Source organism: Quercus suber, unplaced genomic scaffold, assembly GCF_002906115.3.
Source record: "Quercus suber isolate HL8 unplaced genomic scaffold, Cork oak 2.0 scaffold_288, whole genome shotgun sequence".
Taxonomy (NCBI): domain Eukaryota; kingdom Viridiplantae; phylum Streptophyta; class Magnoliopsida; order Fagales; family Fagaceae; genus Quercus; species Quercus suber.
In genome coordinates this window covers 748,732-820,820 of record NW_027069744.1, presented here as the reverse complement: position 1 = coordinate 820,820, position 72,089 = coordinate 748,732, and the positions used below count along the sequence as shown (strand labels likewise).

The 72,089-nt window shown below is 32.9% G+C and overlaps 6 protein-coding genes across 6 annotated transcripts; 2 read left to right on the top strand and 4 right to left on the bottom strand.

The window, feature by feature from the left end:
• Positions 1 to 1,331: 1,331 nt before the first annotated feature.
• On the bottom strand, positions 1,332 to 4,573 carry LOC112030378 (putative pentatricopeptide repeat-containing protein At1g12700, mitochondrial). Its single transcript, XM_024063073.2, has 3 exons — positions 2,366 to 4,573; positions 1,788 to 1,918; positions 1,332 to 1,697 (listed from the first exon to the last, which is right to left on the bottom strand). Exon 1 carries the CDS (start codon positions 4,245 to 4,247, stop codon positions 2,451 to 2,453), a length of 1,797 nt encoding a protein of 598 aa, XP_023918841.2. The 5' UTR covers positions 4,248 to 4,573; the 3' UTR covers positions 1,332 to 1,697; positions 1,788 to 1,918; positions 2,366 to 2,450.
• Positions 4,574 to 16,861: 12,288 nt separating this feature from the next.
• On the bottom strand, positions 16,862 to 21,793 carry LOC112030364 (uncharacterized). Its single transcript, XM_024063051.2, has 5 exons — positions 21,560 to 21,793; positions 19,696 to 20,041; positions 18,561 to 18,665; positions 18,410 to 18,457; positions 16,862 to 17,337 (listed from the first exon to the last, which is right to left on the bottom strand). Exons 2-5 carry the CDS (start codon positions 19,972 to 19,974, stop codon positions 17,098 to 17,100), a joined length of 672 nt encoding a protein of 223 aa, XP_023918819.1. The 5' UTR covers positions 19,975 to 20,041; positions 21,560 to 21,793; the 3' UTR covers positions 16,862 to 17,097.
• A 16,708-nt stretch (positions 21,794 to 38,501) lies between these two features.
• On the top strand, positions 38,502 to 46,499 carry LOC112030377 (inactive glucose-6-phosphate 1-dehydrogenase 4, chloroplastic). The gene is made up of 13 exons (XM_024063070.2): positions 38,502 to 38,591; positions 39,633 to 39,794; positions 41,604 to 41,853; positions 42,027 to 42,280; positions 42,373 to 42,467; positions 43,716 to 43,830; positions 43,994 to 44,199; positions 44,312 to 44,420; positions 44,501 to 44,538; positions 44,620 to 44,740; positions 44,806 to 45,008; positions 45,685 to 45,885; positions 45,990 to 46,499. Exons 1-13 carry the CDS (start codon positions 38,502 to 38,504, stop codon positions 46,225 to 46,227), a joined length of 2,082 nt encoding a protein of 693 aa, XP_023918838.2. The 3' UTR covers positions 46,228 to 46,499.
• Positions 46,500 to 49,213: 2,714 nt separating this feature from the next.
• Positions 49,214 to 50,475, top strand: LOC112030380 (uncharacterized). The gene has a single exon (XM_024063075.2). The coding sequence runs from the start codon at positions 49,850 to 49,852 to the stop codon at positions 50,216 to 50,218; it is 369 nt and encodes a 122-aa protein (XP_023918843.1). The 5' UTR covers positions 49,214 to 49,849; the 3' UTR covers positions 50,219 to 50,475.
• Positions 50,476 to 58,590: 8,115 nt separating this feature from the next.
• On the bottom strand, positions 58,591 to 61,210 carry LOC112030365 (pentatricopeptide repeat-containing protein At1g56690, mitochondrial-like). The gene has a single exon (XM_024063052.2). The coding sequence runs from the start codon at positions 60,894 to 60,896 to the stop codon at positions 58,788 to 58,790; it is 2,109 nt and encodes a 702-aa protein (XP_023918820.2). The 5' UTR covers positions 60,897 to 61,210; the 3' UTR covers positions 58,591 to 58,787.
• A 2,024-nt stretch (positions 61,211 to 63,234) lies between these two features.
• On the bottom strand, positions 63,235 to 68,489 carry LOC112030376 (GDSL esterase/lipase At1g09390). Its single transcript, XM_024063069.2, has 5 exons — positions 68,007 to 68,489; positions 65,501 to 65,689; positions 64,242 to 64,402; positions 63,856 to 64,120; positions 63,235 to 63,655 (listed from the first exon to the last, which is right to left on the bottom strand). Exons 1-5 carry the CDS (start codon positions 68,269 to 68,271, stop codon positions 63,423 to 63,425), a joined length of 1,113 nt encoding a protein of 370 aa, XP_023918837.2. The 5' UTR covers positions 68,272 to 68,489; the 3' UTR covers positions 63,235 to 63,422.
• Between the last annotated feature and the right edge of the window lie 3,600 nt (positions 68,490 to 72,089).

The window sequence follows — 72,089 nt, the reverse complement described above, 5'->3', positions numbered from 1 at the left end:
GTAATTGCATTGGTTAATACAATACAAAATGTGTTATCTTCTTTCAAGAATAAATAAATTAAAATGCGTAACTTATCGGTCAATGCAACCATGTGAGTGAATTTAACATAATAGAATTTTTTATCTCTTCTATTTTTTTTCTTGTCTAAATTGAAATTTGATACTAATAATTATAGTTAATTATAGACATTTATTATTACTATATTTGTATATGAAATTCAGAAATCATTTATTCTACTATTAATAGAAAATATAATATACTAAGATACTAATATAATTTTAACTTAGTTGATTTAAGCGTGTTTCATTTAAATCTTATAACTTCCAAAATGTTTCATTTAAATATAAAAGTTTTTATAAACATTTAATTTAAACCTTTTATCATGTTCTCCTAATTGTCATGAAAAAAAGAAGGTAGTGCTAACTAGTTGAGTTGCAATACTTTTGGCGTATTTTGAGATTTTAAGATTTAAATAAAACATTTTGACCATAAAAATTTAAATAAAAGACATCAAGGTTTTAAATGCAAATTAGCGGTGTTTTATTTAGTGGAGTCATTATACTTGATTGTAGTTTAGCGGAATTGTTAGAAACTAAAGATGGGATAGGTGTCATTATAAGTTGTAGTGTCTCACAGTAATATATTACACTAAACAAAGAGTAAGTATATAAAACAAAATAAAAAGTTCAACAATACGAGCCATCAATACTTAGATGGTCAAAACTTCATGGCCTTCAGCGCGCGCGCACGCACAAACTCCGTAGCCTTCAACTTGGATATTGGTCAAATTCATGTACCATTAGCGACAATGATGAGAGATGAATCTCTTTCAACACCCAATGACGCAAATATCTGAACTCTAAATGGGTGATCCTTCTAGCCTTCTCAATGTTTCAGTATGGCATATTGGTTCACCAATTCAACAACTTTGCTCAACAATGCAATGTTAAGCAAAGTGATGCAAATATCAGAGCTCTAACTCAAGATGTGATGCATTCAAAATTTACTTGGCCTCAAGTACTAAAAGCAAGTGCAAATATTAACAAGTTGTTGAGGTTGCTCTATACAAGATGCTCTCCCCACAGTTGGAATACTATTCCAATCACATGTTAATCTATTAAGACTTCCAACACCAAAATCCTTGGCATTAAACCAAAATCCTGATGGTTATGGATTAAAATTTCGACAGCTTTTTTAATGTACTTATGCATTGAAAGAGGACCCATTATAGAAGAGAGATCAAATCAACTGTCCCATAATCAAGCCCTAGAAACTAAAGTACCACTTACTACCACTATTCCAAACAAAGAGATTGGTGACTCACAAAAGATTAACATCAATGGATCTTCAACTACCCATGCAACTTCACCACATAGGAGAATTGACCTTTTAATCATAAATGAGAATTAGAGGGAGGAGAAACTATTACAACCATATCCATTGTAGGTGAACCAAAAGCAAGGGTATCCCAAAAAAAATCAAGGTTTAATCATAACTATGAACTGTGAATCATGAATTACTTAGAATCTACAAGGCAAATGTCAATTTCTATCATATTGTAACAATGATCTAAACAAACAGATATATTCTCATGACAATATCAAATGTAAAATGCATAAACACCACGTAACGACAAAATCCCCTTTGACAGATTGCAGCCCAAAAAAGTAGATGAAGATTTACGAATCTCCTAAGCCTGCAAGAACAAAATAGAAAATATTAATAAACCAGCCCATAACCATATCAAAGATTATCACTTATGTTGCATGCAGCACTAGAGCCTAACCTTGTTAGCAATATTGTTGGAAAGCCAGTCTAGTCCCTCGTACAGCCCTTCCCCTGAAGTGGCACATGTGCTCTGGATATACATGAAATAGAACCCAAAGTAACGGCCCCAATCAGCGGATACCAAATTTCCTATGCATAGGGTAAAACATGAGAGAGAGAGAGAGAGAGAGAGGGTAAAACATGGGAAGGGGGGGATTCCTATGCATAGGGTAAAACATGAGAGAGAGAGAGAGAGAGAGAGGGTAAAACATGGGAAGGGGGGGGGGGGGCTCAGTTTGCATAAATGCAACTCCAAAACTTAATTTCATTGGAGGGAACATTTATTATCATTAATTCCACTGGCCAAGGGTCATATAACCACACAAAAAATGCCAGATTTTAGAGCAACAATATTTAGCATTAACCTTAAATAAGAAAAAATTTTGAAACAACTATCTAGGAAAATAAGTTCCAGCTTCCAAGCAACAACATAAGTGCACAATGAAATCACAACAAAAGATAGAACAATTAAAGGTACAAACAATAATGCATACATAAATGAAATAGAAAATTATCTTTAGAAACTACAAAATTTACCTGAAATGATACACATCTTTTGAAGATTGACACGTGATGGATAAAATATGAAACTTGTCCTTGATGTTGAGAAACTAAAAAACCTTCACACAGGCTTCTGGAGAAATTCTTGAATGTTCTTATCTACTTGATTAGATGATAGCAAGTCAAATAACATGCTTGAAACTGTCGCATTTGCTGAAAAACCCTTGTCAACCATTATTTCAAGATATTTAATTGCCTTTGATGTCTCATTATGTTGCAGTAACCCTTGGATTATTGTGTTATATGTGCAATCGTCAGGTGAACAACCGCTCCCATCCATTTTCTCAAATATCTCACTTGCTTCTTCTAGCAATCCCTCTTTGCAAAGCCCTTTGAGTATTATGGTGTAAGTTCGAACATTAGGTTGCAATCCTTTTGCAGATAGACTATAAAAGAGTTCTCTTGCAACCTCAAGATTCCCGAAATTACACAAACCGTCAATCAAAATATTGTAAATCACAATATTGTTGCCCAACGTTTTGTCTTCCATCTCAAGAAACACTTTTATTGCCTCAACAACTTGTCCATTCTTACACAGGCCGTCCAACAAGACAACATAAGTTTGGGGATCTGGAAGTTGACCACAAGCTTGCATTTTATGGAATAGCTTTAGAGCAGCCTTGTGTCTCTCCACTCGACAAAACCCACCTATAAGAGTGTTGTAAGTCACAACATCAGGAGTTACTCCCTGGTTGGACATTTCATTAAAGAGATTCATTGCCTCATCAATTCTTTTATTTTTACAAAACCCATTAATCAATGAGCTATAGCTAACAACATTAGGTGAACAACCCCTCTCAACCATCATGTTCAATGCTTCAATGGCCTCCTTCAATTTATTTTGCAAACAGTATCCATTAATTAAAGAACTATAAGAGACTACATCAGGCTCAATACCTCTTTGAATCATCTTATCAAAAACTTTTTTTGCTTCTATCAACATCCCCTCTTTGCAAAATGCGTCCACCAATATGTTGAAGGTCCTCACACTTGGCACGATCTTCCTCTGTGCCATCTCGTTCAAAAAAGTAGTAGTCTCTCTCCACCTGCCGCAATTGCATAGGCCTTGAATTAAGGAATTGTAAGTGATAAGGTCTGGCTGAATGCCTTTACTCATCATTTCAGTCAAAAAGTTCAAGGCCTCAGTTTCCAACCTATCCTTACATAAACTATCAATGATTGTGTTATACGCCCCTATTTTAAGCTCAAAATTCCCTTCTTCCATCTTCCTAAGCAAGCTAATAGCCATACTAGTCTGTCCAATCTTACACAAACCATTTAGTATTGTTCCACAAGTAATTGCATTAGGCTTATACCCATTCTTCTCTATTTCTTCTACCAACCTCACAGCTCCAGCAATGTTACCTTGAAGACAGAGCCCCTTGACAAGGGTGTTTAGAGTAACAGAGTTTGGGTGATAACCAAGTTTCAAAATTGTTGCCAAGACAGAGAACCCAAAATCTAGACAGTTTAAATGGCAGAAGCAATTAATCAAAACATTGAGAGTATAAATATCGGGAGAGATTCCGAACGATTCGATTCGTTTAATTAGAGAAATGACTACTGGGTAATGCTTCATTCTTGCAATGCCACCCAACACGTGATTAAAATCGGCAATGGAAGGCAAAGGGCGGGTGTGAAGCATTTTATCAAACAGGTCTAAGGCATGATCAACATTCCTAAAGCTTCTAGATTTGCACTGATCTCTAACAGATTTCAAGAATTGATCTTGATTGTGATTGTGATTGTGATTCGGGTTTTTTTTAGCACTAGCAATACTAGTAGTAGCAGCAGCAGTAAGCGTAGAATAACAATAAGAACGAAAACGAGTGTGGGAAGAACGAAGCAGCGTACCCATTTTCCTGAAGATCCAGCAAACAATTCGGCAGCGGAAATCAGAACGAAACGATAGAGTTTGATAATTGAGAAAGAGAGAGAGAGAGATAGAGAATCAGTTCGGTTTTAAGCCAAATCGGTTTTGATCAGTACTCTAAGCTACTGATCAGTTATCTCATGGTGTAGCGAGAGAGCATAAAAACAATTGCGTGTGAAGCTGAGCTGAGAAAATCCATAATGTGTGCATATCTGAGATGTGATTTGATCATTTTGAGCTGAGAAGAAGAATGGGTGAGTGTTTTGTGTTTTTTTCTTTTCTTTCTGGGATTAAATTAAATATAGAAAGCCAAACATAGATCGAACATAAAGACCCGAAAGTTCTTTTTAAAGCTTATTTTGGTATCTTTGTTTTGTAGCCGTCGGATTTTGGTTTGACGATCTCGAGGGTGCGGTCACGTTGTTCAAATGTGGGGCTCAGGTCTCGACGAACTTTTTGTTTCTTTTATTGCATAAATTTATTGCAGAGAAGTAAATCATAGATGGAGGTGGCATTTTACATCCAAACCTATAAACTACTTAAAACTCATTTAATATGGATAAATTTTAATCCAACTCAATTAAATATTTAAGTTAAATAGATAAGATCTAAATGGATAATTCAATTAAATGGGTTTTAATGGTTAAACCATTGGGTACCCAATTATCCATTTAAAAATTAAAATTTAATACTTAAAAAATAAAGAGTCATGTTAACGAGTGCTGTATAATATTAGTTAACAATCCAATTAAAAAAAAGTTTTTATGGGAAAAGAAAAAAAAGTAATTAATGTTTTGACAGTTTTTTCATTTTCCATAAAAGTGATATCAAAACTTTCTTAAAATGAATTCTTAACCAATGCTCCAACGATACTCGTTAACATTTCCCAAAAATAAAAAGTCAAAAACCCTAACAAATAATAAAACATCACAGCAACTACAGCCTATAGCCAGCCGAGTCCAAATCTTCTGTCCCACTTTTTCTGCTCCACTCTATACTCCACCAACAAATACTTGCTACGTGTTCACCTAATTAATTAAATATTATCATTATTGACTTATTAATACTATAGTTATTAATTAATAGTTGTATTTAATTAATTAAGTGAACAAGTGGCAAATATTTATTAGTGGAATATAGAGTAATTAAATATTATCAATATTGACTTATTAATACTACAGTTATTAATTAATAGTTGTATTTAATTAATTAGGTGAACACGTGGCAAATATTTATTGGTGGAATATAGAGTAAAGCAGGCAAAGTGGGACAGAAGATTTGGACTAATAACCAGCCACCTCTTCCTCTATCTAATGTAAAATTTTCTCCTCCATTTTCTAGGCATTTTCTCAGCTACTAGACTAGACAAAATCTAAACACCTTTCCCTCTTCAACTTTGCCTTGTAAAACACCCACAAAACCTCACTCACTCATGCAGAAAGAAGAAGACCACAGAACAAAAATTGGGGGAAAAATTGTTGGGCTATGATTTGGATTCATGGCGTCAAAAGCAACATTGGAGGGATCCAAGACAATGTGCTATGATTAGAACTCCATTGCATCAAAACCATGGATCTCATCCACTCGAATACGGCTTACCAATCTGTAATTACTCTATATTTTCCATAATTTTTTACTAATCCTATGTTTGGTTGCCGAGAAAAGCTATGAGAAAGGGAAAAATAGCTATCTTAGGTTTAATTTGATGTTTGTGTATTTGCTAGTTTGCTCTACTTTAGGGCATAGTTTGTTATGAGGGAAAATATTTTTTGAGAAAATTTGAATTTGTTTTGGATTGAAAAATAAATGTGATTTGCAATTTTGCATATTTTAGGTCAAGGTGGATAAAGACTTGAGAATGATACCTCAATTCTCATGATTTAATTAATATTTTTTTTTACTTATATTATGTTTGGTTGCCAAGAAAAGTTGGGAGCAAAGAAAATCTGCAGGTTAGTTTTAGTGTTCTTATGTTTTGAGTGAAAGGTGAATTAGTTTTGCCGAAAATCTGCAGGCTTTTGATAATAGTTCTTTATCATTATACCAAGACACTAATAAGTTTTTGGTGTAAGTAGAGATTGAACCTCAAATATCTTATTTAACAATCAAAAACTTTACCAATTAAGTTAACTGGAACCCACCATGGACAAACAAATTAAGATCAAACTAATTCAGCAAAATTCAGTCAAAAAATTAAAGAAAAGAAAAATAAAAATGGCTATCGTTGATCCATTTTCTTATGAAAGACCCACATAGGCAAGACCATCCTCTATATACCTTCCTGAAATTAAGGGAGAGATGGTTCTTGCCATATGGGTCTTCGACAATAGAATGAAGAAATTGAGATGGGTGGGTGTGGGTGACAAGCTGAAGAACGCCGAGCCAAGTTGTATTTTAATAGTAAGCTCAACGAGTCCCATTTTGGTAATTTTGCTGGTAAAGTGAAAAAATAAAAAGTTAATGAGAGTTGTGGAAGCCTAACATATTTGAATTTGAGCTCTACATCTATACTTATTTTCTATTATTGGAAGTTAATTTTAATAAATCCACTATTAGATTATATTTTTTTTCTTATACTCTCCATACTTGCGAATTTTTAGAAATTAAAAAATCAATAGTTATGTCATCAATCAAATGTTTAAATTTCTAATTTTTGTAATATAAAATTATGCATAAAAAATAAGTTTATGAATCGAATTGTAAATAACATGAAAGTTGATGTGTATTAAGAACATAAAAAAACATGTGATTCAATGATTACATTTTTCAAATATGTAGCCTCGTTAATTTCTTTAGTGGGAGTGACTTTTTTTTTTAAAAAAAAATTATCTTTATTTTTTTTTAGAAGGCCTTTTTTTTTTCTTTTTTTCTTTTTTTAATTATTGGCTTTAGCTTGAACCCACTATTGAAATTACTTTTTTTTCTCATTGTGGGTACAAGCACCCGCGACAAGTAGTTTCCCCATGGAAAGTATGCCTCGGCCAGGAATGGATCGGGTGGAGGGTGAAAATGGAGTTGCCACCTAGTTTAGATCTAGAAACCAAATTGGGCCTTTTGGTCCACTTACTTACATGCATAGGTTTACATACCAGATTATGGGACCAAAGTTTGGATATAGTTTGGAAAGGTGTTAGGAACCCAAGATCACCCGGCTTGTGGGCCGACCTCTATTATGTGTTGTTGGGCCATATTTAATTAAAGAGTTAATTAAAAGAGCTATAATCCTTAACCTAAATATACATCATGCACTTAAATTAAAAAGACACACACAACGTGTTAAAGATCACGTCACAACTCATAAGGAAACAAATTAAACATATCAAACAAATTATATTAAACATGGAAAATAACTAAACACAAATAATTAAACTAAACAGAGTCAAATAGATTAAAAAAACATGTAAAAAATAATTAATTAATAAAAAAAATAATCTACCCAAATTTGAGTTCGAGGTGGTTAACCATGCATACGCATTCCCCCAAAAAAGAAAAAAAAAAAAGCTGGTTTAGGGCTTTTCTCCTATTTCTTTTGGTTTATCACACATTAGTTCCTTGGTGATGTAACTCTTTGTGTGCTTGTGATTCTAGGATTAGGATGAAGTGTGTGTTTGTGAGAATAAAAGAAAATGGAAAAACAAACAAACAAACAAATAAACATTACCTAAAATGTACCAAGCGTTACCCATATGGGCCAACATACACCACTAATTTCACCTTTCATTTCCCATCAAATCTCACTTTATCAATACCTACTCGGCTCTTAATTAATTGCTGTTTGATTATGAAAATAAAATGCAACATAAAGGTTTGAAATTTTTCATGGGTTTTATTGAGGGCATATATTAGTAAACCTTTTAAGAATTTTTTTATATATTAAAAAAAAGTGATTAGCTTTTTTAAGAACTTCTTCAATTTCTCATAAAAAAATTTTAAATGGATAATTAATGTATGTCCTAAAGTCATACATTAACCGAAAAATAAGATTTTAATTAAAATTTATTTTTAAAGGCAACTTTATAAGTGTACTTTGAAATAGAATAGTTCATCTCAAACTCCCCTTCAGTCATAATCAATATTTGGCATCTCTATTAAGAATCATTTCACAATTTATTAGTGTGTGTGTGTATATATATAACCATTTTCATTTATCTTTTAAACATAGTGATAATGGAAAAATTGAGGGATAGAAACATGAAAGGAGGGGGAAGTTTTTAGTTTTACACCATGTTTGTGTACTATAGATGATGAACAAGTGAAAGAATGAAAAATATATAAAATTTCTTTTGGTTGGTTGAGATGAATAATAGGATGATATAATATGTAATCTAAATTTGCTATTATGTCTTTATTAGGTAATAACTCATTTTTTTTGGTAGTATATAAGAATCAAGAAGTAAAATCTTCCATTGTTATATAAGAAAAATCAATTAAATTGAAAATGATTACATCTGATAACCGTGAACAAATCACATTTATTATTTTCTTTTATTTTTATTTATCCATCCATTTTATAAAAAAAGAAAAAATGTGAGTAATTAAATTCACATAATTTTAACTTATTTCTAATTTTATTCATTTAATATCACAAAAAATAATAATGTAAAGCTAAAAATATTATGTACTTTTTCTTTGTTCAAAATGTGTATTATGCACTTTTCTAAGACTCAACTAGTCGATCAAGAACCGAGAGGGACAAAAAGGCTAGGAAATAATCCACTAGCATTTTGAACAATCAAACTGGAATCAATCATTAGTCAAGACTCCCAATATTTCACTGCTTAACCATGTGATGGTGGACTACAGCAGTAAAACCAACAACACATACTGTATAATAAAGGCAAATTAAAATATATTTTTGGTTCTTAGATTTTGGTGTTGAGTTTTTTGGATGTTCCATGCCAATCTTAATCTTTACTAAATTTTATGATGTGAATAATGGAAGGCTAACATAGCCAATTTAAAGATGACATGGCTAATATAAAAATAATATTGGAATATAAAACCCACATTTGCAAATTAATGAATAAAAAAATGCACATTAAGGGGAAAAAAATCCTCATTCCCCAATTACATTACTAAAATAAAATAAAATAAAACTTAACTTCACTTTATTTATTTTCTTTCACTTTCTGGGCAAGTAAGCAACAAGAATGGTTGGTTACTAAGAAAGAGAATGAATTATGTAGATAAAACTAAAAGTTAGTTGAAATAGTATAGTGTGACCCATAAATAGTACTAAAAAGTGTACTAAGACTCATAAATAGTAAACAACAAGAATGATTGGTTACCAAGAAAGTGAAGAAATCATGTTAAAAGCTAAAATAGTACAGTTAGAGACATATGAATAGTATCAAAAAGTGTAATAGGACTCATAAATAGTAGCAAAAATAAGTTAAATAGTAAAAAATAAAACTATCTTTTTCAGCCAATACCAAACGCAACCTCACAATCACACCATCAGCCCATCCCGAATGTGATGTCAAGATTTGGCTTTGAAAGAAAAGCGAAAGCAATGCGATAGAAAAGTGGGTTTCTTTCTTTTCTTTTATTTTTGTAATCTAAAACCTTTTGCATCTTAATTTTATCTATCGTCTTCTCAAATAATAATAATAATAATAATAATCAATCTATCTATCGTATTGGCCATGGCCATGCACCTTCTAAATCCATAAGTTATTCAATTCTCTAAATAATTACACACGTTTAAGTCCCAGAGAAGCTTATAGTGATTTTGATTAGGTTGAATCTTTCACACTCATAGTTTAGTAATAAAAAGTTGGTTTTTATGTTATTGGATACTTTGAAAATAATTGTTAATAAACCATTTTAGGAAAGGTTTGACACCATTTTCATTGGAAATATAAAAAATCATCAAAATAATTAATTATTTTTTCTTTTTCCATAAAAAGTTGCTAAAAATATTTTCTTAAGGACAAATTTTAGTTACAAAATCAACCTTACTCAATATTTTTTTATTAGAGGTAAGTTTTAACAAATCTATCATTGAATTACATCTTCTTTTTATATCTTCCAAACTTTCAAAATTTATAAAAAAAAAAAATTAAAGATCAATAGTTATGTCATCAATAAATTATTTAAATTGCAAGTTTTTGCAATTTACAATTATATATAAAATATTAGCTTGTAGATTATATAGTAAATAATATCTGACTGACACAAAATTTGACATGTATATTAAGAGCATAAAATACATGCAATTCAATGGTTAGTGTTCGCGTAAAATAATTTGCAAGTGCACAGAATTGTAACAAGTAGTAAAGTGTTTTTAGAAAACGAAAGTCGAACCCACAAGGATTAACTATGTTATTGAATACCGAAATTCACTAAATTAATTACTATTTGAAAAATCGAAAATAAATAGAACATTCTATTCTCTGAATTAAATTACACTATTTAATAAAAATAAATCTACGAATAAAAAGAATTAACAAGGCGTAAAAAACCTAACAGTGTAAAAATATGATAAGAATGGATCTAGAGCGATTGATTTCACCTAACAAATCTCACACAATTTATCCTTCCTAATTATTAAATTCTAATAATCTCCCGTTGATGATTAAAAATTCCTTAAGTATTCAATATCTTCTCTCGAATAATATTAAAAATATCTTCAACTAACAATTCCATATCTCTATGTGAATTTAATTAATTGGAGACTCATTACGTACTTTGAATTTTCTGAAAAATCACACTAGTCGCGGTAAAACGTCTCTACTTTCACTCAACTAATGGTGTTTAATTCTAGAACTAAAATAACAAATCATCTCTCGGTCTCATTGTAATTCAATTGATCAAACTATAATTTGTAAAAAATAGTAAGCATTAAGAATAAGAATTAAACACTCAATCATGGAAATATTAAAAATAAAATAACTCAAAAAATAAATTGTGTGTTCATTGCTAGACTACATCACTGCTCTAGAAAATAAAATTTAGTTCATAATAAAATTGAAAAGAAAACAAATAAAACTTGTGTCTTTCATCTGCATTGGTTGATCAACATGAAGCTCTCGCCTTTATCCTCAGATCTTTCTCTTTATAAAGACTCCCAAAAGCAAATTCTTCTATGCGGCAGCCCCCTTTTCCTCTTAGGTTTCTCTTCTTTCTCTCTTTTTTTCCCTAAAGAGTCTTTAAATAGGTCAAGGAATCCTATTCCCGTTTGGAGAAAATCCCGATTTTTAGGCTTCACTTAACCAACGATTTTGGCTCATTTAATGTCGGAATTCAGAGTTTTGGTAAACTACAAAGTTGTAGCCCTTTAAGTTAACTTTCCAGCCCAACTTGAATCATTTCGATTGGATATCTAAGCCGAAAGTTATGCTAAAAATACTAACTGATGTGCAAGCTAGAATCCTAATCTGAATTGGACTTGGATTTAATTGGCTTAACCCCATTTTGCATGTAAAGTCCTTGTAGATTAATCTGAATCTTCTCATTCCTTCAAAGAACAAATGAGTAGATAAATATAAATAAAAATCAAATCAAATCAAAAGAAATAAAGGAAAACTAACAATTTTAATAAATAAGAGGATAATAAAAATCATGTAAAAATTACACTTATCAGTTAGATTTTCAAAATATGTAATAATATTTATTTTACTAAGTAAGATTGTAGTTTTAGGCTACAACCAATTCTGTAACTAAATTGTCATTTTCTAAAGGACAAAATTTAGCTACAAAATTAGTTGTAGTCTAAGGCTACAAATTTACTCAATATATTTTTATTGGAGGTAAATTTTGACAAATCCATATTGAATTACATCTTCTTCTTAAATCCTATGTGCTTACAAAATTTATAGAAAATTAAAGATCAATAGCTGTGTCATCAATAAATTGTTTAAATTGCAAGTTTGTATAGTTTAAAATTATACATAAAATATAGACTTATAAATCATATAGTAAAAAAATCCAATTTACACAAAATTTGATGTGTATTAAGAGTGTAAAGAATATGCAATTCAACGGTTAGATTTTCAAAATATGTAATAATGATATTTATTTTATTGAGTAAGATTGTAATTTTAGACTATAACCAATCTTGTAACTAAATTTTGTCATTTTCTAGACCAATGCCATTAGAACTTCTATTAACTTTTCCTTTAAAGGTTTATAAAACTATGCATAAACTAGGCAAATCTTCTGAATTCCATAATTAAAAAAAAAAATTAAAATAACATATATTGGGTCCCTCAAATTTTTGTCCTGTTCAAAGAATTTGTAAACTTTTATATGGGCCTTCCTTGACGGAAATGAGTTTCAGACATTAGGCCCCCTACAAGCAGACCATATTTAGCCCAAATTTGTACCTTGCCCGGCGAAAAGTGATAGAGGTCATAGAACTCATTTTGTTTTGCTGAGCATTTTTAGTCTCTTCATTTGATTAATCAACTGACATTACTTTATTGCTTAGCTAAATAAATTTAATCCAATCACGTGATTATTAGGTAAATCTTATTATTTTTTGCTTTCTGTCTAGATGGAGTCTGTTCCACTAGATATTTTTGACGCTTTATTAGTTGATTCATCAGCTTTTTAAATACAAATTCATTGAAGGTTTCCTCAAATAAAAAAAAAATCAATAAATTTTGTTGATGTGGCCCAAAATGTTGAATGTTGGCCGAACCTTGGGACTATTATTTAGATGGGCTGGATTTTAGTACCCTAACTAGCCTATATAAATTTAATTGATGTGGTCTAAAATGTCTTTTGGAGAAACATAATGCCAAGCTTCAAATAGTAAAATCAATAAGTTATAGACTTTCGGAGAAATAAGCTTTTTTGTTCTGAATGGAAGCAATTGTTCCAACTTCCAACCTTTGTGCTATTGGAAGTGTGTGTGTGTGAACTGTGAAAGTAGTTATATACCATGAAAGAAATATTTGAACTCTAAACGATTTTGTTGAACATACGAAATATTACCAGATGAATTACACGGTTCTGAACTATGCTATTGAAAATTGATTCTAACTAATGCAAATTGAGCATTTGGCAAGCTCCCTTCCCATGGAGTCAATCATGGCATCTATCTGTAAATGATAACTATTCAAGAAAGGAAGGTCTTTAATGTTTTTTGGATGAATTAGGACTCATCAAATTGCTTGAAAAGAAATGGGCTGTGTTATTAACAACTTTTTTTACTTTTATTTTCAGCTTTTTGTCTTTTTTTACTGTTTTATGTTATTTTTTTCAACTTTATAAGCTGTGGATCAGCTTCATAAAGAGAAAAAAATATTAAAATAAACTGTGGGTTACTTTTATGTCTTTTTCTTTTATTTATCTAATTTTTTTATTAAATGAGACTCACATTAGGGAAACTTTAACAAGCACCATTAACATTTTCCAAAAGAAATATCACATTGAATAGGAGAAAAACTATAAAGTAAGTGATGCACATGAAAAACACAGAAAGAGTTATGGTGAGAGAGTGCAAGTATATGCATTTCCAAAACATGTACTATGTGAAACAATGACCTATGGAAGTTAGTAGTAGGTCAGGTCCATCTCTAAGATAAAATTGGCACGTGAAGGCTCTAAGTGTATGTGAAACACATAAAGGGTATCTTTAGAGTAGGAAACAATGTATGCATGCAACCACAAGCAAGTACATGATCCAGACTAAGATGGTGTATGAGGGTGTGTGTGATGCCAAAACTTGAATGCAAATTTGAGGAGTCTAGGTATAGATGGAATTCCCATGGATCTAGATATTGGGTGTGGGCTTTGATGTTGTAAAGGAAGGACTCAACGTGTGTAAGAATGGTGGCAAAAGGCATTTGGTCTGTGCTGCTTGGGCATATCAAACACACACAAAATGCTTGAATATAGAGACTCTACACAACGAGAAAAGAGGTTATTATGAACCATAGAAATCAGGCTTTAGTATCATATTAATTTTTTTAAAAAATACCAAAGAATAATTTTATAAAATAGACTAAAAACAATAATTTGTTTGGTTCAGCTTGATAACCTATTCTCATAGTAAAAAGCGCCAAACAATTACATCTTTACTATATTGAGTTATGTATTAAAATGAGTCCAACATATAGTATATATAGAAATATATAGTGTGCTTTTGGATGTAGCTTTTTGCTAATTGTAGATTGCTTATTTGCTGAAAGTTAGTTAACGTATAATTATTACTTGAAAATGGGGTTTTAAAAGATGTATATAAAGATATGTTAAAAAGATAAAGAAGAGAGATAATGGCAAACTAACTCTTAAGGGTAATAAACAAAAAATCACAGTATCCCATAAATATATGGGCCGGGTTTCTAGAAAACTACCATTTACGTTATTTATAGTAAACAATTTCACTTACCTCCCCTAAGATTTTTTATTATTAAACTCACCTTCTCTCTAGCTTGGAATAAGACACTCATTTTTCCTAAAATTCAAACCATTTACACTGATGTTCTTTTAAAAATTCCAAATTTCCTATTTGAGGGGGTGTGGATGGCAATTTAAGGGGGGGATAAAATACAAAGCTTAAGATTTTTTTCAAAACCTTTTTTTCAGTCATTCAAGAGAGTTCAGTGTAAATGATTTGCATTTTAAGGAATGTGAGAGTGTCTTATTCTAAATTAGAGGGGAGGTGGGTGTAATAACAAAAAGCTCAGGAAAGTTCAGTGGAGTTTACCCTTATATATATATATATATATTGTAATATCTTGAAATATACTATGCTAATATATGCATCATTTTGGGAGACTAATAGGATTGTTCATTTCTATTACATTAATTCTATATATCAGTTGTCCGCTTCTGTTTAATTATGTGAGCACTAGTGCACTACATAAGAGCCAAGTCTTTTTATATTTTAGTTTACACTTTTCAGTGAGTATACAAAGGATATTGCGGATTCAAATTCTATTATTTAACTAATTAACTCACATACATTGATGCACAGTTTTCACATAGGAGACACCATACTGTGTTGCATTTTACAGCCAGGGTTAATGCGTAGGCCTACTGCCAAGGCCCTTATGTAACTCATTTGGTTTTGAAACATTCAATCTATGAATATGTTAGAACCTCTCTCAGTCAATGTGACACTTTTTTTCTTTTTCTTTTTTGGATAAGCCCCAATTTATCACATATGATCAGTTTGCACAAGAAACACTTGAGCTTGCTCAAGAAGAACTTTGGTTTTGGGATTGAACAATTGGAATTTCAAACAAAAGAAGAATTCATGGAATTATTTGTAGAGAAATATATTCCACAAAGGAACAAATTATCTTCAGGAGTATTTTTCTTCTTCTTGTGTGTGTGCGTGTGGAGGAAATAGGAGGTCAGTGTTATGTCGAGGAAATAAACATTGCCTTTGAAATGAGAAAAGCAACTAATGAGGTAAACTATGAGCAATACACACAAAATTTGACAACATTTTTCATACCAACTGATATGGCAAGTTTTTACTGGGTCTCATTTGGATCCACCACTGATATCATTTTTTTACTTATCACTAACAATCTGCCACAGCTGCGAGTGTCAAATTTTTTGTGCCTCAATAACTATTGACTCTATAACATAAAGTGACCTCAACAAAAGAATTTAATAAATATTTCGCCAATGGATTGGAGTGCTGTAGACTTACTGTGGCGACAATGTCTCCCTTGAGTCCTCGACAGAGCAAGATTGTCCAATACAAATATCTCATAACACGCTAGCTGCAATTTATAACCAAAAGATTTCGTTTAAGGCAAATCTGTTGCCTTAATAAACCCATCCATGATTGCTCTTTTGACCCCAACTTCAGTAAAATTATCCAATGCACGGTATGCACCGTGTATTACACTCTTCTCACATAATGATAGGTCTCACCTGTAGGTTCTACACAAGAGATCCACTTTGATGTGAGAGGAAGGTATAGGACACTAGATGTACAAAATAATTTCTCCAAACTTTGGGACACAACTGACTGGGTTACTTACAATCCACTTTCCTTGTTATGCTTTCAATGGTTAGTTTTACTTTTCACCTTAACTTCACCATAACCGTTAGGCCAACGTGGTAGTTAACGACTATGCTGTATGCCTACCAATTTATGAAAACCTTTCAATGGACGATTTTCTATCCACCTCAACCTCAATCCAAAGATATGGACAATGTTTTCTACAACACCTTAAGACCAAAAGTTCGGTGTAGAGTGTAATCAAAGGATCCACAAGATGTTGTGTCAGGGTAACTTTGTAACATGACTATATTGATAATGGTTAAGTAAGGGTCATGGTTGTATAAACATTTGTCTAAACAAATAGTTTCAAATTATTACAATATAAATCGGTCAAGCATGTGCTAAACGGGCAACTTACAAAGGTGCTCAAGATTCCATAATTGTTTGTCCGATCATTTCAAATGATTCCAAGACAAGAAAATTTTTGAGTTGAAATAAGTCTATAGAAAGATATAAAAAAGATAACATCAACTTTGAATAGACACAAGGACATGAATTTTTATAGACACAATGTTAATTTTAAATGCATGCTATCAAGATTTATCTCCAGGAGCAAACTACATGATGAAAAGCAAGAGTCAGTGAAGTTCAGAGAATAAAGAATAAATTAAATGGGACAAACACCAAAATAAAACAGGCATTTCATTCACAAATTGGCATAAGAGATTTCAAAAGATTTCAGCGAGTTTCCAGTACCCTTTAAAAAGCATTCACCAAAATACATGAATTGCATGTGCCACAGTTTAACTTTTCATTAAAACACACTTGCTATTTATTATGCATCCAACCACTTTTTTTACATACATGGCCAATATAAGCAACCACACAATCTCCTGGACATAAGGTTGTGGCAGGATGCTCTTAACTTAAAGAAGCAAGTACCTCTAACAAGGATGCAGCAAACTGCATTTGCGTATCCTCATCTATAGTCAAGAAGAGAGGCACATGCACAAACAGTGATTTGTTCCCATTTTGCTCTGCAAACCGAAGGGAATGATAGTAAACATAATTGCATACAAACCGTCCCGCATCATCTGATGTCATCACTTCGTAACCCATCTTTGCTAAGGCCTTGGTAATCTCCTCAACAGGAAGAGAAGTCTGCGCACAGTTAGCACCGGAAATTCTTTTAGGAAGGGTGAAGCCAAAAAATATATAAATTTATTATTATAGTCGTCAATAAATCAGACTAAAAAAAAAAAAGCAATTGTCCAATCAATCCATCTGAATCATTGTGATTATGAATTCATTCTACTTTTTGGCAACTATGACATGCAGTCTAGTATAAGCATATACCTTCTCGACACAGGCATCAATTCAACTTGAACAGCAAAATAACGAGCACCATCTCCTTAAATTTTTTTGTCAATCTCAACAATTAGGGAAAATTGGTGCATGTGTAACTGTATCCTACTGAACCCTTAGTAAATATCATTCTTAATACTATTGGATAATGGCGTTGGTTTACTATTGAAGAATGGTTACATGTTTGTCTAGGGTTTTTGTTCCTTTCATTTGCCTTGGGTTTTTTCCTTTTTTTTTTTTTTTGGGGGGGGGGGGGGGGGTTGTGTTCATCGTCATAGCATGATGCCCCCATGCCATCAAAACTAACTGAAGAATATTATATCGAGGCTTTTCTATAAAATTACTTCCCAATGAGTAGTTGGAAATGCTCTTTTCACTAATAAAAACGGCAGCTCCAGCAAAGACTACCACTCAAATAATTTATAAAAGTTAGCAGAAGAAGGTGAACACAATCTATTTCCCATATCATAAATTTGCCTTTCTTTTCCACTAAAAATACAGAAAATCTGTCTTCCTATAATCACATCCATTCCTATGAAAGTAACAAATCTTCCAACCAATAGAAAATTCAATACACAGGCAGAGGACTGGCCATCACATGTACTGGAATTTCAGGGTAGTGAACAAGAAGGAAAGCACTTTAAGATAAATGACTTCAAATGGCATATTATACCAAACTTCTGACATAACACTCTTTCTTTCATTGTGACTATTGCTGCGGTCCATCAAGCAATAGGTTGATATTTAAATATTAAATATAGGACTAAACATAAGGTTGATTAGAAACTTAATGGAGTATATATACAGACAAAAAAAATTATGAAACCCTTTTAATCAGAAAAATCTTGAAAAAGGAAATCCATTCTACCTGTCGAGTGTGTGAAATGTCACCATCTGCAGGAATGATGGGGACTTTCTACAAAACATGAAACAAGGAAAGTTCAATGAATTAAATATAAAATGTCAAAACAAATAAAAGTCAACATGCATGAACATGAAACTTAGGGATAATTTCTAACCTGGGGCTTCCATCCCAACTCATCAGGACAACGAAAAGTGGCTTCATTGACAGCTTGATGCTCAATGGCAAACCTTGTTGCACCACTATTAACTCCAAAGTGTAGCTGGAGGAATATAGTTAAAGAAGGTTAGATACATAACGCATAAATACAGAAATACAATGGAGTCCAAAGTGTAGGTTCTAAAATGCACGTTTAGTAAAATTGTCAGTGATGGTTTATTTATTCAAATAATAACCTTTACCATCCACAAATTTCCATCTTCTCCCTAAAGGTCTAAAGAAACAACCAAGAGTGCAACATAATTTATAAAGGTGCTGACAGTATACCAATCTTAGAGGTTGGGCCTTGACAAGTGCCTTTCACCAAAAGCAATAGACTACAAGTTCGAATCCGGAAATCAGCCTCATCAAAAGGATTGAGATTACAGTACAACCTTTTTTTGACAGTATACCAATCTTCATTACTAACATATTCACCCCTAAGGTGCTGACAGTATACCAATCTTAGAGGTTGGGCCTTGACAAGTGCCTTTCACCAAAAGCAATAGACTACAAGTTCGAATCCGGAAATCAGCCTCATCAAAAGGATTGAGATTACAGTACAACCTTTTTTTGACAGTATACCAATCTTCATTACTAACATATTCACCCCTAATGTATAGGTTTCCTGAGTTGCATCACATTCCTGTATGGACTTATTGGACTTTGTTTAATGAAAGTGAAATTAGGAACATTAGTCCTTATTGTTTGAATAGAGCTGTTAACCTCATGAATACTACTCTTGCTGCAGCAGATACTGTAGAGTTAAGAATTGTCATTAGCCGAGGGTTGTTTATTTTTTTGCTGCCATTCTAGTAGTAAGGGGTTGTTTTTCAATGAGTATCCAGTATGTACTTCTTTAATGTTCCCAACTACATCATGGAGCTATAAAGCTGTTGGTTATGCTCTGCTGATTAGCCATTATAATTTCTAATCACTGACACTGATTCTAAAAGACCTCCAAACCAGCCTATGATTTCTATTGAGAGAATGGGAAACAGGAAAAATATAATTGATAACTTGGAAAAGGAGTAATTTGGCATAACATAATTTGAGCATAGCTGCAGAAGAGATCAGAAATGTGGGCAACTGACCCAAATAATTTTTCCAGAAGTTGAAGATTCAGAATCCTTTCCACCAATGGCAGATTGCAATGTCTGGTATAGGGAAGCAAGTGCTCCCTGTCCTGCAGTCTCAAGAATGCTGCAACTCCCAAGAGTTAGACCTTTTGGCAATCCCTTTTTCTTCACATACTCTTTGAGATTACTGACAATGGTCTCAGTTGGATTCTCTGAAACTCCATGGAATTTCTTAAATCCCGTCACATGAACTGTTACTGCTACTGCAGGTGCAAGAGGCCCTTCAGATCCCATTTACCAATTATTGAGATATAACCAAAAATGCGTTATAGCATCAAAATCAAAAGTAATATCTAAGTACCTGCATCAAACAAGAAAAAATGAATTAGTCAGTGTAGTCAAGAAGCCACAAAGACATCTACCTCATCAATGTACATCTCAAATTTCACAAACTACTTTCCTACCAAAAAAATATAATTTTCATAGGCTACTTTCACACAGATTATATCAATACCCAACATAGAATTTTCATTTTATCATTCAATCCTAGAAAGCCATAATATTCTTTTTCTTTCTCCTTATCTTTCCCTTTTTTTATGCTAATACCATCTCCAGGGTTCTTCAAGCTCCAAAATTTTTCCAGGCATGTGTAGTTCTCCCATCCCACATGTACAAAACCATAACAGGAATAGATCCCAAAGGTTACCCCCCAAAAGGGTTGGTGGTAGAATTCAAAATTTCAAACCCAGTTTACCGTCTCTAAGATGCCTTAACTACAGCAAGAGTGATGCAGGACAGAGGCCAGAAAATTGAAATAAGGGAAAAACATAGAACGGGATAGACCTTAGGCATCACCAGTAAGGGTTTTGGCATCAGTACCCAGCTGGAGAAAGAAAATCTCAATTCCATATCATTCATCAAATTTAACATAACAATAATATTTACTGTGGGCCTATAAATAAGAAACCAGGTTACAAATGATAAGGCAGGGAAATCAAATCATAATCAAGATAGCAATTAAATCCCTTAAGACATTCAAAATAATCAGGGAGGTGTCCGCACCATAGAGCCACTCAAACCCCTAAAGGTTAATGAAGCCATATCTAACAGTTAAACCAAGAGATGATAATTGATGGTCCAGAAGGCTATAATGTTAAACTGTAGCACCTCTGTCTACCCATTTACAAAAAATATCAAAGAAGATATGATTAGCAATTATAACAATAGACTCTGATGAACCAATCGAGTAGTCAAATGCTGAACCCAAAAATTTTCCATTGCAGTGGATAAAATGTCTATACAATACAACTTTATGAGACTTTCCATAAAAGAAACAGTTGAAGGGTAAGGAAGGAAGGAGGAGGCATTCCTGCATTTCATCCGGAAAGCTCAGAGGCTATATCAAGGTTGGAAAACCCCAACAGTGTCAAAAGCAAACAAACAAGAATATAGCAAAAGAAGAAATGACTGTACATAACCCCAGAAAACAAAACACCTGAGAAAACAAGATAATCCGTTGGAATTCCTAACAAACAGATAACAGCCCAGTTTCTAAAAATCAATATCAGAATCAAATTAAACCAACAATCTGAACCTCAATCAAAGACATACAAATCCAAAAGCAGACTACACCTTTAGAGAGAACTAATTAAGACAAAGAAACCAATTGAGCCACTTGATTAAAAGCCAAACCACCTAAACCCCAACACCAAAAAACTAAAACCCAATTAGAATTAACCTTGATCAGACACCCCAGATGATCAGAGATACCAAAACCACAGAAATTTACATCTAAAAACAAAGCCTTGAAATTAAACTCAAAGCACGTTGGTTGTGAAATTTTTGTTTAAAAAAAAAAAAAATGATCTTTCTCATTCACCTGTTGTAGCCTTCAAAAAATGAAAGAGAGAAGCAATGGACTAAACCACCAATCTTATCTACTCAAAGATGATCTTAGCTGGTAGAGATTCTGATCAGATTATAAAAGAGAGAGAAAAAGATAGGAATACAATAAACTATATTATAGAAAAAATTATTAGAGACATAGCAGTGGAGGGTCGCTTTCAAACAACATTAATTTACAGGGGTGCATGTGTTACATTGTTGCATTATTATTTGGACTTCTGGAACAACCTTCCAATTCGTTTAAAAGCTTTGTTTATTCCCATCAAAAAAAAAAAAAAAGCTTTGTTTATAGGAATTTGCAACAGTAAAAAGCTTCTTTTATCTCTTTCTTTTTTTCTTTTTCTTTTTTCTCTTTCTGATGTTAAAGCTTAATACTTGTCATGTATTGGTCACTTTGTCATATGGTGTCAGATACAGATAGGCATAGTATTAGTATATTACCTACATGACATGAACAGAACCAATGATTCCTTATTTTGATCAACTTATCTTGTACACGAATGGGCTCCTTGATAATAGATAATAGATGTGACTTTTTGTTTGTTTTTCTTTTCTCTTTTTTCAAGATATACTAAATTACGTGTGGAAAATAAAAGCTAATAAAAATAAGGAAATGGTTGTACAATGTATAAGCTTTCAACTAAATTTGTCTGTGCACTATATGTATGTGTATGGTGGGAATACATTGTGCTTTGTGTATGAGGCCAAAAACAAGTACCATCGTAAAGGCTTTTTTTCCTTCTCAAAAGTAATTAGCTTTTAATTTTGGAGAATGTTAACCAGCACCGCCTGGTGCTGTTTAAGTGCAGAAAAGACGAAAAAGAAATTATCAGAAAAAGTAAAAAAAAATTCTGAATAGTATCACAATACTGAAAAAATGATGTAAATAGCCAAAGAAGACACAAATTGTGTCGGAAAAAAGTAAAAAAAAAAAATTTTGTAATTAATTAATACCGCGCGATGCCAACTCTTTAATTTTTTTTATAGCTTTGTTCACTGCTTTTAAATATAGTTTACATCTCATTCACACTAAACTATTATAAGAATTATCACAAAAATATAATTATAAGGTTGAATTTCTTTAAGTGATCCTAAGGTATTTTGATTAAAAGACTTAAACTACCTTATTAATCACAATTCTTGAAAACATGTACACGAGTTTTTTATAATGCTAAATTGACTTTATATAGAAGTTTTAGGAAAAGAATATGACTCATGACAATTTGCATCTTTTATTTTATTTTACTTTTTTTAATCTACTATATGATACATTGTATCTTGCCTATTGTTAGGTTTAAATGGTAAATCTTTTAACTTTGTCAGGAAAAAAACAAACATATGTCTTAAGAATCAAGGAATTGGTGTTGTCCATACATCACATCTTTTAAGTTTATCCTAAGAATTCTAAGTAGTGTGCACTAGGTAGGTCTAGTGGACACACTATTTGTGTAATAATGCCAAAACTTCTACAAATATATATATATATATATATTTTATATAATCAAGAATTTATGATTAATAGATGTAAAGTCATATGATTATAGGAGTAATGTATAATTAGAAGTGTAGTACACCCATATTTAGGTCTTAAAAATCACATCAAGCCAGTGATCTAAATTAGCAACCTTTATTCATTATAGAGTAATCAATTATTTGATTGGATAGAGACTATACACATTCAAAAGATTAATCAAGTGTTCCAAAAATCTTGAAAACCCACAAATAAAAGAGTTGGTTGATCAAAAATAAATACTAATTCGGATGTTTGAAGCACATGGTACACCTAAAATGACAACTAATAAGTCAATAACAATCTTGAAAATTGGCCAGCTATTATGATTAGGATAGAGTGGCTAATATAATAATATTGCTTTGATGGGTTATCTCATTTATCTGTTATACAAAATTACAAATACTTAATTAGTTAATTTTAAACAAACGCAATATTATTGAAATAATTTCAGCTGTAAGAATATTTACTGCACATTCAATTCTGCTTTTTTCTAATCTTGTTAATGAGATTTTTGAATAAATCACATTGTTATCATGCATTTTATGAAAAGTGAAGTGGGCCTATAAAGCTAATAAAGTAGAAGCGATTAGTGATTATCATAGCCTTCAAAACTGGCAGCGACAGTGGAAAATTTCAAACATGGGGTGCCTATCAGCGGTGACATAGAAAATTCCATGGGCGGCACACAATGAATTCAAGTCTTTTTCATATATATATATATATATATTTTTTTTTTTTATAGAAGGAATTCAAATCCAAATTTTCCTTTTCTTGCAAGAATTTTTTTTTTCCTTCGTTTTATTAATTAGTAGGTGAACGAATGGATAAAACTTATTATAAACATGAATGCTAAGTTCAGCATTCATGAAATCTGGTTATGCTACTTTTTTTCTTTTCTTTTTTCTTTTTTTTAAGTTGCATTGCTAGTTAATGTACTTTTTTTTTTTTTTTAACACGAGTGATAAAGTTTGGTTATAAATTTGGCTGTAGTTTAACGTTATAACTCACACTTAAAAAATTTACATAATTATATACTTTATATTTTTAAAACACATGAAAATTTTTATGTCAATTGGATTTTATTTATTATTCGATATATAAATTTATTTTTATGCATACTTTTAGACTACAAAAAATTAAAATTTGAACATTTGATTGATGACATAGTTATTGATCTTTTATCTTCTAGAAATTTTGTAAACATGAAGGATATAAAAAAAAATGTAATCCAACGGTAGATTTATCAAAATTCATATTCAATAAAAATATATTAAGTGAAGTTGTAGCCTTAGGTTACAACAAAATTTATTACCAAATTTTTTCCTTATATCAGATAGTTTAACAAGTAATTCTCATCCTTAGCAGTTCAGATTCTCACCGACAAGGTGAAATCAAAAAAGCCGATCCTAGTCTTCCTTGCGGAGACGAAAGCCAGTTCGAGGAGAGTGAAGGGGATTCAACACAAGCTGGAGTTAACGCAAGGGATCTCAGTCCCAAGCGATGGTCGAAGTGGCGGCCTAGCGATGATTTGGAAGGAAGGCTCTGATATTAGATTCAAAAGCTGTTTTAACTCACACATAGATGTGGTGGTCTATAGAGATCCTGGGTCAACGTTGTGGAGAGCAACGAGCTTCTATAGGCAACCCGATGTGAACAAGAGGCATATCGCGTGGTGTTTGCTAGAAGCGTTGAAGGAGCAATGCGACATGTAGTGGGTGGTATTTGGAGATTTCAATGAAATCACCCATTCGGATGAGAAGTTGGGGTGGTTGGATAGAGATACAGGTCAAATGAGAGACTTTAGAGATTGCCTAAGTAACTGTGGGCTCACAGACTTGGGCTTTGTTGAGCAGAGGTATACTTGGTGTAATGAAAGGTTGGGCGGCCAGAGAACTCTAATCAGGCTTGATAGGGTTGAAGCCAATGAGGGATGGAAAGCACTATTCCCGAATGCAAGCGTTCACCATGTCTCAATGTCAGCCTTTAATCACGCCTCCTAGCTTTATATGTGTAAAAGAAAGTGCCTTCGAAACCCACAAAGAGGAGATTCTTCTTCGAATTAATGTGGACCTGCGACGAAAGGTGTAAGGAGGTCATAGAAATGGCCTAGGACCCTCTTAAAGAATGCCCAAACTTTCAAATCCAAGTCAGACTTAAGAATTTCCAAGTCCATTTACAGAGATGGAACCATGAGACCTTTGGCAATGTGAATAAGGCCCTGAAGTAGAAACAAGACCGCTTACAACAACTAGAGGCCCTAAATCTACTCCATGAAACTATCAAAGAGATACAGGGGCTGAGGAAGGAAATGAATGAGGTTTTGATTAGGGAAGAGATGATGTGGAACTAGAGATCTAAAGCCATTTGGATGAAGTGTGGAGATCGAAACACTGATTTTTTCATGCATCAACAACACAAAGACAAAGGAAAAACATAATTGAAGGGTTAAGGGACCCAAATGGAGTATGGTGTGACGATCAGGAGGGGATTGAACAAGTTATACTGGACTATTTCTCAGAGATCTATAGTACAAAGCAACCTAGTATTGACGAAGTTAGCTTGGATGCGATTACTCCAAAAATTTCTCCTGAAATGAACAATAAGCTCACGGGAGAGTTCAGAGCTGAAGAAGTCTAAATAGCCCTTAAGCAAATGCACCGTACAAAAGCCCTAGGTCGGACGGTATGCTCCCTATCTTTTTTTCAAAAATACTGGGATGTGGTTGGCTTTAATGTAATTAATTGTGTACTAAACACTCTAAATTTTGGCACCATGCCTATAGGTTTGAATGAGACTTATATCTGTCTAATACCAAAAGTTAAATGCCCTCAGAAAATCACAGAATTCAGACCTATAAGTTTGTGTAACGTAAGTCCAAAGTCCTTGCAAACAGGTTGAAAAAAAATCCTACCTGAGGTGATCAGTGAAGAACAAAGTGCCTTTGTACCTAGAAGACATATCACATATAACGTGCTAGTTACTTTCAAGACCATGCATTGTATAAATCTAAAAGGGACAGGCAAGGAGGGTTGGATGACAATAAAGCTTGACTTAAGTTAGGCGTATGACATGGTGGAATGGGCATATCTTAAGGCAATAATGAGGAAAATGGGCTTCCAAGAAAGGTAGATCTCCTTCTCCATGATGTGTGTTAGGACAGTATCTTACTCTGTCCTCATTAATGGGCAACCAAAGGGCAACATCACCCTAACTAGAGGGCTACGGCAAGGTGATCCCATATCTTTGTATCTTTTTTTTCTGTGTGCTGAGGGCCTTTCAGCCATGCTGCGAAAAGAGGTGCCTTTGGAGAGGATCATGGGGGTGCCGGTGTGCAGAGGGGCTCCCCAAATTTCGCATTTCTTCTTTGTAGATGATAGTATAATTATTTGTACAGCTACTATGGAAGAGGGCAACCTAGTAATCAAGGTCCTAAAAGACTATGCGGAAGTATCGGGTCAAAAGCTAAATAAAGAGGAAACTTCCCTTTTCTTCAGCTAAACACCACGAGGGAGATTCAAGAAGGTGTAAAGGATCTACTTGGTGCTCAAATCATACAATAAGAAGAGAAATACCTTGGACTGCCCCCTATGGCTGGAAGAGGAAAGGAAAAAAGCATTTAGCTGGATTAAAGACCAAGTGGGAAGAAAAATTGCAGGTTGGAAAGGGAAACTCCTATTCAACGCTGGTAGAGAAATTCTCATCAAAGTGGTTGCCTAAGCAACCCTAATCTATACGATGAGCTGCTTCTTGCTTCTCGTCTCACTTTGCAATGAATTGAACTCCCTGGTAAGAAATTTCTGGTGGGGTCAGAAGGAAAAAGAGAGGAAAATGGCTTGGGTGGCTTGGGAGAAATTGTGTACCAAAAAATCCGATGGTGGAATGGGTTTTAAGGACCTTAGAGCTTTTAATATAGCCATGTTAGCAAAACAAGGCTGGCAGATCCTAATGAACCAAAACTCCCCTCCTCCACCATGTACTCAAGGCTAGGTACTTTGAAATGTCCTCCTTTATGGAAGCTCAATTAGGAAAGAATCCGTCATATGTTTGGCGGAGCATTGTTGCTACACGAAGCACCATTGAGAGAGGACTACAGTGGAACATTGGAAATGGTCATAAGGTGGATATTTGGAAAGATAGGTGGCTGCCTACTCCCGATTCCTTTGCCTTGGTTTGGATAGCACTGATACCTGTGGTGCGTTTTGTGAGTTGCGTTTTCTCCTCTTTTTTTTTTTTTTTGGCCCAGATTTGATGACAGTGGGAGACAATTTTTACTGTGCATGAACAGTGCGACACTGTTCACGCACTGTTCATGCACTGTTTACACATTAAAAAATATTAAAATGGGTCCCACGGTACTATTCATATATTTAAAAATTATTTTGCTATAATGTTTTCAGCAACAATCAGTTTTCAATAACTTTCAGCAACAATCAGCTGTATCCAAACAGACCCTTTAAGGTGGTTAGCCCTAAAAGAGAAGGTTCTGTGCTGGAAAAGGTTGAAAACCTCTTGGACTTGAATATGGGAGGTTAGGATATTGAAAAGGTGAGAAGCACTTTCCTCCACCACGAAGCTAAGGTAATTTTGGGCATACTAATGAGCCTGGGGTCGCCTGAGGACTCCCAGTCTTGGGCCTGGACAAAAAATGGTGAATTCTCGGTCAAAAGCGCTTAGGGTGTGGCCTTCAAAATCCTAAAAGAGAATAAACTGGTTGGGGATGGCAGTGGAAGTTCAGATAGCTTGAAAATGGTCAACCTATGGAAGTCCATATGGAATTTAAACTGCATAAATAAGATCAAGCACTTTATGTAGAGGGCGTGTAAAGGGAATCTCCTTACAAACCACTGTTTGGCGAAAAGGAGTGTGGCCTCCTCAGATAAGTGTGTTCTTTGTGGAAAGTGTGAATCGATAGGCCATATTCTGTGGAGCTGCAGAATTGTGTCAGAAGTGTGGAAGATTTCTGGCATAAAGCTACCTAACGGGTGTTACCCCCAAGAGGAGTTCGTTGACATAGTGTGGAAACTCAGGGAAGGGCCAAGTGAATTAGATTGGGAGCTTTTTGCCACCATGGCATGGGGACTATGGAATAACAGAAATGCTTTCAAGCACGAGGCTAAAACAAAAATGCTTTCAAGTATGAGGGTAAGTGCAAACCAGCAAAGAGTATTGCAAGAGATTCGGCCATGTATGTGGAGGAGTTCAGACAAAGCTCTTTGCCCACCCCTACCACACCTACACAGGCCCCTCCGGGTAGAGCCAAATGGTGCCTTCCCAGACCTGGCTGGTATAAGATCAATGTGTATGGGGCGGTGTTTAAGGACTCAGGTAGTCGTGGAATCGGCGTAGTAATTTGAAACGAAAAAGGCCAACTCATGGGTTCAATGAGTAAAAACTTACCCCTCCCATTGGGGGCTCTAGAAGTGGAAACAAAAGCAACGGAGGAAGGTATTTCCTGGCACGAGATTTAGGCCTCAGAGAAGTTATAGTTGAAGGTGATGCAATGATCGTGATGTTTGCTCTCTCAAGCCAAAACCTGCCCTCAAGCTCCATCCAGAAAGTCATGGAAGGATCTAAACGATGCCTGCAGGAGTTCAAGGCATGGGTAGCAAACCATGTCCGTAAGTGTAACAATGCTACAGCCCACTTGTTGGCGTAGCTGCTAGCTCTGTATCTGATAGTGTAATCTGGGTGGAAGACACCCCCCCCCTCCCCTCGATAATAGCTAGTCAAGTTTGTATGGATGTTTCCTTGTTGGGCTTGTGCCCCATTTAAATGAAATTGATACGTATTTACCATTAAAAAAAAAAAAAAAAAAAAACTATTGATATGAGTGGTTCATTGAAAACTGTCTTGGTTGGAGTCAACGTTTAGAATTCAAATCCAAAATTGATTCTTATGATGCCTACCAACTACCTACTAATGCTATCAAGACTCTATTGAGACTAAGATTAAGTTATTACTAAACCTACTTTAGGAAGTATTTATGATTTTGCATTCTAAGTTTTCAGACATTAATTTTCTCTAATAGATTAGTATAACTATGATCACTTCTAAGTAGAATTTTCCAAGAACTAGTTGTCTTTATCATTTTTTTTATTTAAAAATAAAGTAGAGAGTTTTTATAAATAGGAGATAATTATTTTTGTATAATAACTCAAATATATATAGTTATATATAAAAAGCGTGAATGCATTAAAACTACAATAAAAAGCTATGGTGATTGGGATTGTTCAACTTTTTTTTTTTCTTCGAGTAATTCTTTATTTATTTATTTTTTATGTAGAGCTGTTAGTTAACACAATAAACCATCACAATATTTTCACAATTGTTGAAGTGTTAATTCCTTAAAGGTCAAAATAAAATATCATACTAGAACCAATCACAACTAAAAATAAGGGTATTGTAAAAAAATAAGTGCCATAGTAAAGCTATAATAATAGCTACATTTTTTTTTTTTTGGTCTGTTCAATTTGCACTGTTCACTGGCCTTCTTCTTTTCTATTTTTTTTTTTTTTTTTTTTTTTTTTTTTTTTTTTTTTTTTTTTTTTTAATACATATATAGAGCTATTAATTAACATAATAAATTGTCACAATATTTGTGGGGACCTGAGGACCGAGGAAGAATAGAACCGCTATGACCATCATCTGTTCTTCAAATGGAAGCCCTTTAAGCCCAAGGAATGGGTTCATCCAAGGATAAGATGGGAAGAGACAAAATACTTCCTAGAAGTCTGAGTGGAGAGAATGGCGCTGAGAAAGAGAGTCAAGGTAATTGAAAGAAGTTTCCTGTTAATGCTCACCTGCTGCCTTTGCATTAAATGACTAGCAACAGTTTTATCAATTGCATTGATAAGGAAATGACCCATGAACAGTAGATTCATAGCTAAGCAGCTCATTCTACCACCTTCAATAGAAATCTAATGGGACAAGTGTCCCGAGGAGGGCCTAGAGAATTATAGATAGAGGGCTAGGATGCAAGAAGCTAAGGAGTATATAAAGGAAGGGAACTTCCAAATGAAGGGATCCGGAAAAAAAATCAAGGAAAAGAGATTAGAACAAGAATAGTGATAGAGAGAAAGAACAAGAACAGTGTATATCTTAGCATAAGAACATCGTTCTTGGGCAAGTTTGTAAAGAACCTCCAATATACTTAACTTTAACTTCGGTTCATTCCCTTCGTGTTTAAATCTTTGGACTAAGCTCAACTTGTTTTTTATCCACTCTCTCTTAACAAATATCTATTAGTTTGGGCCTAGTGAGTTGGTACGAACTTTACTATTCTAAGGGGGTTTGGGCTCCTAAACTTTGTGCCCTTACAATATTAAATTGTCACAATATTTTCATAATTGTTGAGGTGTTAATTCCTTATAGCTCAAAATAAAATATCATATTGGAATTAACCACGACTATAAATAAAGGTATTGCGAACAAAAAAAGTGCTACATCTACAATATTTTTCACAACACTTTCATAACAAATCATAGGTGGTAAATTATAATTAGTTCTAATTATATATATATATATATACATATATAAAGCGCCAATGTGCAAACAGTGTTTTCGTACAGTGCATTTGGTTTGATCAACTCGCACTGTGCATTGGCCATTTTTTTTTTTTTTTTGCTGGTTTTGGTTGGGCTTTTTGTTTTTTGTCTTTTCTTTTAAATATTTATTATTTATATGTACATGTTTAGTTACACCAACTTAATAAATTCTTACAGTATTTTCACAATTATTTGACAATCTACACCGTTTATGGGCCTCATTTTCTTTTTCTTTTTCTTTTTTTCTTTTTTCCATCGTACATTGGTTTTGCTAGTGCTCTTTTTGTCTTTTCTTTTAAATATTTATACGTGCATACACAGTTACATTGACACAACACATTCTTACAATATTTTCATAATTATTGAGTTGTCAATTTTTTAAAGGTCAAAATAAAATAATAAAATAAGAGACTGAGAATTACTACCATCTAAAACTAAAAATACGTTAAGAAAATTTTGGGATGTTAAAATTTAGTAGGAGTATTTTAGACATTACACAATAAATATTTTAAGAATCATAAGCATATACTCAACAGTAAACATGAAAGATATAAAAAGAAATGTAATTCAACGGTAAATTTGTCAAAATTCATATTCAATAAAAAGATATTAAATGAAGTTGTAGCCTTAAACTACAACCAAGTTTGTTACCAAAATTTTTCCTTATATCAGGTAGTTTAACAAGTAATTCTCAACTTCATTTCAAATACTTTCATTCAAATGAAGAGCATTTATTATTGATATGAGTGGTCCATTGAAAAATGTCTTGGTTGGAGTCAACGTCTAGAATTCAAATCCTCTTAACATAAAGTTGATTCTCATGATGCCTACCAACTAATGCTATCAAGACTATTGACTAAGATTAAGTTATTACTAAACCTACTTTAGGAAGTATTTATGCTTTTGCGTGCTAAGTTTTCAGACATTAATTTTCTCTAATAAATTGGTATAACTATGATCATGTCTAAGTAAAATTTTCCAAGAGCTAGTTGTCTTTATCATTTTTTTTTATTAAAAAAAGGTGGAGAGTTTTTATAAATAGTAGATAAATATTTTCCTATAATTATTGTCTATGTATATAAAGTGCATAAGGTCACCTACTTCCTATTTCCAAGTGTATAACAATTTTTCCCTTTTTTATTAATTTATTTTTATTAATGTGTGAAGCTTTTGTGAATATAAGACTTTTAGCTTGATCCCCATTTAAAAATTTAAAAAAAGAAAAAGAAAAAGAAAAAGAAAAAGAAGCTTGGTCTAGCCTACCTTTATAACACAAAAGTGGTTACAAATCCCAAGATGTTGACTTATCCCCCTATGGTCACTCATTTTGATGGCCCTGGTTGTAATCACATCAACCAATTCAAAACCATTACAATCCGTTTAAATCCTTTATTGACTACTCCCTCTCCTACGCAATCAATCTCCTTTATCCCACCGTTCGATCAACAACACCCGCTCTTAATTCTTATCATGAGTTATTATTAGCCTTTTGTAACATTTGTACTCTCTCTCTCTCTCTCTCTCTCTCTCTCTCTAGCTAAGGTTGAGAGAAAATTCAATTAAATTCTAAATTAGATTGTAATTGTTATCTAATTTTGTGTTATGTATTCTATCTAAGTTTTTTTCTAGTGAGTTAATCTCTCTCTCTCTCTCTCTCTCTCTCTCTCTATATATATATATATATATTAATATATAAAACTGAGAGAAAATTCAATTAGATTTTAAATTAGATTCTAATTGTTGTATAATTTTGTGCCATGTGTCTTATTTATATAATTTTTTAATTTTTATGTGAGTTAATCTAAATTATTTATCTTTAGAGAGAGTTTTGTTTCCTAATTTTAAAATCAATGTAGGACCAAATCATAAATATTCATCAAAGTGAGTTATTGAGTACAAAAACCAAAAAGTTTAGAATAAATGAATCGTAAAAAAAAGTGTTTCACAATAACAAAAATTAAGTCGTAATAAAAATAAATAAATAAATAAATATAAATAAACATGGATAGTTTACATTTTATACCTAATAATATTCTTAGAAGACTTTTTAAAGAGTTGACAAAATATAAGATGACTATCAATAGATGCCTAAAATTATTTAACATTTGTTAACTATTTCGTGTGTCGCACGGGTTAGCGACTAATATACTATATAATAAAAGTTGACCCTTAGAAACCGTGATTGCACCAAGTGACTACTTTCACTAATTAGTAAATTAATTTTATATCATTTGTTATGATATATTTTCTCAAATTAAGGGATAATATTTAACAACTGTTTAATTTAGGTAAAATTTTGTCATTTAAATTTTAACAAATTTAAATTCTATTCAAACTAAATGTCTATTAGAAATTTGACTCAAATCCTAAACAACAGCCCACATTTTGACTTCTACTTTAATTAAAAGTCTATTATCAATATTTTAAGAACAACTAATTAGTAAATAGTTTTGTACATTTAAACTTTAACAAATTTAATTATATTCAAACTAAAAGTCAATTATCAAAATTTTATAAACTTAAATATTAAAAAAAATTTAAATTCTATTCAACAAAAAGTTTATTATAAAAAAAATTCTAAACTTAAATTCTAGACAGCAACCCACATTTTCTTTCTAAAAAAAAAAAAACATTTTGACTTCTACTCAAACTAAAAGTTTATTATCAGCATTTTGTGAACAACTAATTAGTAAATTAATTTTATATTATTTGTTATGATATATTTTCTCAAATTAATTGATAACATTTAACAATTGTTTATGTGGGGCCTGTTAGTTAAAAAGGTATAGTAATCCTCAGAAATTGGCTCGGGGCCCAAAGGCCCAATCCGAGAACACGTAGTAATCCGAGGACAGCCTAAAAAGTTTTATGCTTATCAAATGGGTAGTATGGAAGAAACGAGTAGATATTATGTATACAGCGGCATAACACACGTCCGAGGACAACAAAGTCCGAGGTCAAGGTCGGTCTTTGAAAACCCATCACTCAGGGTCAATCCATATGCCTACAGTTAATATAAAATAAAACTAAAAGTATATTCCAAAATTTTCAAAATTTATATCCAACACAACATACTCCCCCCCCCCCCCCAAAGAGATGTATTACGCAGTTGTTTTAATCTATAAATAATCTTACTTATTCTTCTTTACTTTTGAATTTGCCAGTAGGATATTATGCCATGGAAAATTTATAAATAAGCAAAATAGTAGACACTATTTAAGTTCTTGGTTTTCTTATATAATTTTTTAATATATATTTTTTAATTCTCAATGTTTGAACTCTTTTGTGTGTGTTTTGATTTTGGTTTGGTTATTGTAGTTAATTTGTGAGTGTGTTGAAATTTTTAGTTAGACAATCATTAGAAAAAACTATTTGTTTATTATTGTATGTACTGATTAAGACATATATTAAAAATAACTCAAATGGGAATGATTAAACTCATATTACATCTGATATTAAGAAATCTATATAATAATAATAGGTGAAGATAAGAGAAACTCAAATTAAAATTCCAAATTAGAGTTCCAATTTTTAGTGAGTTAATCCTAAATTATTTATTCTTAGAGAGAGTTTTTTTCTTAATTTTAAATCAATGTGGGACACATCATAAATATTCATCAAGTGAGTTATTAAGTATAAAAAATCNGAGGACAACAAAGTCCGAGGTCAAGGTGACCTTCATGTTAAGCGGAAAGACCCCACCAAGTTGTATCTGAACTGGAAATTGGATATAGCTTAGGAGGCGTCGGGGAAGGTAGCAAATATCTTTTGAAGCCATCACCTCCACATTAAATGCTGTCTAGCTAACAGTCTGGCCGCATTAATGTGGAGGTGATACCTGAACAGTAACTAAGCAGCTTTATGGCCACTAAGCTGAAGGTTCCGGTAGGTACTGGATGGGACAGAAAGGAGCTCTCAGGATAAGAACTACACGTGTACGATGGAAACAGGGGGAGAACGGAGTATATAACATAGGAATGAAGAAAACAAAAAGGGGAGAACAAAAAAAAGGAGAGAGAAAAGGAAAAAAAGAAAAAGAAAGAGAGAGATCAATTGAAAGAGAGCCGAGGATAATTTTCCTCAGAGAGCGAACCGAAAGTATCCCTTATTATTGATGAGTAGAACCCTTTCTGAAAAACAGTACTAGTTCTTGGACCCATACTCTAAAAATGTATTGTTTGGGCTTTTGGGCTGAAAACCCATCACTCAGGGTCAATCCAAATTGGGTCCCTACAATTGGCGCCGTCTGTGGGAAGAATTTGATCTGTTAAGAAGGAAGGGCAGGTGTGATACTCACGATGGAAGAGGGAGTACCGCAGCAACCATTGGCGGGCCCGCAACAGGCAGATGCTAATCAACAACAAGCAGAGTCTAGGGGCTCTCAGCACGGCGATCTGTTGGTAGGCCACGAACAAGGGGAGGATCATGAGGGAAGTACCCGTACGACCCATACAGATAGAAGCCGCTCCCGGGGGAAAGGCCATGCTTCCCCTGTAAAGAGTGGAGGAAATTTGCAACATGAGATCAACAAGTTGAGGAGGGAGTTGCGATATGAACGACGAAGGCGTAAGGCTCATAACGCTAAGCACTCTTCCGAGGAGTCGGATGACGCCAGTTACAGGCAGAGTCGAGAACTCCCCCAGTGAGTCTTTTTCGTGCGAGAAAGAGTCTAGAATAAATGAATTGTAAAAAAAAAAAAAAAAAAAGTGCTTCACAATAATTAAAAAAAAGAAAAGAACAATTTACATTTTATACCTAATAATATCCTTACAGAATTTTTTAAAGAGTTAACAAAATATAAAAATGACTCTCAATAGTATTTAAATTATATATATAGGAATTATATTATGTATTTTATTATATATTTAAGTGTATTCAAACATATGCATGATGTTACAGGCTAGTTAATATAAAGTACAGTGATAATTTTAAAATATAAAAATAGATAAACAAGGATAAAGTCTAAACTTTAAACTTTAAAAATTTAGAACTTAAAGTAAATTTTTTATTAAAATTATTTACTTATTTTATAATTTATTATTACTATTTAATGATTTAGTTTTAATTATTATTTTTTTAAAATTAGCTTACATATGAATCTCATCAAGCCGTGAGGACTTCTGTAAAATTTGAACTTCTTTTTAAAAAATGTATAATTTAAATTGTATAATTGTGATTGTTTTTAATTTGAAGTCCAATTTTGCACATCTAATTTTTAAATTTTTGTGTCAAGTGAATTATTAAGTGCAAAAATTGAAAAGTTAAAATACAATTAGATTCTAAATTGGATTTCAATTGGAGTTAAATTGTGTGCCATGTATCCTATCTAATTTTTAAAATTTTTGTGGTAAGCAAATTATTAGGTGCAAAACCAAAAAGTCCAAATTCAATTAAATTCTAAATCATATGTGTGTGTGTGTGTGTATACTATTAATAACATGATTCCTAGTTTGGTTTTCAACCTTTTGTGTACTAAAATACCTTCACACAAATTTTTAAACTCTTTAAAATATCTCTATCATTTAGTTAAATAATTAAAAAAAAAAAAACTAGTTAAAAGAGTAATTTACTTTTCCTAAGTTTTATGTTTTTTCTTTTATCTTTTTCATTTTGCTTAAAACTTAGGAGACTATCTTTATCTCATTTTTAAATATTATTCCATATTACCTTATTTCATTCTTTAAAAAACAAAATACACACGGTTATTTATATATTACTTTTTGAACGGTTTTAAACCCCTTAAAACAACCAGATTGGTTAGCCTAGATTACTTAGCCAAGTTGTTACTTAGACAAATTATGGAATTCTAGGTTAAAGCAATCAAATAATCATATCAAAATAATAAAGTAGCGGAAAATAAAAGACACAATGATATGATCACCCAGGAAACCACACGGTAAAAACCTGGGGAGGATTTGACCTAGCTATCCTCAAGGTAAACCTGAATCCACTATGCGAAAGAATCGAAGTTCATACAAAAGGACTACAAGCTCCCCGCTCGACTTCTTAATGCTACCCACCAGTAGAACTTACTAACACAACCACGTGCAAACTCCGAATCCACGGACTCCTTCTTTCTTGGATTCTCCAATCAGCTACAAGCACCCACGCTTGATATTCTTTAAGCTTCAATGGTAGCAACCAAGTTGATCATCAAGCTATTGATACTATCTCTAACTTGAAAACCCTAAACTTTGTGTAAAGGAAAGCTCCTCTAGATCTCACAAGAGATTTACACAAAACAGCAATGTATGAGCAACAATACAATTGGAGCAACCCTCAAAAACGTGGCTAGGGTTTAGTTTATATACCTAGGGTAAAAACATAAAACCCTAAACGTTTAATGAAGTATGGCTGAGTTGGAAATTCTGCAGAATAATCAACCTGTGCGATTTTCAATCGATCGAGTCTATTCTTCGATCGATTGAGCCAGGCCGAAAGTCCAAAGTACTTCTGCAGCCACTCGATTCCAACTTTACAATAATAAACCAACTTTGAGCAAGCCTAAACAAGACTAAATACATTGTTTTGATCATGGTTTGCCAACATTACAAATTAGAGTTCTAAATACATAAAATCCTAAGACCTTAGAACCTAACACTTTTAAACATTATAACAATAAACAAAAAAAAAATATTGCAAAAAAAAAAAAATATTGCACACGCAAAGTACGTGTGATGAGTCTAGTACATATATAATGATAAACTATTACATATTTTAGAAATTCATGACTTAAAAATTGTGTAAGCTGTAACTTTAACTTTAGGTATAATTTGAATTCATATATGTGTAATTGTGATTGTTTTTAAATGTAACAGTACATATGTATGAGGTTATACACTAGTCTCTCTCTCTCTCTCTATATATATATAAAGCCAAACTTTAGAGAAAATTCAATTAAATTCTAAATTAGATTTCAATTGTAGGTTAATTTTGTGTTATGTGTCAACTTAAGTTTTTTAATCTTTGTGCTAAGTGAATTAATGAATGCAAAATACTAAGATTCCAATATTAATGAACCATAAAAAATAAAATCCAATCATATATCTACTCAACAAAAATCACCATACATTTCATCTTATCAACTATTAGAATAAAAATGATAATAAGTAATAATTAAACTTAGGGGGAATTTTGACATGCATGTAATTACATTTTTTTTAATAATTTGATTATATGTATATTTTTATAATAAAAAAATGTGTCTATTTTTAAATGCATCAATGCATATGCATGTGAGTTACAAGTTAGTACATATATACACATAGAAAGAAAAATTTAAACCTTAGGCATCTCTATTGAAAATATAAAAGGTGACAACTTATTAAGAGAAAATTAGATATGATATTGATAATTTATTTCTTAGAAAAAAAACTCTTGTAATATAATTATATGGGTTTGATTCTTAAAAAAAAAGATTATACCAATCTATTTGCATGGGGTGGTTTCTTTTTTTTTTAAGGGGGGGGGGGGGGGGGGTGGAAGAGGAGGGGATACCTTATAAAACGACGTATGGAGAAATGTGTGAGATTTACATTTAACTATTACAATCTTATTTTAAAAGAAACAGAGTTATGCAACATATAAGATGGATTGAATTAGCAAATACAAGTGAGCTAGGGGTTGAGTGAGCAAATGTGGCAACAAATACCAGCCAACATTAGTTGAAACTTGAAAGAGTGATCTTCAAAGAAAATTTTATATGACAGTTATATGTGATGTTCATCTCATGTGCACATTGAGCGGCGATAAAAATAAAATAAAAATTGATAGAACCACAATAAGGACTTTTACTTAAAACTGTGTTTATTCAATTGGATTAACACTACTTTAACTTAAAATTTGGCTAATTTGAGTGGATGGATACTCTTGATAAGAAAGGGAACACCTTTGTTCATACTGTGTCAACTGATGGGGTTGATCGAAGAGACTCTGAAGGTGTTAAGTTAGTAAATTAAATTTGTTTTAAAGAAAAATTCCAAAGTAACAATGAGCTATTTTTGTGCATCCCTTCACTATAGGAGGGGTGGTGATGAAGCATTTATAAGACAAGGGAAGACTCAGTTTGGTGGGAGGACTTGGATGGGGTCTAGTGTTTAGTAGCATTGTACCCATCCGGATGATGACACAACTTTATTCTTGGTAGAAAATTTTCCCTAAAACTTTATGGTAGCTCCTCTCAGGTTGATTAAGGGGATGTGCACCAACCTCGCTTAAAGCTTTGTCTCAAACTCCACTAAAAAATTCCAAGGTAACAATGAGCCATATTTTTGTGTATTCCTTCACTATAGTAGGGGTGGTGATGAAGCATTTATAGGACAAGGGAAAAGTAAGTATGGTGGGAGGACTTGGATGGGGTCGGATGTTCAGTAGCGCCGGACCCATCCAGACGATGACACGACCTTACCCTTGTTGGGAAACTGAAACTCTCCCTAAAACTTTATGATAGCTTATTCGCTTAGGTTGATCAAGGAATGTGTACCAATATCACAAAAAGCTTTATTTTAAACTCTATTAAGAAACCGTGGTATTTTTAAGTGGAAGTTAGCTGTATTTGGATTAAAATGAAAAATTAAAATTATTTTATTATTCAGTTTATTTTTGTTATTATTTTTAAGTTTTATTATATTTTTAGCATTATTTATGGGTCTATTGTACTATTTCAACTAACTTTTACTTTTATTTACAATATTTTCAATAATAAATTTTTAGTTTCAATATAATAAGTGGTATTCAAATAAACATTTTTTTTTTTGTAATAGTAACAAGATATCAATTAATCATGAAAGAAACAAAAAGTAGCAATTAATATTAAAAGAGAAATGGTAGGTAAATATATATATAAAAAATATCCCTTCTAAAAAAAAATATATATATATATATATATAATATCCACAGACTGTCTCTCCTACTCCCGACACCATAGGCCATAATTTGCAACCTTCCACTGCTTTGTTTTCTTGGTGGGTGTCAGTATTGACAATTTCTAGTACCTTAAACAGAAGTGCACACCTTCAAGAAAAACCCAGAAGAAGTCAAAGGGTGTCAATGTCTTTTTTTTCTTTCTCAGTTCCCTTATCGGAATCTTCAGTGTCCACACCTTCTCTCTCTGCTCCCGAACTCCTCTCAAAGTCCCTCCTTGTAACTTCCCGGTGAGTTTTCCAATCAGCTACACACAAACACACGTGGACATCATATGTATGTATGTATGTATGTTTTTACAAATATAGAGTAAAACGGTGTTTTTGGTTTCTGGGAAAACTGTGGGAAAGTGAAAGAAAGTTAAGATTTTGGATTTTGGGTCTTTTTTAGTAATTGGAAAATGGAAAAGAAAGTGAATTTATTACATGTCTTGTTGAAGCTATTAGCTTAAATGAGCTGAGGTGAGAGTTCAACTGTGAGAAACCCAATTGAACAAAATAGAAGTTTTGTTACTTTGGATTTTGGCTCTTTTGGCGAGAGAAAAATTATAACGAAAATGAGGTTGTTACATGTCTTGTTGAAGCTATTAGCTTAGATGAGCTGAGGTGAGAGTTCAATTGTGAGAAACCCAATTGGAGAAAATAGAATAAAATGGTCTAAGTTTTGTTATTTTAGATTTTGTCTCTTTTAGTGAGAAAAATGTTTAAGAAAATGAGGTTGTAACATGTCGTATTGAAGCTATTAGCTTAGATGGGCTGTGGTAAGTGTTCAATAGTGAGAAAACCCAAATGGAGGAAAAAGGATGAAATGGTCCAAGTTTTGTTATTTTGGATTCTGGGTCTTTTAGTAGGAGAAAATGGAAAAAAGAAGGCGAGCTTATTACTTGTCTTGTTGAACCGATTAGCTTAGATGAGCTGAGGTGAGAATTCAACTTTATAAGAAATCCAAAAGTCAACAAAAGAATGTAATGGTCCACGTTTTGTTATTAAATGATGTCTTTTCATAAGAGGAAAATGGAACAAAAAGTGATTGTTTCTTCTCTGGTTGAAGCTATTAGCTTAGTTGCACTCAAATGAGCTAATGTGAGTGTTCAATCATGAGAAACCAAAGAAGAGAAAGAAGAATGAAATGGTCCAGCTTTTGTTAATTTGGATGTTGGGTCTTTTAGTAAGAGAGATATGGAAAAGAAAGCGATTGTATTACTTGTCTCGTTGAAGGTATTAGCTTAGGTAAGCTGAAGTGAGAGTTCAATTATGAAAAAATGCAGAAGGATAAAATTTAATGAAATTCTCAAAATTTTGTTTACTTTCCTTATTTTAGCAACCAAACATTTTTTCCATTCATAAGAGAGGTTTATTGAATTTTAAAGCAGTAAAATTTAGTGCATTTTTTATTTTTATATAAGTAAATAAGAATAAATCTTGGTGCATATTTTGGCAATGAGACTGTTCAAACTTGTGAATAAGTTATTTACATCCTTGTCTATCAGATTAAGCTTCTAGAGTAATTGGTAATTTAGTTAGATATTCAATGGGAAATTATAAGTTTTGATTTGAATTGAACCATAAGTATATTGTCTATGTTGAATCTCCTAGGACCAAAATTCTGCTGTCCGATGTATTAAATTCAAAACCATTTCAGCCTAGTTAATTTTAAAAGCTATAAGAAGATTGGGAAAATACAATTGGAGAGGCAATCTTGGCACTTGTTTATGTTTTCCAATTCTTAGATGGAATTCAACTTTGCAAATCAAAGAAATCAGAAGGGTTTTTTCAATTTTTTTAACCGAGAGAGAGAGAGAGAGAGAGATCATTTTGTGAATCAATCAGCTCCACTCCTTTTTGTATATTTTGGTTCTGTTCCACCTTTTGATATTACAAATGGTTAAAGGATTATTTCACAGAAATGTTTGATTGAACATAACTTATCATTTATCTTGTTGATAGCATTGACAACCCATGATAGGCATTCCCCCCCCCCCCCCCCCAAAAAAAAAGTAAGGAAAAGTAAATTTTTTGTTTTGTTTTTGTTGAATGTAGGGTGCATTAAACAACATTCATTCCTTAACAGGTGGTCGCCTTGTGTGCTATGGTGGAGGTGCCAATTTCTGCCGAAGATTTTATGGCCTAAGACTATGGATACTTGAGAGCCTAAACCTTCAGCAGAGGAATAGAAAATGTGGACCAGCACATGAGTTTAAGAGTATAAGAAGTCAAGAGAAAGATCATTTAGCAAATCATTTGGAAACAACTTCATCATGTGAAGGACAAGTTATAAACTTGCACAATGGTTAGCCATAGCTTTATACTACTAAGTACGCTTGTTATCATTACTTTTTCTATGTCAGTAGGGATTAATGTCGTATGTGATTTATTTGTTATGTTCAACTTCAGAATTATCTCAGTCCAAAACCCTTTTTTTTGGGGCATCTCAATAAAAAACTTAACATAGGTGACTGGCAGATTCTATTGAAACAACTTCAACTCAACCACCTGAAGAAAGTTCTGCCCAAAATTATGAACCAGATGTTTCCACGGAAGTTGTCACGTCTATTGAATCTAAAGCTTTCCAGCAAACACATTCTTCCAGTTCTTCCATTGAGGATAGTAAAGCACCATCACTCTGCATTGCTGTCATAGGAGCCACTGGTGAGCTTGCTAGGGGAAAGATTTTTCCAGCATTATTTGCTCTGTATTACAGTGGCTTTCTTCCTGAGGTAGAACAACTTATACATCATTGTTCAGTTGGAGTTCTTTCTTTCTAAATTTAATCCATCATAATCTCAGTTCTGCTTTTCCATGGCTTCAGAATGTAGGTATTTTTGGTTACTCAAGAAAGGATTTGACCGATGAAGAGCTGAGATCCATTATAGCTTCTACTTTAACTTGCCGGGTTGATCATCAGTATGATTTTCATATCACCTAAGAAATTTCATGCTTCTACCATCCATTTTTGCTTTTTATTTTTTATGATTTCTTCATTTCTTGATGTGTTGCCTTTGGTGGGAGAGAAATAACTAGCATTTTGAGGACTCAGAAAAAACAGTTTCAGACCTTAAACCCCTTTTCTTTTAGACTCTTTTGGACAGGGTTGCAGTGTTAGTTTTTTTTTTTTGTGGTTTAATGGACTTTTGTACTTTATGCGCTTGATTATATTTTGTCCTTGATGTATACTTACTGTATACTCAGGTGACACGTCTTTTCTTAATTTTAATATATTTCTTAGGACAAAGTTTAGTTACAAAATTAGTTGTGGCCTAAAACTACAACCGTACTCAATATCTTTTTATTGGAGGTGAATTTTGACAAATCCACCATTGAATTACATTTTTTTCTTATATCCTCCATGATTACAAACTTTCTGAAAAATTAAAATTCAATAGCTATGTCATCAATAATTGTTTAAATTTCGAGTTTTTGTAGATTAAAATTATGCATAAAATATAAGTTTATAGACCATATAGTAAATAACATCTGATTAATGCAAAATTTGACATTTGTATTAAGAGCGAAAAGAATATGAAACTCAACGGCTAGAGTTTTAAAATATGTATTAATCTTTATTTAATTGAGTAAGGTAAGGCTACAACCAGTTTTGTACTTAAACTTTGTCCTATTTCTTATTACTTATCAAAAAAATATTCTTGATCTTATACTATTTTAAAAATTTTCATATGGAATGCAAACACAATTCTGTAAGCTGCTTGATAGCTTATTGCTTGTAAAACAGCTAACAACTTGGATTGAATCCCTTAAACATGACTCTGAGGTCTTTGCATGCAAATTCTATTAGGAAGGGAGGGTGGGAGAAGCCAATCTTATGGACTATGTAACTAACAATGTACTAATTATTGACTGAGATTTATGCTCATTTTCAAAATGGGTTTATATACTGGAACATTCAATTGATAAGCAAGAAGTACATGAACTGATTTTCATTTGTAATCAAGGGAATGCATTTCATAGTACCCATTGTTAGAAGGATTTCTGATTCTCAAATACAGTCAAGGCAATGCATTTATCCAAAACTTGATGTCACATTTTTGTCTTATATAGGTATCTATATAATTGCATCAAAAAAATCATCTGTGAGTCAAGTTTCAACAATATTCAAAGTTTGCATTAATCATCAATATTAAAAATAATTTGCAGATCAAACTGTGGGGATAAAATGGATGCTTTTCTCAGTAGAACATATTACCTTAATGGAGGTCACGACAATACACATGGTATGTCAAAGCTCAATGCCAGGATGGAGCAGATTGAGGTAAAGTTGAAGAACACATGCACCTGCGCTAATGTATAAAGGAACACCTTTGTGCTTAATAACACATACACTTGCGCTAATGTGTTAAGGAACACGTTTGTGCTTAATATTTCAATTTTCCAATATACATACGAGATGATTCTGTACTAGCTTACTATCTCAGGGAAAATCTGAAGCTAACAGGATATTTTACCTTTCTGTGCCACAAGAAGCACTTCTAGATGTTTCATCCTGTCTTGCCAGTAATGCACAAACCCAAAAGGGGTGGAATCGTATAATCATTGAGAAACCTTTCGGCTTTGATGCATTGACTTCTCATCAGCTGACAAAGTCTCTTCTTTCTAAGTTTCAGGAGAAGCAACTATACAGGTGTCTATGCACTGCTTTTATATTTTTTAATATACACGTGCACAAAAACACAATTTATTTATTTAATTTATTCTGATCCATCACTTTACAAGTTGACACAATCTTATTTCAGGATTGATCATCTTCTAGGAAGAAATCTTATTGAAAACCTTACAGTTTTGAGGTTTGCTAATCTAGTTTTTCAGCCATTGTGGAGCCGTACTTATATACGCAATGTGCAGGTACCTTTTTATAATAACATCAACATGTTCCTAATGCAATATACTTAATATTCACTGAATTGTGAAATAACTTATTGCAGGTCATTTTATCAGAAGACTTGGCCGTGCCCACAGGAAGGTAATCATAAAGGCTGTCTGCCTGTCTCTAGGGTATAACCAATAAGATATCATTTTATATTCTTCTTGACCATTTATGCAGGTATTTTGATGGTTATGGCATCATCCGTGATATAGTACACAGTCATATACTCCAGACAATAGCTTTGCTTGCCATGGAACCTCCTATAAGTCTTGATGGTGAAGATATTCGGAACGAAAAGGTACACATGCATGGTATAGAACATTTCAATGCATCTAGTTATATTGGTGAAAAGCTTCTTTTCAGGTCAAGGTTCTGAGATCAATTCGCAAATTGGAACCAAGTGATATAATTCTTGGCCAGTATAAAGCAAGTACCGGAGACAAGGTTGATGTATATTTAAACAGTCTGACCCCTACATATTTTGCTTCTGCATTATTCATAGACAATGCTCGGTGGGATGGTGTGCCTTTTTTGATCAAAGCTGGCTTGGGACTCATCAACCACCGGTAAGATGTATTGTAGCAATTCTATTGTATGCCAACGTCACCTATATTGGTCAAATTTTTAGAGTCTGCTGCCTGATTGCACCAATTTCTAGATTCTTCTTAATGACAGAAAGTTGTATTTGGGTAGAGTAGTTGTTTTTTAGGAATTGACAGTGCCTTTGTTTTTACTCCCTTTAATGTATTAAGTCTAGTGATTGTATTTTGTCCTCAAAGTTTGATGTAAAATGGAATCATCTGAAATTTAATTTCTTTGGGAGTAGATATTTGATAGAAAGTTCTAGAGAAATTATGTTTTGTTATATTATTCTGCTGCTTCGGCAGATTTTGGAAATTTTAAAATATTTAATGATATTTCAACTTAAGTTGGAACCGGATAAATTGACAAATTACTTATTAAAAAAAAGGATAAATTGAAAAATTATTATTATTATTATTATTATTTTGTGATTCATTTTTTCTTTTTCTTGTATCTGGGTCATTTGTAAATACCAAGATGAAGCTTTTTGTGAACTCCCAAATTCTATGTCTAGAAACTGATCTAAGGCTGTTTATATGAATGCATGTACGCCCGAATTTCCTTACAAGTATATCGATAATTACTGGTTTATGAAGAAGAAAATTATAATTACTCTCTATGACAGTATATATTCTTACCAAGATTAGCTGTACATTGCAGAGTGGAGATTCGTATACAGTTTCATCGTGTTCCTGGAAACATTTATTGTGAACGTATTGGGCATAACATTGACCTTGCCACGAATGAGCTGATTCTGCGTGATGCACCCGATGAAGCCATTCTAGTCAGAGTTAACAATAAGATTCCAGGATTGGGGTTGCAGTTGGACTCTCCAGAACTGAATTTGCTCTATAAGGACAAGTAAGCACTTGAATTTTACTTAAATTTGTTGCTATACAACTGAATATATCACAATGCTGTCAATCTGCTTATTGTTTAATAAATGTACTTGTGTTTAACTGTAGGTATAAAGCGGAGGTGCCTGATTCATATGAGCATCTTCTTCTTGATGTCATTGATGGTGACAGTCATCTATTCATGAGAAGCGATGAGCTTGCAGCTGCATGGAATATTCTAACTCCGGTTCTGCATGAAATAGACAGGAAAAACGTAGCACCAGAACTATATGAATTGGGGGGCAGAGGTCCAACTGGAGCATACTATCTTTGGGCTAAACATGGGGTTCCATGGGGGGAAGATTAGCAAGGCTTTCTGTGGTAAGTTCTTGTTGCATTATACACAACCAACTACACATAATATGTGATACATATGTTAATCATTTCACTATCTGGACTGCAAAATTTGTTTTGTGTCAATGTGTTTGGTATTAGAGCGTCTGATATGAAGGGCATTGGGTTGAATTTGTTGGTTTGATTGTTATTACCCCAGTTCTGCATGGTCTTTTGATGCCTCATAGTCTTGGAAGTGTCTTCTGAGCTGAATTATATCACAATGAAATTTGACAATTCATCATCGATTCTCTGCAGTTAAATTTTCATACACAAAATCTTCTTCCATAGATATTTTACCAGGGCAATAATGTTTGTCAGTGGGCATTTGTTTTTAAAATTGCACCATGTGCTTTTATTTTCATGAGTTGATGACTCATGAGTTGACGTACAGCTTTACTTTTGAGCAAAATCCAACAAGTTCAGGAAAGTTGATTCATTCATGGCCCCATCATCCATGATCCATCCATACTTAATAATGGGATATATATTCTCAGATCTATCAAAGTGATGGGAAATGGGGTTCCTGATTATTAAATCATTTTTAAAATGGGCCCTACCCTAGAATTGCGGGTTGGACATTTTATTTTTATTGGGAAAATTTGGATGATCAAGAAAACTGTTTTTGGCTGGATATGCTTTATTTTGAAAGATGGAAAATTAGACCTACAACTTGGCCTAACTGTTTTGGAATTGTAGTGAAAATCAGGTTTACCATTGACTTGGTTGACTCGCCCTTGACTTACTAATTACTAGTGTGTTTGACACTAAAAACAAGTTTTTGGCTTCTTTAGTGTTCGTTTGGCCAGCGCGATTGCGTCTGGCGTTACGTTTTTAGCTCTTTTTTTTTTTTTTTTTCTTTTTCTTCACACACGTTTCAAGCTTTTCCCAGCGGCTTTTTTACTGTGCAGCACTGTAGCGGTTACTGTTCAATGAACAGTATCCGCAATAATTGACTTTTCAACCCAAATTTCACTGTTTACGAATCCACAATTTTCACTTTTCAGCAACTTTTTCATTAAAAATGAGTCCCACGGTATTATTCACACATTTAAAAATTATTTTGTAACAGTGTTTTCAGTTTTCAGTTTTCAGCTGTATCCAAACGGACCCTAAGCTTATTTAGTGGGGTTAATACTAGAAAAACATTTTCATTTTTTTTTTTTTTTTGTACTTTCAACAAATAAGCAATCAGCATAGTGCATTCAAACGTTTTCACCAATTTGCTCTTTACTATAGGTTTGGTAGCTTTTAATCCTCTATGATCATACTAATCTTCTTTCAAATCCAGTGATTCCTAATCAGCAAACAGTGATGTAATGCATGTAAGATTTTAATATATATAATCAATATTCATAATCATAGCCAATATGGGCCTTGTAAGGTGTAAGATTTTCAAAAGGCTTATTTACCTTATCTTGTCTACTTTAGCCCAAGAGATGGTATTGGCTCATTATTATTATTATATATTTTTGATAAGCTGGCTCATTATAACTACTATATTCTTGGAATAGAATAAATTTTCATCAGTTCAAATCAACTAATCAAGACGTCGGCCATTAGAGAGAACAAGGAGAAAAAGAAAAAGAAAAGTTGGGATCTTTGAATTAATCTATACCCTACCAGGGAGTACTGAGTACAATTAGATAGTAGTTGGAACTTTGAATAGCACATTTCAAATGCACATTACACTTCAAAAACAGTTTCTTTTCTTACTTTTGTGGGTGTATAAGAAGAAAAGGAGTGGCTGAAGCTCTCCCAAAGGAAAAAAAAAAGTAAAAAAAATAATAAAAAGAAAATCTCTGCACATCGCACTTCAATAATTTTGAATAAAAATGTTCCCCATCGTACTAAAGGATCACACTAGAGAAAATAAGGAAAAGAATAAGAAGCAAAATTCTTTGACTATTAATAATCACATGATCGATCTAGATGACTTAATAAATTGTGCGATAAGTAATGTATACTGATAGTTTGTTAAAAACAACTTTGTAGGGTTTGTTTGTGATTTGTTTATTTTGTTGAAATTGAAATTTTTGTTTTGCTGAAAGTACTGTAGATAAAGGTAAATATTAATTGAAATAGTATAGTAAAACTTATGAATAATACCAAAAAGTGCAGTGAGACTTATGAATAATAGTATTTAAAAAATAAGCTAGCCGAACATATACATAATAAGTAGCATTACCTAATTTTTCTCATATGGAGAATTTAAGTTCAAACCTCCTTCTAGTACCTATGGTAAGAAGAAAAGTATGTTCAAACATCTAATGGATGACCATTTCAACAAGTTCAGTGTTCTTGCACGCCATGCCTAATTCTTACTCATCAGAAATTAGAAGTATGTTCAAATATCTAATGGATGAGCATTTCAACAAGTTTGGTGTTCTTGCATGCCATGCCTAATTCTTACTCATCAGATATTAGAATCGACTTCGAACTAGTGCTCATGTTAGAACGTTGACACAGATCCAACTGTAAATGTGTAATGGAACCCAAGCCAAATCGTTTAATGACGTATAATCTCATAAAAAAAATTATGACTTGTCAAAAGCATATTGGCCCGACAAGTGGACCCATCATAATGACAATAATTATTTCACCAATGAATCAAGTCTTTAGCAAGACGGCCACTAATTATACGTCAGGAATACGAGCGTCACATAAAGTAGGTACGAAGCATTATGTCATGGGCATACGCAAGCAATTATTCTTTTTTGGGTCAGCCAAAATAATGTAATTACCAATATGCCACATTTTTGAGATTTATATTATTATGTATCTTCCAAGCAGGCTATAAAATAAGATCAAATGGACATTATTGTCAATTGAAAATTTTCTATTGATGACTTTTAGTATAAAATAATGTGGTGGTAAATGGTCATACTATATAGTAGGGTCAACCAAACACGGTTTTAATTCAGCAAAATAGAAAAAAAAAACAAACGCGGTTTTAGTTTTAATTCAGAAAAGGTCAGAGAACCCAATACAACCTTCATTATTTATTATGGTTCCTTCATCTAAGCAACAAGGCAAGAGAGAACAAATACTATTCTATTGCATTTGCACCACTCTCTCTCTCTTTCTCTCTCTAATCAAGCACTAAGCAATAGGAAAAGACTGTAGTCTGTAGTCTCTTTTCTTTTTATTTTTAAATTCTCAAAAAGGTCTATATCACTCTGATATTTTAGTTGATGAAAGAACCTAGCATTTAGAGAGCAAAAATATCTATTGTACTCCATTTCTTCTTCTTCTTTCTTCCTTTGCATCTCTCACTCTTTATTCAAGCAGTAAGCAATATGAAAAGATTGTAGTCTCTTTTCTTTCTCCTTCAGCATCTTCCTTTTTTTTTTTTTTTGGTTCTCAAAAGGGTCTCTCTCTGTTTGATACATTAGTTCATCAAAGAACTAAGCAGTAGAGAGCAAAAAAATCTATTATACACACCATTTCTTCTTATTCTTTTGTTCTCAAAAGTCTCTCTCTCTCTCTCTCTCTCTCATATATTAGCTCATTAAAGACTATGCATTAGAGAGCAAGAATATCTATTATATGCTCCATTTGTTGTCGTTGTCAAACATATAGACACACTACAAAATATGGAAGGAGAAAGAAAGAAGAGGAAGATGGAGGAGGAAGAAGGAGAAGAAGAAAATGAAGAGGAGAAGATGGAAAAGTTCTTTTCTTTGATTAGAAGCACACGTGAAGTACGAGATCTTTTGATGAGGACTGGTGCTAATTCAGCTGAGAAAGAAGAGAAGAAAGTTGAGAAAGTTAAAGAAACCATGGTTTGGAATCCTATGTTCCAACCAGAAGATTTCATAGAGGAGGACGAGGATAATGATAAGTCTAAGAATACTCCTGGTTCAAAAAGCCAAGCAGGTCCTTCTAATAAAGAAGAAAAAGATGAGGAAGAGGATAAAGAAGGAAGAGGTGGCGATGGTTTAGACCTAAATCTTTCTTTGTAGGAGAGTTATGTGCAAGTGCAGTGGATATCGTGCATGTTGAAGCAAAGTGGTCCTCCTATAGATGATTTTATGCATATTTACTTAATCGGTTGACCATAGTTTTTGTATTGCTTTGAGAATGCACCACTATGCTCTGTAAAAAAAAATTGTGGAACACATCATTTTGCATGTGCAGATGTGAATTTGTCCCTAACATTTACCTCATGTTTGGCTCTCATCAGTCATCAGTTGTATATAATGTATAGATCATAATGCCATGTGTAGGAATCCATAACTTTCAAAGTAGAAAATTGGTCCCCCACAACACCGAAAATTAGAATTGAAAATGAGGAAAAAAACAAAAGTCGTTGTACTCAACTAAAGAAAATGAGGGGAGAGTGAAAGAGAGAGGTTAACTTTTGTTCAAAATTCTGTCTTTGTACTTTTTCATGGTCTGGCTGCTTAGATGGTATAGTTGCACTCTTTTAACCAAATGGAAGATTTTGATTAGTAAGGGGGACATTGGGGCAAGAAAGTCTAACAGAGAGAGGTATAGTTAGTACCTTATAGCTTTAGCTGGCGCATATTGGACTTGCCCCAAACTTGGTGCACTCAAACTCTAGCTTGCTTGATCATGCCAGATTTGAGCTGGGGTGAGCCAAGCTTTTATAAACAGGCCTAATTTGTTCAAAGGCTAATATCTATCAGGCCCTTGTTTGCTAATATCATGCAAAAATTTGAGTTTGATTTCAGCAAATTTTCTTGTGTAAAGGAAAAATTGAGCAGTGCTTGTGTTAGCAGTTTTGTGTTTGTATCAGCACCACATTTTGAAAGTTTTTAGCTTTCTATCAAGTCTTTGACAAGAAACTTAGGGGACAAATATCTTCCCAAAGTATAGTCATTAGTATAGTCGTTAGGGGATAAATATCTTCCCAAGTATAGTCATTAGTGGCAGTCAACCGATCTGGTGTGAAGTGTCTTTACCTACGTCTTTGGGTCTGCATCTTCGTGAGCTTGTCCAATCCTATTTGGAATCTGCTATTGGAGAGGACAAAAGGAAGGCGGCTAGGATGGAAAAATTTATATCTTTCAAAAGGAGAGACCAGTTACTTTAGTCAAAAATATTCTTACAATCTAGAAATCTACTTTACGACTATTTTTCCAACGGTTGTAAATGTTCCCAAAACTCAAAAGGATTAAGATTTTTGTGTGTGTGTGTGTGTGTGAGAGAGAGAGAGAGAGAGAGGAAATGAAGGAAAGTACCGTAAGTTGCAAGACAATTTGAACCTCCATTCAATATAGTGGACTGGGTTATGGATGTTTGATAGTTGATACTTTTAAGTCTTGTTAGAAAAATGGGAGTGGAAATATGGATGTTTGATAGTTGATACTTTTAAGAAAGGTTTTTTAGGAAAATGGTATGGACATATGCTATGGAGAGGAATCTTCTATGGAGAAGGGTATTAGGGAGTAAATACGAAAAGGGATGAAGTGGTTGATGTTCTGTTATGGTGTGGGGAATCTATGAAGTGAGCCTTTGGAAGCATGTTAGGAGTGGTTGTAGAATTTATCTAAATACATCAGATTTAAAGTGGGAGATATAACTCTCAATTCATTTTTGGGATGATTTATGGTGTGGAGAGTTGCATTTAAACACCCTTTTTCTTGATTTATTTTGCACCACAATTTATAGGAGAACATGTGCAGATTATATACAAAGTATTAATGGTGCTAATTATTGGTGTCTTATGCCATCAAGGGTTTTTCACGATTGCTAGATAGAATTGATTGACAACTTCTTTGATTTATTGTGTTGTCCGGATTTCTACAATGGAGACAGAATATGAAGTGAGCTTTTGTCATAAAGTTAGACATGTGATGTACATTCATATTATTGGGTTTCGAGAAGAGGTTTTCAGGTTGAGTTTCTATGGCATTCTATTTGAAGGGTGAAAGTTCCAGCAAACTTGACTTTCTTTGTTTGAACAATGGGTTACAATAAAATTTTAACAGTTATGAATCTGAAAAAATTGGAGGAAGATTATAATTTATTGGTGTTGGTGTGTATGTGTAAAAACAATAGTGAATCACTTGACCATCTTGTTCTTCATTATGAGGTGGCTAGGGAGTTTAGGTTGACGGTTTTCCCTTTGATTGGGATTTTTGGATTATGCCGGAGTAGGTGGAGCGGCATGATTTGGAACTTGGTGAAAATAGCCAAATAGCATATTTTCGTAAATTATGTTGCAATCTACCATTGTTTCAGAAATATGTAGAGATCTACCACTTTTTGAGTACTCGAGTTTGGCAAAATCGAGTTTTCTATGGTACTTGAGTTTATGGAACTCGAGTACCATAAAAAATTTTCAAAATTTTTCAAAGTATATTTTTTTCAAAGAACTCGAGTTTTTGGAACTCGAGTTTCACGGTAAACTCAAGTTTCACAAACTCAAGTTTAAAAAAAGTGATAGATCCCTACATATTTCCAAAACAATGGTAGATTGCTAATTGTTTTTGCTAAATAGTGGTAGTGGGCCATTTTTGCCTTTGGAACTCCATCGCACTTTGTCTCATGTAGTGCACCTGGAGGGAGAGAGATGCTTGTATTTTTTGAATTTTTTTTTCTTTAATGTTTGTTATCTTAGATAATAAGCATATCTTTTGCTCTTTCTTTCTTATTTTTTCCCTCTTTGCATATCTCTTGTATAATTTCCATGTACTAGGGCCATGCCCTTCTATTTTTAAAGATATTTATCACTTAGAGAGAAAGGGGGGAAAAACCTACACTTAACAGAGGTTGTAACTATTAACATGAAAGGATTGATATGTGATGCAATGCCATGACATCAGAAAACCACCATAATATGCATTTGAAAATGAGCATATTAGTTGGTTCACATCAAAACAACTCCACTGTACCATATTTGAAGACATCCAACCAATAAAGGTCCTACTTACACGGCAGATTCTTTTAGAAATCCTATCTGAGTGCACAAATATATGCAATCAATGATACCGTTCAGCATTTTAAGCAAAAGAAGAAAAGAAGGGTACCATTCAGCATCATAGCATAAGCTGGACCACCATTGAAGTCATAATGGTTAGGTAACAAGCCTTGACTAGGAACAGGAAAGGGGAGAGGAAAAGAGGTCGGTCACCTTTGAGGTAGAAGACGTAAAGCAAGATGATGAAGAAAAGATCAAGTTCTTGCAAAAATATGAAGGTTATGAGAAGCTCATAATTAAACAATGAAAATTTTTCATGAATCAGAGACTAGTAATACTACAATTAAGAAGGTGATATAAGGAATAAGAACTTAGACCCCAATTTTATCTAGAAATGCCAAATCAAATCTAATATGATTGCAAGGTAAGTATTAATCATATTATGTAATAACATGTGAGTAACATGATGAACAACTTCCTGAAATTTGAAGTGTAGGCGTAATGGAAAACTATTAATCAGAATGGGAATGCATATTTATGTACTAACATGGAATTTTAGATTCAAATTGGTAGGTTTACAGAAGTAAATAACTGTCTTTTATGAAAATTATTTCATCAATATTGTCAAGAAGATTTAAGATATAAGCAGGTTATCTAGGTTGTGGTTTAATCTTGGATTTGACTAGAAGCCAGATGATTTTCTGTCACTGTTAACATGTAATGGTATCCTATGTATTCCTTGAAATAATTAAAAATGTGTTTATCAAGTTCCTTCCTTGAAGAAAGTATGTTCTACAAAAATGCAAAGAAGCATCGCGGACTTCTACTTCTGTGTCAATTATGTTAACATGTTAAATGGTGTTTACAACTTTACATGTGAAATTCATCTTTTGAGACAGAAACCTGCAAGTAGAAATTAATCTCAAAAGCTAAGGTTGACGAGAACCAGCACAAGGATCAAATAAAAAGTTGTTTCACAAGTTTATGGTGAAAGATGTTTGACAAAAATGTACAATGGCAGACTCACTTATTTTCCTGTCGTGTAAAACATGTCAAGTGGCATTTATGCCCTTAACATACTGTGCAAACATGAATCAACATTGCCTAGAAGCCAATGTATGAGGAATTTAAATGGGCAAAATTTAGGTACAATTCATTAGAGGTTGTACCTTAGGTTTCCCAATCAAATTCAAATATATGGCTGCATTGATCAATTAAGTATAAACAATATTATCTTTTTAAAAATAATTAAATTCAATGCAGGCATGTATTTGAATTTAATTAGAGAACTTAATGTACAACACCTAAGGATTATATAGAAGAAGCACCAGTATAGATGCGGGTATGGGTATGGTACAACTACGATATGAAATATGGTGATATGACAATTCTTAAAAATCTAGGATATGATACGATGGGTATTAATTAAATATAAAATATATTTTTACCCTTTTTTTATTATAGATTATTAAATTTAGACCAATAATGGGTAATAAAGTGAATCCATGGCTTTTAAATGATGTTTAGAATACAAACTAAGATCCAAAAAGGTAAATAAAAGATAGCTAGCTAAGTGCTTAATATTGAAACCAATACATAAAAAATATAAATAAAAATATTCACAAGTTTGGGTTATCTTTCATTATCGAGAAGGTTGGGTTATGACCGTATCATGGGTGTATCTCATACAAATTGACAATTTCTTTTAAAATTAATTAACGAAAAATGGGGATATGCATGCAAGAGTATCTCAGAGGTATCCAGTATGGATACATATTGGATATGGTTTCATGAGCAAAACCGAAGTATTGTGCTTCCTATTTATACTTAAGTTTTATCCTTAACCAACTTGGTAGTATTCTTAAGTCTATAAATAAGTTTGTTAATATATTTAAAATTTAACTCAATGTTGAGTTCAGTCCAAATTCAACCAAATAATTTTCATCAGGCTGTGAAAAGTGATAAGAACAACAAATTCGACAAAATCAACTAAAAATCAAGTAATCAAAAACTTGTCTTATTCATATAATATCTGGAAATTAAAGGATGTATAGAATTTTATTATGAGCATGATGAAGTGTCTCACCATCCTCTCTTGTAATTTTCTGTAATAACTTGTTTAGAAAATGTAAGATTCTTCTTTCCTGTGCATGGATCACATATCTAGTTTGTAGCATTTCACATAACATTTGCACGAGCAAAATTTCTGCCTTTTATTTTAGTTATCTATTTTTCATTAAAAGTATTTCTTTCGTCCTTTGTGTATTAATGTGAAATTATTTTAATATTTTGAGAAGATCCATCCCATAATGCAGGATGCACTTAAGGCTTACGCCATCAGGCATGATATAGCCATGCACCATCTTTCAGCCAGAGGGGCAAAAACCATTTTATTTTTTAAGTAATACAATGTTTTTGAAGTGAGGAGATATATCATTTGCACAGTATGTGTACACAACACTCGATTGAATACAGCACCAATCATATGTTTTAGTTGTTTAACTTTCCTTGCAATAACAGCCTAACACATATCTGACCGAGTTATAGATCTTAAATATTAGATAGGTAGGCTATTTCTCTTGGAAAAACTTAAAAATCCATATAGGAGTGGGCACACTTAGACATACCCACAGATGACACAAGGGCACAAACTTGGAAGTTGATGGCTAGAGTGAAAGAGAGGTTTAACTGACACACAAAACAAGTAACTCAGGAAAATTAGGAATTTATAGCCACTTTATACCAAACATATCTTACTGTAACGGACAACAGAAAGATGCTCTTTGTATTCTTGCAAGCACAACAACATCCTTTCTTATAAGTTAAGAAGAAAAGGGTTTCAATATCCCCCTTTTTTTTGATAAGTAAGAAAGATGTATATTTAGTGACATATTAACTAAGTTACTAAAATGGGAGAAATATAAGTTGAAACAAGCAAATGCAAAATCCATACTGGAAAGATCACCTCTTTTTGTATGATCTTCAACTCAACAGTGCCCTGTATTGCAATCACTTTTCCTTTTTTCTTAGGTCAAGTCTTACTACCTAGGACCAACTCACTTTGTAATAATGTCATGAATTTGGGTACAAATCAAGGTAGCACCTGTAAAGATGACACAAGATGTTAGCAAATTCACATAAAACATTAAAAAAAAATCAGAATAAAATGTCATTCTTCAAAAAATAATGTACCTAAAGCTGATGATGATATTCTTCCTAGCAAAACTTGTCCTGAGGAATTTGCTTGGCATGATGCAGCGTATGAGATGGAGGATCTACCACCAAAAGTGATTTGTGATGGCTTCTCCACATGGTCATACTTCAGATACAAGTTGGAAAAGTTTCTCTCTTGGACCCATACTAGCTAAGTGCTTAATATTGAAACCAATACATAAAAAATATAAATAAAAATATTCACAAGTTTGGGTTATCTTTCATTATCGAGAAGGTTGGGTTATGACCGTATCATGGGTGTATCTCATACAAATTGACAATTTCTTTTAAAATTAATTAACAAAAAATGGGGATATGCATGCAAGAGTATCTCAGAGGTATCCAGTATGGATACATATTGGATACGGTTTCATGAGCAAAACCGAAGTATTGTGCTTCCTATTTATACTTAAGTTTTATCCTTAACCAACTTAGTAGTATTCTTAAGTCTATAAATAAGTTTGTTAATATATTTAAAATTTAACTCAATGTTGAGTTCAGTCCAAATTCAACCAAATAATTTTCATCAGGCTGTAAAAAGTGATAAGAACAACAAATTCGACAAAATCAACTAAAAATCAAGTAATCAAAAACTTGTCTTATTCATATAATATCTGGAAATTAAAGGATGTATAGAATTTTATTATGAGCATGATGAAGTGTCTCACCATCCTCTCTTGTAATTTTCTGTAATAACTTGTTTAGAAAATGTAAGATTCTTCTTTCCTGTGCATGGATCACATATCTAGTTTGTAGCATTTCACATAACATTTGCACGAGCAAAATTTCTGCCTTTTATTTTAGTTATCTATTTTTCATTAAAAGTATTTCTTTCGTCCTTTGTGTATTAATGTGAAATTATTTTAATATTTTGAGAAGATCCATCCCATAATGCAGGATGCACTTAAGGCTTACGCCATCAGGCATGATATAGCCATGCACCATCTTTCAGCCAGAGGGGCAAAAACCATTTTATTTTTTAAGTAATACAATGTTTTTGAAGTGAGGAGATATATCATTTGCACAGTATGTGTACACAACACTCGATTGAATACAGCACCAATCATATGTTTTAGTTGTTTAACTTTCCTTGCAATAACAGCCTAACACATATCTGACCGAGTTATAGATCTTAAATATTAGATAGGTAGGCTATTTCTCTTGGAAAAACTTAAAAATCCAAATAGGAGTGGGCACACTTAGACATACCCACAGATGACACAAGGGCACAAACTTGGAAGTTGATGGCTAGAGTGAAAGAGAGGTTTAACTGACACACAAAACAAGTAACTCAGGAAAATTAGGAATTTATAGCCACTTTATACCAAACATATCTTACTGTAACGGACAACAGAAAGATGCTCTTTGTATTCTTGCAAGCACAACAACATCCTTTCTTATAAGTTAAGAAGAAAAGGGTTTCAATATCCCCCTTTTTTTTGATAAGTAAGAAAGATGTATATTTAGTGACATATTAACTAAGTTACTAAAATGGGAGAAATATAAGTTGAAACAAGCAAATGCAAAATCCATACTGGAAAGATCACCTCTTTTTGTATGATCTTCAACTCAACAGTGCCCTGTATTGCAATCACTTTTCCTTTTTTCTTAGGTCAAGTCTTACTACCTAGGACCAACTCACTTTGTAATAATGTCATGAATTTGGGTACAAATCAAGGTAGCACCTGTAAAAATGACACAAGATGTTAGCAAATTCACATAAAAATAAATAAATAAACATTAAAAAAAATCAGAATAAAATGTCATTCTTCAAAAAATAATGTACCTAAAGCTGATGATGATATTCTTCCTAGCAAAACTTGTCCTGAGGAATTTGCTTGGCATGATGCAGCGTATGAGATGGAGGATCTACCACCAAAAGTGATTTGTGATGGCTTCTCCACATGGTCATACTTCAGATACAAGTTGGAAAAGTTTCTCTCTTGGACCCATAATGACTTCATGAGTAGGTGTTTAGAATATTGTTTTACAACAAAGAAGTGCTTTTTTAGATTGTAAAGCCTGCAAGTTAGCAATTGGGGGCCATTACTATGGACATTGTAGAAAAATGTCATCTGAAAAAGTCGGACTGATCAACCACAGGTCCCACCTAGGTCATCAATTACTCCATCTTAAAGATCAATATCTCGACCATCTAAATGTTTTTGCCTTCATTAGTCTCACTAGAGGATAAGCCATTATAAACAGAACTCCATGGTTGATTTGCTGAGAACATTTCAGCTAAAATTCACAATTTATTATTTCCATCGTTCCAAAAATAATAATAAAACTCAATCTTAGTTTGCAATTGTCCAGTAACGTCAAGACTTCGCTTGAATATCTAATATAAGACTCAGGGAAGGTAAGCATGCATGACTGATGTCTCTAAATCAGTCAGTCCTTGGATCTAGTAAGAAACATTATATGCACAATCACCAATAGTCTTTGCAAGAACACAATCCATCCTTAAAATGATGAAATCTATTAGCATCCCTCAAAATGATATCCCTCCCTGTCACTTTTGCTATTAATTTGATTGCAGAATGACAGTCCCCACAAACCCGAAGATTCTTCATCACCCGAATGGGCACCCCTTCTGGCAACTTTAGGAGTCCATATGCTACAGCCAGTTTCTCACTATGATACCCCAACAAATGCACCTTTTCTTCTTCATCCACATCATGCAGCACAAAGCTACCATCAGGGCAGTACCCAGCTTCTCTTAACAATCCACTTATTCTCTCCAACATTTTCATGATCAAGTCCTGCTCAGGGTGGCCCATGCTATCTCCCCCTGTAAACATATGTACTTTCTTTTCCACCTCAATCCAGCTACAGCCAGGGGACTTGCTCACACTTCTTCTCATTTTTTTCCTCAAGACTGCAACATCACCCCATTTACCTTTGGATGCATAAATATTTGATAACAAAGTGTAATGCCCAGAATTTTTGGGCTCAAGCTGTACAAGTTTCTTTGCTGCAACTTCAGCCAAATCCAGCTTCATGTGGGTTCTACATGCACCTAATAAAGCACCCCAAACAACAGCATCTGCCTCCACCGGCATACTCTCAATCAAATTCATTGCCTCATTTACCTGTCCTGCCCGTCCAAGTAGATCAACCATGCAAGCATAGTGTTCAGTTCTTTGCTCCACTTGATATTTGGAGTTCATTGACTCAAAAATTTCAAGCCCTTCTTTAACCTTCCCAGTGTAGCTGCATGCTGAAAGAACTCCAATAAAGGTGACATCATCAGGCAAAATGTTCAAAGAACACATCTCATAGAAAACCTGCAAAGCTTCCTCACCTAAACCATGTTGAGCATACCCTGTAATAATAGAATTCCACATAACAATATCCTTTGGAGCAAACCTGTCAAACACCAACTTTGCCTTCACAAGGTTGCCACATTTAACATACATTGTGATCAATACTGAGGCAACATACACATCAAGATCATAATGGGATCTCACCAACTGGCCATGAACCTGTTTACCATGATCAAGGCTTGCCAGGCTGGCACAAAGACCGAGAGCACTGATCAAAGAAGGGAAGTTAGGCCTAACTCCTTCTCTTTGCATTACAGCAAACAAATTAAGTGCTTCCAATTCAAATTCATTCTGTTCATAAACCTTTATCATTGCACTCCACGTCCCATCATCTTTCTCTCTCATTTGGTCAAACACCCACCTTGCTTTAGCTACCTCCCCATTCTGGCCAAGTCCAAGAATCATCGCATTGCAAGCAACAATTGACTTCACTGGCATTGCATCAAAAAGCTCCAAAGCCTCTTCTATCCGCTCACATTGAGTGTACCCCATCAGCATTGCTGTCCATGACACCTCATTTTTCTCTGGCATCACTTCAAAAAGCTTTCTAGCAACATCAACACGCTGGTTATGCACATACCCAGAAATCATAGTAGTCCAAGTAATCACATTCCTTCGTGGCATCTCATCGAAAATCCCACGAGCTTCAGCCAACCGCCCTTCTTGACAAAACCCTCCAATCATACTAGTCCTTGCCACGACATCCTTCTCAGGCATCATATCAAAAATCCGACAAGCCTCATCAATACGACCCTCTTGTATTAGACCACCCAACATCACCGTCCACGACACAACATTCTTTTCAGGCATTTGCCAAAAGAGTGATTCAGCCTCCGAAACCATACCCTCTTTCACATATCCCCTAACCATCGCAGTCCATGAAACAACATTTCTTTCAGGCATCAAATCGAATACCTTTCTAGCTTCACTAACCATCCCATTCTTTATATACCCGGATATCAACCCATTCCAAGAAACAACACACCTCTCCGGCATTCTATCAAACAAAATCTTAGCTTCTCGGGGCTGATAATTTTGGAAATACCCAGCAATAATTGAGTTCCAAGCAACAACGCTTTTATCAGGCATTTTATCAAACACCTTCCGGGCATTCTCGATATGGCCAATACGGGCATACCTTGCAATCTGAGAAAGGGAGGAAATTCCAACACTTGTACAATATATCCTATATGGGTTTAACCTAAAATGCATTGTTTAACTAGAATCTGAATTACCCAGATGAAAAAGACACTAAATTTTAAAACCTTTATAGGAAATTTTGCAGTTTCTTTAGATACCCAGATATCAAATATGGCTAAAAATTGTAAAACAGTGATAAAGTTAGGATTTTGGTTCAGAATTGTGAAGATTGAGACTGGTTTTTTTTCAACTATGCAAGAGCGCGGGAAACCCTTTTGAGGCCAAGCGAGGGTGACCTAACCTAATTTATACTAACTTTGTGAGACTAATAAGTAGAAAGAACCGTCGTCGTTTTGGTAACCATTTATGTTTGTAAAAGCTATTACTGACAGTGTAATGTTTTTATGGCAACGAATTTGTAATAAATAGAAAGGTTCCTTACCAAAAGAACTTTTGAAGCTTATAGCAATTTTTTTCTTTATAAGCTTCAATTTCATATAATTAAAAGCCTATTAAAGTTGGGGTGAAGCTTATATCAATCATTTTATTAAAGTGGATACGACACAATTCAAACACGTGTTTAAAATTGGACATGTGTCTGAATCGTACTGTGTCTAGTACAAAAATGTACTAGATACAAATTAGTATTCATTAGTTGGTATATGTTACTATAATAAATCTTAAAAGAAAATTATGTTAAGTTGTTTATTTGAGCTTTTTCTTTTTATGCATAATTTTTTAAAGATCTACAAAGTGATAAAGATATAAGAAAAGTGTAGGTTAATGTATCAAATTTTACTCTTCTTTTTTTTCCTATTAGTTTTTATCTACCAAATGGGTTCCCTTCCAATAATGTGAATGTGTTAAGGCTAATCCAAATGCACTAGTACAAAGCAAGGAAGATAGGTATTTAAATAGAATAGTGGTAAAGTATTGAGATTGACATAGTTGTTTGTGAATTGTAGATTAGCTAAAATAATAAAAGAGGAATTTTTTAGACCAAATTTGACTAAAAGTGCAATGAGTTTGATGTAAATGTTCTTATACTTTCAAAGCAAAAGTGAAAAAGAAAATTGCTATTTTTGATCAAAAGAAAGAGTTGGTAAAATTTTAGAGTAATTCTTATCCGAAGTTTTTAAAATTTTATCTATTAATTGTGAAACGATTGTATAGAATTTTGCTATGGTTTGTTCATTTTTCAAAATTACAGATGGTTCATTGGTTTTGGTCTAACATTGAATTGAAGATTTTGGTCCAACGTTGTATTGATGGGTAACAATAAGCTTTGATAATGTCCTTTGACTTTCATTCCTTAAAAGTCAACATTACTTGCCTTAACGAAGATGACTTCATTATTCTAACATGTAATGTTCTGATTACAGTAGTTAGGAAAATACTATTGATTAGATGGAATAAATATCGATGTACAACAAATTAAAGTTAACCAAGTAAACCTACTACTAGTGTAAATACAAGAGTAAAATCTAATGAAAAAGCTATCATCAATCATTGAACCTACATACATTTAAATGGGAATTACAATAAACAAAAGCTACTTTGATGCATTAAAGTAGTAGATAAATCACAAACTAGGACTAATCCCTATCCTAAGGATTACAAAGAGTAATGAGTAGATATGTGAGTGATTCTACATCTGTTTTTTTAAGATGCAAGCTTATTTATACTTGAGACCTTGATAGTTATCCCTGATTATTCTTGTCCTTATAAATTATAAAACACTTGTTATTTACATTATATTACATAACAATTGTTAGATTGTGGCAATTCTTTTCACGCTCTTTGGAGCGATTTTTGAAGTGGGTGGCAAACTCCTTTTTCAAAATTCCGTGACATACATCCTAACCAAAATCTTTAGTGATAATTTATCACTAACAGCAACATAATTAAAAAAAACATTTAAACAATCCTTAAATGGTATTGTTTTGGTGCCTATTTAATTTATTGATTACGTAACATAATTCAATCAATCATTTCACAATGGATGAATAAAATATTAAGAATTTCAAGGTGAAATTATCTTACAAACTCTTAAAAATCCTAATTGCTAATGACAACCATAGTTTTTACTATTAATTTTGATAGCCTGTTGAATTAATTTTTCATCTAGTTTTCGTCAACTGTAAATGTAGGAATACCTCTTTCTTTAATTGTCTATGTAAAAACTAAGAACACTAATCTTTTACGAAAAATGTAGTAGGAGTATCTCTTTCTTTAATTGTCTACGTAAAAACTAAGGACACTTATCTTTTATGATACAGCCATATTTGGCTCTTTCCCATTTTTTATTTCAGAGCAAAAATATGTCTAGTTGTCTTGGCTCCTCAAATTCTTAGCCAAATGAGCAATAACTCACAAATGGTGGAAAACTTTCAGTTCCATTTTTATGCACTTCTTTATAAAAGGGCTGACTCTTTCATTTCCATTGACCTTTTTGCTTGGCATGTGTACAAGTTACAAAACCTCCTCATCTTAACAGTATCTTCACTTCTACAAAGATCAACGTGGTTGTGGCAGCATTACAAGAAAAGAACAACATTTATGGAATTCAAGGCTGGCATGCTAATGGTCCTTAAATGGTCAGCGGCGACAAAAGAAATCGAATGTGGTACGTGGTGTAGAATAAACTGTGGAAAGTACTTTCGAGACTATGATGGTATTAGCAGCTTCAGTGTGATGGATCCCATCCCAGCTTATGAATTTAGATCCGTCATCACAGGCCTGAGAGCCAGGATTACCACATGTCACCTTGATATTGTAATTGTATGGAGGACCTCCAAAGCCACAGCATGCCATCAGTGGACTCGAGAAACCTAGATAAATAATCGATGATCAAAGCTATGCACTAATAGAACATTGTCTAGAGAAATATCACTCAACTAATATGGTTCATTCACTATCTATTCAATGCAGTAATTTAGTTTATGAGAACATGGATCACATTAGTGTTCCAAGAGATATAACAAAAGCAATCGGTGAAGGAGAGAAAAAACTTGAGAAACAATAAGCTTACCGTATTTGGTGGCATTGGCAATGAGATCATACTTGATGGAATATATATCTACATAGACAACATTAGCGTCTTTGAGTTCAGATCTCATCTCTATGCATAAATGGCGTAGTCCTTCATTGAATACTCTTGCAGCAGAATTGTAAGATGAAATACACCCATATGGATCCAAATCCTTGTTTTGCACTAATGACAGTTTTTGAGGGAGACAACCAAATGGCCCAGTATTGTGTATCCAAAAGTTCCTGCCACCTTGATTATATAAGGTCTGAATTTGGAGTAACAGAAAGATATTAGAAAGATATTAGAATTGATCAGGAAAACGTGCGCGATTAATGTGATATATTACTAAACAGAGTAAAATTTTTGCAGGAGTGTATTGAACTCACCTTAATCGCATTCTTGATTTCTGTAATGATTGATGGAATTCTTTTTACTACTTGCGCATAAGTTAGATTCTTGGAAAAGGAATCGGCAAGGTCATTTTGCCCAATATCAATCATGTAAAGTGCATTCCGGAACCCCTCATCGTTGATTGAATTTCCTGAACCTATATAACATCACTTTCACTAATAAACATGAATGTTGAAAGATGAATTACGTAGTTACTTTTTCAATATTTAAAATGATATCAATCATGCAAAAATTAATTAGAAAACCTTGACGCTACACCTGTTTGACAAAAATGTGCTTAAGTCCCTACCGTTGCAATAATTATTTTATGCATTGGATATACGTATCTGTTAGAGGTATATTAGACATACTAGCCCAAAGTAGGTGGGCTTGGGCCTATTACATTAGGCTGATATATCTCTAATGTGTGAAGGATGCATATATTCAATGCATGAGATACCTTCTCTTACTGTTGGCAAGCCTAATAAACAAATAGGTCAATACATCTTAGTCCAGGAAGGAACATATTAGAGTCTTAGACCACACAGTTTTGATATGTGGCGAGAACAAAACAAAAACCCTTTTCAATCCTAGTTTCTCCTATGTTTAAAATAGGGGTACCATGGTTTTCCCCAATGCCTTCTATCTAATTCACTGAATGGTTACTTGTGGTTCCCTTTTTTTTTTTTTTTTTAATAGTGACTACTTGTGATTCTAAGGAGCTAAAAACACCATATTTTACTACTCAGTCACATTTCAAGGTTAACCGTCTGCATTTGACATTACATCTGTATCTATGTACCAAATTTAAATCTGAGGATGAAATGCATTGGATCAGACATGTTAGATATATTCGCAGGTTCTGGATCCAAGCCAATTATATTGTTGAAGTTATAATTGTGTTAGTGGTCCTAGTCCTAGTCATAACTGTACTAGCACAATCAATATAGACATCAGCAATATAAAGGACATTGGGCCCTGAATCCGTGCATGTTTCTAAGAGTATCTTTAGATGAGCTTATTTTCATCAGTTTAGTTTGATTGAAAATTTTTAACTACGTAAAAGTACCACAACTTAATGACACGTGCGACTATGATTAATGAACCATTACTTTTACATAGACCCATTATTTTTCTTATTCATTCACTGTTGCACATATTAAGATTATGACAAAAGTTGTGTCCCTAGATTTCATCTTTTATGTATATAGCAAATAGAGAGACAAAGTGAATGCAAAGTAAAAAGAGAAATTACCTGCAGTAACAAGTTCAAGGGTGCGAGCCTTGTAATGAAGGAACTGCATGAGCTGGATGGTCAAAGAAAAAGGAACAAATTTAGGGAGGGTAGCGGACCCCGCTACAGCAAAGTTTGCCCCATTTGCGAACTTGGACCCACCTAAGGAGTCTAAATATGGGCTCACAAAACTTGTATTCAAACTCTGGCCTACACCAAAAAAAAAAATAATAATAATTACTTTTTTTTTTGAGAATCTCAGATATTTTTTATAATGTATAGTTTTTTGTTTTTGTTTTGGGTTAAAATATAATGTATAGTTTAAAACTTTGGATCTCATGCCCCTGACACTCTGTCAGTCCACTTGATGGGTCTGATAAGTAATAATGATTTAAGAAACAAAGTAAAAAAAATGATTAAAAAAGAAGAAGAAGAAGATTCATATATGGCAACATGGCTATCACCGACACAAATACAGTGACTATTATATAAAAAAAACTCTCTCCCATAAAATTTTTTTTTTATTTTAAAAAACTCTTCTTGTTTCGTATTTTTATTGGATATGAAATTTGAAAATTTAACATTTGAATTATAGGTTCTTTATGTTCTTAATATGCATGTCAAATTTTATTCAAATCGGATATTATAATGTTATTTACTATTCGATCAATAAATTTACTTTTTATGCATAATTTTAGACCACAAAAACTTGATATTTAAACATTTAATTGATAACATATGTATTGATCTTTGATCTTCTTTAAATTGTGCAAACATAGATGATATAATAAGAATGTGCAATCCAATAGTCAAATATTTAAAATTCACATCTAATAAAAAAATATACAAAGAGTTTAAGAGAGAAACCTTTTCAAAATACTCACATTCAGTGATTATTATATAAATTAGACAGATTAGATCCTCAATTTTTTTTAAATTATTTTATTCTTAGTAGCATTAAATGCACATATTAATTTAATTAGGACAAAAGTAAAACTTAAGAAACCTAAGTATAATTCATTAAATTGGTGCAACATCATTGTGGAGGGGGATTCAAAAATATGTTTTGATGCCCTGTCCAAAGCAGAAGAACCAACTGATTGGTCCATCTCCTCCATCATTCGTGATGCTGCTGACATGTGTGCATCTTTTGATAATTGTGAGTTTTGTTGGGTTAAGAGATCTCTAAACTCAGTAACTCGTTCTATTGCTAAATATGCTATTGCTTTTAAAGTAGGTTTCTTGTGTAATAACTGTAATTTGTCTCTCCCTATCTTGAAAGCTTGTAGGCAAGATTGTTGTACCTCCTGTTGTTTTGCTTAATCTAATGAAATGGCAGATTATAAAAAAAAATAAAAAATAAAAAAATAAAAAAAACTAAATTATTTTGTTATGATATTAAAAAATGTGGCTTATGAGACAATACAGCAAAACCATGTGAGTTATTAACCTTTTTTTTTTTTTTTGAGGAAGATTTATTAACTAATTATTAACTAATGCACTTCTTTCTTTGTACATAATTCCACTTACCACTATGTTGTTGAATTTTCATCTTTTTAGACCAAAGTGCCCCGACTAATAATGCACATGTAGTTGATGAGAAAAGCTTAAAGCATGGACAGAAAAGAGTTTTCACTTTTCACACTCATCGAAGAGACAAGAAGAAGAGAAGAAATGTACAACCAAAAAGAGCATATCTCAGAAAAAAAGAAAAACTAGGACAGACAAAGACGTTATAGAACCCGGACCCACACCTCTTCCAAAATAAAAAATTGAGGGCCCAGAAAACATCACAAATCTCTCTCTATCACGAGATTTACATCACACACTACAAAGTGGGCCCTTCACACCAAGCAGGTCCCACCAAAAATTGACCTTAATAATCTTCACAAATCACAAACCAGTGTTGTACAATTTGACCTTAACAATCATTTCCTAATTTCATTAGTTTTATCTTGCCTGTGAAAATTATTTTAAAAATTAAAGATTGAAACTTTCCTCTTTAATTTCTCTCTCTTTTTTTTTTGAGAATTTTTTTTAATTATTAAATTGGAGCAACATTATTTTAAAATTTAATTGAATCTACTATTAATCCTATTTCACTTCTTGAAAATTTTTTACTTTTATTGAAAAATTATTGTTTTATTTATTTATTTTTCACTAAATTTTATATGGACCACATCATCAATGAATTGATTGGTAAACCAATCGCCTTTTAAAAAAAATTGTGAAATTTTTCCTAATAAAATTTGAAATTTATATCTTTTAAATTTTTTACGTATAAAATTATATCTATAGTATATTTTTTAAATTTGAGAACGCAAAAAGCAAAAGGCTGAACCAATTTTAAAGGTCTTTTTTTTTTTTTTTAACCTATAAAGTTTATATAGACAAAAATAAAATAAAATAAAACATATCAACACCAATATGGTAGCTATAGTGCCACATGTAAGAAAATTCTAGATATAGACGAATTGAAAAAAAGGTTGAAGTAAGAGTTGAGGTCAGGGTGGAGGGTCCCACTTACAGAGGAGGTCGATCAAGAGCCGTCCATCAGAGAAGCGACCGGTTGATCTTTGGAAGAAGATACGGCCATTGGGAGAGTTGATGGGGAAGCCGAGTCCGGCGGCGAGTCCACCCGTGTCCGAGTTGGAGTCACCAAAGTTGAAGATAACTGGGGGTCTCTTACTGCACTGACAGTGAACTGTGTGTGGAAATGAAAGTAGCAGAAGGCAGAGCAATGGAACAAGAAAGAAGAAGAGGAAGAAGTGGGAAAGGAAGTGAGAGTGCATTGTGGGAATGTGAAAAGTGGGTGAGTGAAGTGAGAATGAGAGTGAGGCTTTGGTTCACTTTTTGTTAGTTTCTTTAATGGGTTGGTGTTGTTTTTTTGAGACTGTTGGACCCTTCTTAATGTGTGTTAATATATGTAAGGATGTTTGGTCGGTGGCTGGAGGTGAATGAAGGGGAGAGATGGGTCACAATTAAGGTTTCCATGAACTTTGGTAAAAAAAAAATAATGTTATTTCAATCTGCAGAGGATTTGGAGATGAATTGACACATCTTCGTATATAAAATGCTTGAAGAACAAGAAATAGTTTGAATTACAAAACTAGCAGTATGTTCTAATTACCTCTAAAAAAAATTTATGAAGAATGTACTGTACTTATAATTACTCTAGAAAATTGAAGTTATTTGTGTTTTATTTTATGTATATGTCAATGTCACGGATCAAGTTTCATTTAAAAACTAATAATAAACAACTCAATTGGAGTTTCTTAATTGTTTATCTTTCCTAGCAAGTGGTATCAATGAACATGGTGGTGTGCATGAAGATAGCACGGTGTTTAGTGGTTTCAATTGCAAATTGAACGGGGATAGAGCAAGTCTAAAGGCTTGCATAAATGATTTTAAAAAATGCCCAACAAAGGAAGGAAATAGTATTATTTTACCATTTTCAAATGTTTGGATGATAGGAAAAGTCGTTGTATTTTATTTTAGGTAAATGTCAATGTCACATACCAAGATTCATTTAAAAACTAATAATAAACTACTCAATTGGAGCCTCTTAAATGTGTTATCTCCCCTAACAAGTGGTATTAATGGTGGCATGCTTAAGATAATAAGGTGTTTAAGGTCTCTTTCGTACTTGAAATGAGGATAGAGAAAATCTAAAAACCTGCACTAATAATCTTTAAAAAAAAAACCCAACAAAGGATGGAAAAAATATTATCTTACTATTTTCAAATGTTTGGATGATAGCAAAAGTGAGCATCATGACCACATAGGCCAAGTTATTATTATCATAATTTTTACTTCAGCTTCGGTATTAACATCCATCTTTGTAACAAAAAATAAGAAGTTACAGGGACAAAATCTTTCAAAAATTTTGACATGACCTATTGTGGTTGATATATAATAAAATAAACCAGTTTATAACTCATGCAAGTGTACATGTGCAATTACGAATAACCATAATTATATATATATATATATATATATTAGACATTTATACCTACCAAGTAAGAGGTTGTAAATTATCCAAAAAAGAAAAAGAAAAAAGTAAGTAATTATAAACCGCCATAACAATGAGATAATATTATCTTCCATTTAAATCATTCAATTCCCTTCAATTTCTAGTTAGATGTGAAAAAACGTTACATTTATTTAATTTCATGTTATTCAAATGGATTCTATGTATCTTACACTTGAATAAAAATCGGAGGGAATTAGAGAATGTAATAGGAGGGGTTCCTTGTTTTGAAAGTATTACATAGAATCATGATAAATTCAAATTGATTCTTTTATAATTTCTAAGTTTAGACATTAAAGTTTGCATGTAAATATAATTGGGACAAATTTATAGTTTAATTAGAATGGTGTTTGACATCAAATTATAGTGTAATTAGAAAGACACTTGTCACAAAATTGGAGGGCGATTAGAATTAAATTTGGATTATTGATTAAACTTGTGCTTTTGATAAATATAATCAGATTTCAACTTATAGCGTTCATTTCATAATATGTTAGATATGATGTAAGTAGTGGATCTATGTGAAAGTAATATTACTCCATTCATAACTTACCACCTTAGAAAGTTATGAAAAATATTGTATTTTTGTCGATTCATTAATTATACTTGAAATTATACTTGAAATTATAATCTATAATTCCTTCTTTTCCTTTTTTTTTTTTTGGGGACAAACTATGATCTAAAGTACTTAGGAATCCTAATGCAAGCTATAAGAATACAAAATATGCATGATGTGGGATTAAATGGGATCCTATCCTACATGGGATATATCGCAATAGGATTAAATTGTATAAGGATTCCTGGTAAAATCTCATATTTCCGCATCAATTTTTAATATTTTGAATAGAAAAAAGAATATGTTTGGTAATTATCTTTTTCCCAATTTTTGTTGTTCATAAAAACAGTTTTTCTATTTTATACAGAAGAAAATTTGTATGGTAACCCAAAACAAATAATTTTTTTTTTAAAAAAAAAATCTCAAAATACAATTATATGTGAAACTAATTAGTTTTCAAATCTCAGAACAAAAAAATTATTTTTATTTTTATTTAACCCTATGGTTCAACTAATAAACCAATGACCCGACTTATTGATCAGGTTAGCATTGAATTTGGGTTTAATAACTATGGTTTAATATGAAAGAAATGAATGAAAAAGAAAGAGAATAAATTAGGATGAAATACAATGGAATAAAAAAAAATTTGAGATATTTCTTTTTTGTAATTTGTTTGTGAGTATATAAAAAGACAAAAAAGCTTACAATTTTATAATTACACATTTCTTTAGTTTGTTTGCCTTTTTATTAGATGAGGGTAAAAATGTATTTAACTCTAGTTAATGAAGAGAATTATCAAAAAAGTTTAGGGAGAGTATTTTTTTGTTAAATCAAATTGTTGGCCTAGCCTTTTTTTATTATTATTATTATTATTATTAGGATTATTATTATGGGAATAAAAAAAAAGTTAGGAGGGGGTGACTAGTGTAGTTTCCCTACTTTGGCATAATCATAGTAGCCCATAATTACTCTTGAGTCAATACCTCATTTTGATGGAGTATAAAGAGCACTAATACAAACCTAATGAGAGGCAATTCAAACCCAAAACATTTTGCATAGCGGAATCTTTTTGACCCAAGGTCACAGGCACTAGGCCACCAATCGTGTTGAGGCTTTTTTATTATTGGTGCATTACAAAAGTAGTTAATTTCATTCGTAATTAAATCGACGTGAAAATGATGCTAGCTAGCAAATTGTGAATAAACGTTTAATTCCTAACATTGCTCATTCTCGTTTCCACTCACTTTCAAGCAAAACGTGAAGGTTGCTGTTTCATTGGCCTTTTCATCTCTTTCAAAAAGATAATTAAACGTGAAAGTGAAACTGATTATTTCCCTTCCATTTCATTTCCTGCTGTGCTAAACATACCGTTAAAGTTTCTATTTATTACTTACTAGTTTTATTTTTCTTATGGGTGCCGTTAAAGTTTCTATTAGAAGCAGGATTTGGGGTAATGATGAAAAGAATACCAAACTTTACTACACTTCGATAACTCGAGTACTAGCATGTTGCATTGGGCCAACCAGCTAAAAAGGTTCATTCACATTATTCACATTGCTGTGCCTTACTTAGTGATGATGGGCCAGGCATACAAGTTGGCCATGCTTTAACGGTTATCTCTAAAAGACTCATTACGTAAAGATTATTGTGATTATATTTATTCAAAAGATTAGTTAAGTGCTTTAAGAGTCCTGGACATCCGCATCAAGAAAAAAGGACAAAAAGAAGAAGAAGAAGAAGAAGTTTTCAGTTGCTTACACTAGGACTGCATTGATGTGTTACCATTACTATTTTACCTATGTGTTTCAAACACAATGTTATTTAGCCAACTTTCATGCATGGCCTATCAAGTATCAGCTACAAAACTTACATGCAAATTTTATATGATGCAGTGGTCTAATAAATAAGTCTTTTGATGATTTCATGGAGTTATGTTTAGGCCTGCTCTAATACTTTATGTTTAGCATATGATAATGACATAATGTTCCAAAGTATACTTGAACAGGTTTAGATATTCTCGTTTG

Excerpts from the sequence above, each read along its gene's own strand:
- LOC112030378 (XM_024063073.2), bottom strand. The coding sequence starts at position 4,247 with ATGGGTACGCTGCTTCGTTCTTCCCACACTCGTTTTCGTTCTTATTGT.
- LOC112030364 (XM_024063051.2), bottom strand. The coding sequence starts at position 19,974 with ATGGGATCTGAAGGGCCTCTTGCACCTGCAGTAGCAGTAACAGTTCAT. Across the intron at positions 18,666-19,695 it reads CTTCTGGAAAAATTATTTGG|CTACACTTTGGAGTTAATAG; the intron begins GTCAGTTGCCCA and ends ATATTCCTCCAG. Across the intron at positions 18,458-18,560 it reads AGTTGGGATGGAAGCCCCAG|AAAGTCCCCATCATTCCTGC; the intron begins GTTAGAAATTAT and ends CATGTTTTGTAG.
- LOC112030377 (XM_024063070.2), top strand. The coding sequence starts at position 38,502 with ATGGATACTCTTGATAAGAAAGGGAACACCTTTGTTCATACTGTGTCA. Across the intron at positions 44,741-44,805 it reads AAGATATTCGGAACGAAAAG|GTCAAGGTTCTGAGATCAAT; the intron begins GTACACATGCAT and ends GCTTCTTTTCAG. Across the intron at positions 45,009-45,684 it reads TTGGGACTCATCAACCACCG|AGTGGAGATTCGTATACAGT; the intron begins GTAAGATGTATT and ends TGTACATTGCAG.
- LOC112030380 (XM_024063075.2), top strand. The coding sequence starts at position 49,850 with ATGGAAGGAGAAAGAAAGAAGAGGAAGATGGAGGAGGAAGAAGGAGAA.
- LOC112030365 (XM_024063052.2), bottom strand. The coding sequence starts at position 60,896 with ATGCATTTTAGGTTAAACCCATATAGGATATATTGTACAAGTGTTGGA.
- LOC112030376 (XM_024063069.2), bottom strand. The coding sequence starts at position 68,271 with ATGCACTCTCACTTCCTTTCCCACTTCTTCCTCTTCTTCTTTCTTGTT. Across the intron at positions 64,121-64,241 it reads AAATCAAGAATGCGATTAAG|ACCTTATATAATCAAGGTGG; the intron begins GTGAGTTCAATA and ends CTCCAAATTCAG. Across the intron at positions 63,656-63,855 it reads TGCCAATGCCACCAAATACG|GTTTCTCGAGTCCACTGATG; the intron begins GTAAGCTTATTG and ends TTATTTATCTAG.